The sequence below is a fragment of the Tenrec ecaudatus genome, chromosome 18 (genome assembly GCF_050624435.1).
Source record: "Tenrec ecaudatus isolate mTenEca1 chromosome 18, mTenEca1.hap1, whole genome shotgun sequence".
NCBI classification, from domain to species: domain Eukaryota; kingdom Metazoa; phylum Chordata; class Mammalia; order Afrosoricida; family Tenrecidae; genus Tenrec; species Tenrec ecaudatus.
In genome coordinates this window covers 22,590,389-22,655,588 of record NC_134547.1, presented here as the reverse complement: position 1 = coordinate 22,655,588, position 65,200 = coordinate 22,590,389, and the positions used below count along the sequence as shown (strand labels likewise).

Sequence of the window (65,200 nt, the reverse complement as noted above, 5' to 3'; positions counted from 1 at the left end):
ACCTCCCGGCCTGAGGAAGATAGGGTTGCTGGGACAGGAAGAAAAATGCTGCAAGGGGAATCACTAGGAGTAATAGTGAGTGGTGCCACTCCAGCTTCCACCCCTTGGTTCCTGGACCCATGAATTCTGGCTATTGGAGACACAGCACCATATATTGGCCACTGGTTTAGAGCGTATACAGCTTCCTGGAGAACATTGCCCCAGCCCCGCAAGTTGTTGCCAACTAGTTGGCGCCGTAATTGTGTCTTTAGGAGCCCATTCCATCGTTCTATCAAGCCGGCACCTTCAGGATGATGAGGAACATGATACGACCAGTGGATTCCATGGGAATGGGCCCATTGCCGCACTGTATTTGCTGTAAAGTGAGTTCCTTGATCTGAAGCAATGCTATGTGGGATGCCATGCCGGTGGATGAGACCGTCTGTAAGTCCACGAATAGTAGTTTTGGCAGAAGCATCACGTGCAGGGAAGGCAAATCCATATCCAGAGTAGGTGCCTATTCTAGTAAGAACAAAACGCTGTCCCCTCCATGATGGAAGTGGTCCTATGTAATCAACCTGCCACCAAGTTGCTGGTTGATCTCCCCGAGGAATTGTCCCATATCTTGGATTTAATGTTGGTTTCTGTTGCTGGCAAATGGGGCACTCAGCAGTGGCAGTGGCCAAGTCAGCCTTGGTGAGTGGAAGTCCATGTTGCTGTGCCCATGCATAACCTCCATCCCTGCCGCCATGTCCACTTTGTTCATGTGCCCATTGGGCGTTAACAGGGGCGGCAGAGGAAAGAGGAGGTCCAGTCTCCACAGCGCGTGTCATCTCATCCACTTGATTATTAAAGTCCTCCTCTTCAGAGGTAATCCTTTGGTGAGCGTTCACGTGAGATACAATTAACTTTACTTTCTTGGCCCATTCAGAGAGGTTCATCCACATACCTCTTCCCACACCTCCTTGTCACCAATTTTCCAATCATGGTCCTTCCAATTCCCTGACCATCCAGCCAAGTCATTAGTCACAGCCCATGAGTCAGTATATAATCTCACATCTGGCCATTTCTCCTTATATGCAAACTGAACGGCCAGGTGCACTGCTCGAAGTTCTGCCCATTGGGAAGATTTCCCTTCACCACTGTCCTTTAGGGAGATCCCAGAAAGGGGCTGTAGTGCTGCTGCTGTCCACTTACGAGTGGCACCTGCATATCGTGCAGAGCCATCCGTAAACCACGCGTGACTTTTTTGGTCTTCAGTTAAAGTATGGTAAGGAATTCCCCAGGAGGCCATAGGTGCGGACTAGGAGAAAGAAGGCTATGTGAGTGACAGGAGTGAAGCCTGTGGGCATTTGGGCCACTTCTTCATGCAGCTTACTTGTCCCTTCAGGTCCTACTTTGGCCCGATCTCATATATACCACTTCCATTTAACAATGGAGTGTTGCTACTCACGTCCAACTTTATGATTCCGTGGGTCAGACAATACCCAGTTCATGGTAGGTAATTCAGGCCTCATAGTGACTTGGTGGCCCGTGGTGAGGCATTCAGTCTCCACCAAGGCCCAGTAACAGGCCAACAGCTGTTTTTCAAAGTCTGCAGAGGATGGCAAGACTTTATTCCAAAATCCCAATGGTCTACGCTGTGATTCACCAATAGGGGTCTGCCAAAGACTCCACACTGCATATTTATCTACAACTGACACCTCTAGCACCATTGGGTCAGCTGGACCAAATGGTCCCAGTGGCAAAGCAGCTTGCACGGCAGCCTGAAACTGTTGAAGAGCCTTTTCTTGTTCTGGTGCCCACTCAGAATTGGAGGCTTTTGTGTCACTTGATAAATAGGTCGAAGCAGAAGACCCAAGTGAGGGATATGTTGCCTCCAAAATCCGAAGAGGCCCACTAGGCGTTGTGCCTATTTTTTAGTTGATGGGGGCACTACATGCAATAGCTTATCCTTCACTTTAATAGGAATATGTCGACATGCCCTACATCACGGGACCCCTAGAAATTTTACTGATGTGGAGGGTACCTGAATCTTCGTTGGGTTAATTTCCCAACCTCTTGTATGCCAATATTGTACCAATGAATCTAGAGTCTTTGATACATCCTCCTTAGTGGATCCACAGCATAATGTCATCAATATAATGGACCAGTATGACATTTTGTGGAATAGACAGGTGATCAAGTTCCCTTCGGACTAAATTATGGCACAGGGCAGAAGAGTTGATGTACCCCTGGGGGAGAGCTGTGAAAGTATATTGTTGCCCCTGCCAGGTGAAGGCAAACTGCTTCTGGTGGTCCTTTGAGACTGGTATGGAGAAGAAGGCATTAGCCAGATCAATAGCTGCATACCATGTACCAGGAGAAGTATTGATTTGCTCAAGCAATGTAATCACATCTGGGACAGCAGCTGCGATTGGAGTCACCACATGGTTAAGTTACGATAGTCCACTGTCATTCTCCAGGATCCATCTCTCTTCTTTACAGGCCAAATTGGTGAATTAAATGGGAATGTAGTAGGAATCACCACCCCTGAATCTTTCGAGTCTTTGATGGTGGCACTGATCTCTGCAATCCCTCCAGGAATGCGGTTCTGCTTTTGGTTTACTAGTTTCCTAGGTAATGGCAGTTCTAATGGTGTCCACTTGGCCTTTCCTACCTTATTCCACATTTCAGGGATCCGATATGAGGGTTCTGCCGTATTTAATGATTCAGGAAGCATCAAAAGAAGATGACAAAAATATACTCAGAACTGCTGAACCAACTAGTTGACGTTCCAGTTCAGGAGGTAGCATAGGAGCAAGAACCAATGGTACTGAAGGAAGACGTTCAAGCTGCACTGAAAGCATTAATCAAAAACAAGGTTTGAGAAATTGATGGAATGCAATTAACATGTTTCAACTAGCTGATGTAGCAATGGAAGCACTTACTCATCTACGCAAAAAAAAAAAAAAAAAGAGGAAGAGAGCTGCCTGGCCAAATGACTAGAAGAGATACATATTTGTAGCCATTTAAAAGGAAAATGTCTCAAAAGAATGCAAATTTTAGAGCAGTATAATTAATATTTCATGCAAATTAAATTTTGCTGAAGATTATCCGACATTTACAGTATTACACTGACAGAGGGCTACCAGAGATTCAGGCCCGATTAAGAAGATAACATAGAACACAAAATATCATGGCTGACCTAAGGTGGATCTTGGCTGAAAGTAGAGAGTGCCAGAAAGATGTTTACTTGTATTTTATTCACTGTATCAAGGCATTTGATTTTGTGGATTATAACAAACTATGAATAGCCTTGAGAAAATAGGAATCCAAGAAATTTTCTTTTCTTTTTTTAAGTTTTAGAACTTTTCATTATGCATATGGGGATTCTATAAATGGATCAAGAGCCCGTTGTAAGTACAGAATAAGGGAATATTATGGGTTTAAAAATCAGGAAAGATATGTGTCAGGGTTGTATCCTCTCATCATACTTATTCAATCTGTATGCTGATAAAATTATCAGAGAAGATGGATTATAAGAAGAAGAATGCAACATCAGGACTGGAGGAAGGCTTATTAACAACTTGTAATATGCAGATGACACACCTTGCTTACTGAAAATAAGGAGGCTTTGAAGGACTTACTAATGAAGATCGAGGATTGCAGCCTTCACTATGAATTACAACTCAATGTAAACCAAACAAATCCACTAACATCAAGTAGATTCTGACTCATAGCAACCCTATGGAATAGGGTAGAAATCCTGTGGGTTTCCGAGATTGTAACTCTTTACGGGAGCAAAAAGTCTCATCTTTCTCCAATGGATTTGAACTGCTGAGCTGGCAGTTAGCAACCCAATATGTAACCAATATATCTCACAACTGCACCAATAGGTATCATTAAGATAAATGGAGAAAACATTGAAGCTGTCAATGATTTAATATTGCTTGGATCCATAATCAATGTTCATGAAGTCAGCAGTCAAGAGGTCAAACATGACATTGGGTAAATCTGCTGTATAAGATCTCTTTATCACAAGGTGTCAAAGGGATCAGGTATAAGGCATCGTCAGAAAAAAGAAATCTTACCATAGTGAATGAAGGGGGAAGTGCAGAGTGGAGACCCAAAGTCCATTTGTCGGCCGCTGGAGACCCCCTCGCAGAGGGGTCTAGGGGAGGAGATGAGTCAGTCAGGGTGCAATGTAGCACCGATGAAGAATACAGCTCTCCTGTAGTTCCTAAATTCTTCCTCCCCACCAACTACCATGATCCGAATTCTACCTTGAAAGTCTGGATAGAGCAGAGGATGTACACTGGTGCAGATAGGAGCTGGAGGCACAGGGAATCCAGGGCGGATGATACTTTCAGGACCAGGGGTGTGAGGGGCAATACTGGGAGGGTAGAGGGTGTGGGTTGGAAAGAGGGAACCAATTACAAGGATCTACATGTGACCTCCTCCCTGGGGGACGGACAACAGAAAAGGGGGTGAAGGGAGACTTCGGACAGGGCAAGTTATGACAAAATAATAATCTATAAATTATCAAGGGCTCATGAGGGAGGGGGGGCAGCAAAAAGAGGACTTGATGCAAAGGGCTTAAGTGAAGAGCAAATGCTTTGAAAAAGATGAGGGCAAAGAATGTACAGATGTGCTTTACACAATTGATGTATTATGGATTGTGATAAGAGTTGTATGAGCCCCAATAAAATGATTTATTTTAAAAAAGACCTCTTTAAAATGTTGAAAAATAAGGATGTTACTTTGAAGACTAAGGTACATCTGACCCACCCCATTGTATTTTCAATCATCTCATATTCATGTGAATATTGGACATTGAATAAGAAAGAAGAAAAATCTATCCACTTGAACTATGACGCTGGCGAAGAATATTGAAAGTATCATGGACTGCCAAACAATCACATCTAGCTTGGAAGAACCACAGCAAGAATGCTCTTGAGAGGCAAGGCTGTCGGGAATTTGTCTTAAGTAGTTTGGACTTGTAATCAGGAAATACCAGTCCCTGGAGAAGGTATCGTGCTTGGTAAAGTGTAGGGGCAGTGAAAAAGAGGAAGAGCCTCAGTGAGATGGATTGACACGGTGGCTGCAACAATGAACTCAAACATAAGGACAATTGTAGGAATGGCAAAGGGCAGGAGGTGTTTCATTCTGTTGTACATCGGGTAGGAATTGACTCACGGCAGATAACAACATCAACATATAAAATCATATTGAGTAATAAACATGTCACTTAAAAATTTAAAGGCATTCATTATAAATCTTAATTCCATCATGTAGTTACTATTAAAGCCTACAATATTTTTTTAGGTCTGAATTTTTTGTGTGTGGGTCCTTGATTAGTCCACAGGTAATCAGCTGTTTGCAGTTTATGTTTTTCTCTACTCTATTCCTTGTCTATGAGTTTAAAACTTCCATACCTGCTCCTTGCTTTCATTCATTTTTTTCTCTTTCCAATTAAAAATGATGCATAATTTACATGTATCAAAATATAAGTCTTAAGTTTTTATACATGTACATCCCTGTTTATCTGCTATCCAGAACAAGAAATGAGTATTTTTATCCCTGCAGAAAGTTCCCTTGGCATACTTCCAAACATCACTACCATCCCATTGTGAGGTAACTAGTGCTCTAGTTTCCGTCTCTCTATATGAATATTCGTTGTATCTGTTGTAGAACATCATAGAAATGTAGTCACAGTGTCTTTAATATCTAGCTTTATTAGATCAGATATTGTGAGACTGTTCTAGCCACTGTTTATTTTTATTGCCAAGTAATGCTACCACAATTTATCCTATCACCTGTTGTTTTCAGTTTTGATAATATTCCAAAGAAAGCGACCGTGAACATTTGCACATCGGTCTTTGCATAGTTAGATCTTTCTCATTGCTAGTGCATAAATTCTTAGGAGTGGACTGGCTGAGTTACATAGAAGGAATATATTTTAGAAAATTGCCTAATATCTTGCACTGTTAATCTAGCCTCTGTTTTCATTGTTCTTAACTCGGTAAGCCATGGAAATACAGATGCAGTCGTAATTTTATCTGCTAACGTTATTCACTAACAAAGATAGACTGATGTCAGCTGTACCCTGGGCACGGTGCCGCTACAAAACCCAGGACGATTCCCGCAGCAGCTGTTTCTGGAGAGTAATTAATGGCTGTCGGTTAACGACACTTTGGTATTCTCATGTGACCAGCTGCTATTTCTCCTCTAACTAAACTTAACAACCAAGGGAACAGTCGTTTTTTCTAAATATGCACAGAATGGTCTCTGTTAATTGAGGAGGCTGAACTTGTGCCCTCTTGCAAAATGTTTTCTTATTACTGATGATACCTGTGCATGAATTCGAAAGGCTCACACGAATTTATTATATTAGCCTCTGAACCTTTGTGAAATGTGACGTTTTGGTTGTATGTTGGGCAAGAAATTGCTAAGATCTCCTGGGGTCCTAAGAGGAAGCTGATTTTGACTCTAGTTGGGAATTCTTTAGCACAGATAAGGGGGACAGAGAACAAGCCATAAGTGCTATCTGAAAGATGAGGCATCTGAAGTGATCTAATCTTTAAATGAAAGCAAGGAGAAATGGAAGTAGTCGAGCTGGCAGTAGAAGACAATAAGGCATGCCCCATGGCGTAACTGGTGCCTCAAACATTACAGGTGGAGAGGGAGTTCTTCAGAATACATTTTCTTCCACACTCTCCTAATTAGGACGTTGGTCTTTAGTCACTGGAGGATATATATGTGCTGTAGGAAAGAGATAGTACCTGGGCTTATAATTTTAACAAAGTGTGAAAAGAAAACTATTATTAACAGTTGTAGCTTTGGTCATTGTGTTAGTCTGGGGAGACTAGAGAAACAAATTCATTGAGATGGAGAGTGGATGCTTGTTAGACTGTCTGGTTGGTATTCGTGCTGACAAGACACATGGAGTTACACGAGTCCTGGAACCGGAGTAGCCACTTGGAGACCTACACCAGCGTTGAGACGCTTCCACCACCACTGGACCCACAAGACGTTTCACCCACTGGCCTGTGATCTTCCTGCAGTCGGCGTCATTGCATGTGTTGCATGAGTCTGAAGAGGAATTTACAGACAGGCACTGGACATATGGGCTAAATTTGGCCTTATGGACTTGATCTCAACTGGACTGGGATGTTTTCTTAATGCACAATTACTCTTTATATAATGACATGGGTTTGGACATGGGGTGGCTCTCACAGCACCTAAGAACAATTGTCCTGAATTGAAAAAACCAGGGGTCCTGCTTCATGTAAGCAAATCCCAAGAAAAACCAAACCTACTGCCTTTGAATCAATTCTCTCAGGAGCAGACGACGTCATCTTTCTTCCCACCAGGGCTGATGAACCTCAAATACGGACTTTGTGGTTAGGCTTAAAGGTCTTTGTATTTCTGCACCTGTGAACTGCAAGGCTGGCTTCCTGTGCATTTCTTTCTCCTTCTCCAGTAACGTCTCCTCATTTCAGAAGTTTAGAGCAACATGGAGTGGTCACTTCATGCCTGAGTTTTAATCTACGTTTAAGGGAGGATTATTTAACAAAGATTCAATTTTATTCCCCCCACTCCTTGAAACAGTGTCCACTTAAAATGTTAAACTATTTCACAAGAAGTACATGATAATGGTCAAAATATAAAGTAACTAAAGAAGGGGGGTAAATTACAATGACAGATCCTGGCTATAACTACTGTTAATAATTGTTAGTGTAACTTTTCAGAGACCTCATTATACAGTGCTTTTCTATCTGTATTGATACACTTATAAAAATTTTGTGTAAACAGTATTCCCCGTTGAGTTTAGTAACACTTTTTTTACTTAAAAGATTTCTTGAACATATTTTTGTCATTATTCTCTTGCAGGTTAATTTTAAAATACATTGCATCTCACTATATTGATATTCCATTGCTACACCCTGACCCGAGGGGTGTCCCCTTCCACTCTCAACCAGGACCTTCTCAGAGTACCCCCATTCTGAATCTAGGATAGCCTCTGTAAGGCCTTTCTGAGCCAGGTCTCCAACTCATCACGGAGGTAGATGCATCCAGGTGCATCCGCTTTGCGCCCAGCATCTATCAGGTGTCCTAGCAACCAGCTGCTGAGAGTGTCCAAACTACCTGTCTGCTGCCAACACTGCGCCCCCCACCCCGTCCCGAAATGCACGTGCCAAAGACTTCTGCCTAGGACTGGGGGGCGAATTTCCAACCCAAGCGAGCACCCTTTAATTCCTTCGGGGTGGCATAACGTGCAGGGATGAGTGGCTCAGGGTCAGACGCCACGTTCTGTGCGTGACTCGGCAGCGCGTCCAGTCCCCATTTCGCTACACTATGGGCCTTAGCGGCCGTGGGCCTTGACCCGCGCTCTGGAGCGAGGGCCGAGCTGGATGGCCCTCGGAGCCTCGGAAGGTCTGGGCTGCAGCCCGCCGGCGCCTTTCCCGGCTCTGGACTGCTCGCGCACCGCTCAGCGGCCCCCTTTGAGCCCTCAGGCTGGAGGCTCACCTCGGCCCTCCGGGGCGCACTAGGCGACGGGGCACTGGGCAGCCCGGGGTGCGGACGCGAGCCCCGGCCGGACGGCCCCGCCCGCGGACTACATTTCCCATCGGCCCCCGCGGCCGGCGGGGCCGGCTGGGGTGAGTTGGCGGGAGTTTGGAGGCGAATTCATCGGGGTCCCAGGCGCGCAGCGAAGTAGATCCGGTCGAGCCCCACCGCCGAGGCGCCTGAAGTAGACGGTGACGTGCCGCACTGTTTGTGGGCCTGCCCTTCGGGACAGACCGAGGGCCAGAGTGCGCTAAATTTAAAAAGTGAGAAGGAGGCGCGTTAGGACGCTGCGGTCGGGTGAGGAGGGGGCTGTTAGGGCGGGTCCGCGGCAGGGGGGTAGGTGCGGGCGCTGCGCTCTCGGGGTACACCGCGGTGTGGGGACACGTCGGGCGGCCGCGAGCTGCCCCGAGCGCGTGTGGTTCGGGACTGGCCTCGCTCGGGAGACCGCTGGGCGGCGGGGAGGGCGCGTCGGAGGTCAAATGTGTCGCCGCTCCGTGCCCTACGGCGCCGAGCGACCCCGGGGACCCAGCCCGCGCGCAGCGTCTGCCGCCCGGCGACCCCTGGCCATCGACCCTGGTCCTTTTGTGACAACTCCAGTGGCCACGTCGCCAACTCCGTGTTTGGGGGGAGACCTGAGAACGGAGTGAGCGTTTTTCGTGCGCTCTGGATCCGAGCGGGTCAGACGGACCACGCTGGCAAGGTGGCAAGTTCAAAACTCACCTGCTGGGTGCGTGTTCTATGGGAGAAAGAGGCGGTCTGCTCCCCTTAAGAGTCACAGTCCAGGAAACTCAGTACTGTGTCGCCCCGAGTCAAGTAGCTCTTCCTGCAGCCGAGCCAACTCTTCTGCATTCCTTTGCACTTTACGGAAAGAAAAAAAATTCCTGGCGACGCCTGGAGGGTGGGGGAATGTGGGGTGGGAAGGGGGGACCGATGGCAAGAATCTACGTATAACCTCCTCCCTGGGGGGTGGGGGGGAGACGTCGGACAGTGTAACGTTTGACAAAATAATAATTTATGAATTATGAAGGGTTCATGAGGGAGGGGGAAAATGAGGAGCCGATATTAAGGGCTCAAGTAGAAGGTAAACGTTTTGAGACTGTTGATGGCAACAAATGTATAAGTGTGCTTGACACAATGGATGTAATATATGGATTGTGATGAGAGTTGTACAAGCCCCCAATAAAATGATTTTTAAAAAGATAAAACAATTCCAAAAAACAAACTGGCTGCCACTGAGTCGATTCCTACTCATGGCGATCCTGTCCGTAGAAAGGACAGGACAGACTGCCCCTGTGGATTTCTGACACCGTGACTGCAGGAGTGGAACGCCCCAGCCTTCTCCCGGAGGGGCCGGAGGAGTTGAATTGCTGCACAATGAATAATATTCCCCCTGAGGGGTGGTTTCTGGAGTTTGGGGCTCCTACTGTTTTCGATCTTTAACCTCTAAGCTGCTGGAGATTAAGGACCTTAAAGGTGCCCCCATGGAGCCCTGGTGGTGGAGTGGTTACGCGTTGCGCTGCGATCTGCATGGCCAGCAGTTCAAAACCACCAGCAGCTCCGCGGGAGAGAGACTGAGCTTTCTACTCCTGTAAACTGTACCTGTCTCAGGGGTCGTCAGGCGTCAGCGTTGACTCAATGCCATCGCCGGGAGTTTTTGAGAAACATGACCCCAGTCTAAAGACAGGCGTGTGGGACACTGACCAGTTGGGTCTATTTAGAGCTGTGTCTTGGGTGTCTCAGTCTCAGTAAGATGCTGGACATGGAATGGACCCAAGTCAGTCTCCTAAGGAGGAGGCTACAGAGTGGGAGCTTCCCCCGGGATGCCCATTTGGCATCGTAAGTTTCCTGCCACTGTGCAGCTGGAAATGACCTAGTTGCCGCCGGCGTAGGGATTTATTCTGATTTACTCTGACCCCTTTAGGACTCCAGAAAGAGGTTGATTGATATCTGATATCTTATGGTTTTTAAAACTTTTTTTTTTCTTTTCTAAGAGCCCAGAGGAAGAGACAGCTGCAGGGCATTGGCAATCATGGTGGAGGTAAGTTTAATTTGGCACTTTCTTCTTAAAAAGGACTTGTTGATTTTCAGGGCAGAGGAACACCTGTTAATAGTGTTACAGCAAAGAAAATAATAAGCAACAGTACTAAAGAATGAATATACCAGGAAATTGTTAAAGTGTATTTATTTGCTAATACTATCTAGGGATTTGTAGAACATTTTGAAAGATTCTGCCTAGGGAATTTGCTTATATAAGTGATTCAGCCGTAAAACCGGCTCCAGGCTATCTGGTTTGCATACATTGTTTCATGTGATCTGCATTTTCTATTTCCCTGTATTTTGTTCACGTCCAGAGCAGTCTTGATGATGTTTAATTGAAGATAGTTACCCAGTCTTGGTGAAGAATGGGTTCAGGTTACTTGCTTCAGTTTTCCTTAATTTCTTTGACATTCCCTCCTCAGTCAAATGAAGTCATCTGTTGGTGTAAATCGCCTCAAATGAAGTTATCTGTTTGTTTAAATCGCCGCTAACCCCCACCTTCTCTCTTCAACTCTAGATAGTTTTCCCAACACAGAAATAACCCTATGGTTCCTTTCAGTGATTCAAGTAATATAACATTCCTACCAGCATTTTTTTTTTTACTGTATTAAGAAAGGTACTAAGAAGGTATTTTACCCTTGTCACACCATCCAGAAATAATGTTTTCATATCATTTTCAAATTATAATTATGGGTATGATTTTGTTTCCAGAGTAGAACCTTGCTAATAGTGGAAGCAATTAACTTCTTAAATATGTACTTTGTGCCTACACACACACACACCACACACCACCCCCCCCCACCTCTTTGAAATCAGGATTAGTTATAAAATTCCTGGCAAATTATAGCTTAATTTGCAGCATTTTTTCCCCTTTCCTTTGTCAGTGGCAGCTCAGAATCAATGAAATTAGTATTCTGAATTGAGCGAGACGGAATTAGATTCTGAGTAGTTGTGACACTTACCCCCAAATCATACACTTTATAAATGAGAGAATGAGGATTTATCCATTGTCAACTCATTTCCTATGCCTAGTTGTCAGAGTGTTGTCTTCGGTGGGTTTCTTTTAAATGAAAGCTTATAGGATAACCATACTTTCGCTTTGTCACTTATGAATTGTGTGAGAAATATTTTTTCATGACTTATTTTTCACAGTTCAGTGTTTTAAAATATATCAGATCAACTCATTTATCAAAATTTCTCCCCTCTTCCTCATGCCATAATGCCGTCCCTTACCACAAAAATTAAGAAGTATTTTTTAAAGAACTTTTTGTCCAAACAATTTAATTTTTAATGTATCTGATGTGAGGTATTACTATGTTAACTGTCATATTCCTGGTTTGGGCTTTGATTATGTTTCCTATGACTTTGAATAAATTTGAGATAATGTTTAATCTGTTTTCTAAAAGGTTCACAGAGCAGTTTAGGTTCCCATGCAACAATTTCTACACAAATTGGTCAGTCACATGGGTTATATTCTTCACAGTGATTTCTGTTCTGGTTTGTTCTGTGGAGCAATCAGTTTTTTGTTTTGTTTTGTTTTTAATCATTTTATTGGGGGCTCATACAACTCATCACAATCCATACATCCATTCATTGTGTCAAGCACATTTGCATATTTGTTGCCATCATCATTCTCAAAACATTTGCTTACTGCTTGAACCCTTGGGATCAGCTCCTCATTTCCCCCTCCCTCCGCCTCCCCCTCCCTCATGAACCCATGATAATTTATAAATTATTATTATTTTGTCCTATCTTACACTGTCTGACATCTCCCTTCACCTACTTTTATGTTGTCCATCCCCCAGGGAAGAGGTTATATGTAGATCCTGGTAATCTGTTCCCTCTTTCCACTCCACCTTCCCAGTATCGCCACTCTCACCACTGGTCCTGAAGGGATCATCTTGTCCTGGATTCCCTGTGTTTCCAGTTCCTATCTGTACCAGTGTACATTCTCTGGTCTAGCCAGATTTGTAAGGTAGAATTGGGATCATGATGGTGGGGGAGAGGAAGGACTTAAGAAACTAGAGGAAAGTCGTATATGCATTTTAAAATTTTTTCATTTTTAATCATTGTATTAGGGGCTTATACAACTCTTATCACAGTCCATACATACATCAATTGTGTCAAGCACATTTGTACATTCATTGCCCTCATCATTCTCAAAGCATTTGCTCTCCACTTAAGCCCCTGGTATCAGCTCCTCATTTTACCCCCTCCCTCGCCACTCATTGCGTATTTACTAGAAAGCACATTCTCTAGTGCCACACCAAGTTCTGGGGTAAAGTGGTGAGTGAAGGGCACTGTGTTAAGTCCTGCCAGGGATAGCTGCCATCAAGACCTTTCTGAGCTGGCCCTTCTTGTCAACGTCCCCAAAATCACTTAGCTGTACTAATCCCCCGCAACCCCTTGTCAGTCACCCCAGTTAGCTGTATGCTCATCCAACACAAGGGATGCGCTTAGTCTCACTTTCTGCTGGTGTAGGTTTGTTTCCTTGGTAAGCCCCATTTAATTTTGCTACACAAAACTTTCTCCATATCCTTAGCCTAGTAAGATGACCATTTCTAATCACAAGATTCTTCTATTTTTCATTAGTGTCAATGTAATCTGCTTAAAACTCTCAAGTCTTACTTACCATCAGTGAGAATAAGCCCCAGTGTCTCGTGAGCCACATCTTTCTCTAGTTCTTTCTCTCTCTCACTCTAGTCTCTATTCATGTTGAACGACTAGCCACGTCCTCAATGCACAGTGCTGTCGCCTCCTTTCATTGCACAAAGCACACAAAAGGGATGCTTCTCCTGGGTTCTGCTGGACCCCACTCATGAACCAGCCTATGCAAAGCCTGTTTCAGGGCATTAATAGGGGTTGGTGGCACTGAGTGACTACATTCCCCTCTGCTGTATTTTTAAAAATCATTTTATTGGGGGTTCATACAACTCTTATCATAATCCATCCATACATCCATTGTGTCAAGCACATTTGTACATTTGTTGCCCTCATCATTCTCAAAACATTTGCTTTCTACATGAGCTCTTGTTGTCAGCTCCTCATTTTTCCCCTTTCCCTGTTCTACCCTCCCTTATGAACCCTTGATAATTTATAAATTATTTTTTTATCATATCTTACACTGTCCGATGTTTCCCTTCACCCACTTTTCTGTTGTCCATCCCCCAGGGAGGAGGTTATATTTAGCTCCTTGTAATTGGTTCCCCCTTTCTAGCCCATCCTCCCTTCATCCTCCTGGTATCGCCACTTTTACCACTGGTCCTGAAGGGATCATCTGTCATGGATTCCCTGTGTTTCCATTTCCTATCTGTACCAGTGTACATCCTCTGGTCTAGCCAGATTTGTAAGGTAGAATTGGGATCATGATGATGGGGGGGGGGGAGGAAGCATTTAAGAACCAAAGGAAAGTTGTATCTTTCCCTGTTGTTACACTGCACTCTGACTAGCTCGTCTCCTCCCCGTAACTCTTCTGTAAGGGGATGTCCAATTGCCTACAGATAGGTCTTGGATCCCCAATCTGCATTCCCCCTCATTCACAGTGATACGATTTTTTGTTCCTTGATGCCTGATACCTGATCCCTTTGACAACTTGTGATCACACAGGCTGGTGTGCTTCTTCCATGTGGGTTTTGTTGCTTCTCAGCTAGATGGCTGCTTGTTTACCGTCAAGCCTTTAAGACCCCAGACACCATATCTTTTGATAACCTGGCACCATCAGCTTTCTTCACTACTTTTGCTTATGCACCCATTTGTCTTTAGCAACCATATTAGGAAGGTGAACACACAATGATATGATTTTTTTATTATTTGATGCCTGATATCTGATCCCTTCGATACCTCGTGATCACACAGGCTGGTGCCCCATCAGCTTTCTTCACCACATTTGCTTATGCACACATTTGTCTTCAGCGATCATGTCTGGAAGGTGAGCATCATGGATTGCCAGTTTAATAGAACAAAGTGTTCTTGCATTGAGGGAGTACTTGTGTCCCACTGCTGTATTTATCACTGAACTCTATAAAACTGCTTTAATTAAATATTGAGTAGTAGAAAATTATGAGGGCCTTCAAAAAGTTGGTGGAAAATGTGTTATCTGTTAGTTTTACCTTCTATCCACTTTTTTTGAAGCTCCTTACTATAAGGTTGAAAGAATGATTAAACACCAATGGTTAAAAAGTAGAGCATTAATCACTGTTAGAAACCCATGTGTGCTGTGATCACCTTAGCCTCATTGCCTTCTCTACCCTCAGAGGTAAACTATCTTTTAGGGTTGTTAGGATTAAGCCCTACTAACACAGTTTTTAAGTTCTTGGTTGTTAACCAAAAGGGTACCAGTTCAAATCCATCAGCTGCTCCATGGGAGAAAGATGTAGTGATCTGTTTCCATAGGATTATAGCCTTGGATACCTTCTGGGGCAGTTTTGCCCCGTCCCAAAGTATCAAAATGAGTTAGAATTGATTTGGATAGATGAGTTGTATTTGCTGTGTCAAAATACCACAAAATGAGTAACTTTAAAGAATAGAAATTTACTTTCTCACAGTGCTGACAACTAGAAGTGTGATTGTAAGGTGTCGGTAGGGCTTGACTCTAGCTCTGGCACCTGTAGGGAAAGCTCCTTCCTATCACCTTGAGTTTCTAATGGCCAGGAGTTTCATCATATGCCATGGCTTGTAGACGGAGCCTTCGATACTCTCTTTCCTGTGTCTGTCTTTTATATAATAGCACACTCAAACGTGATTAGGACTTGAATGGGTATGATTTAATTAGCTAAGAAAAACCCTGTTTTGCCACACAAGGTTACATTCACTTATATACAGAAGTTAGGGCTTCAGTTTCTATTTTGAAGGGATGCAGTTCAATCCATATCACTCCTCTCTCTGGCCACAGAGGAATTCATGCCATTCCCTTGTGCAAAATACATTCACCGCAGCCCAGCATCCCCTAAAGTCTTAACCCATTCCAGCATCATTTCTAAGTCCCAAATCTCATCTCCTGAATCATCTAAATCAGGTCTGGTGAGACTCTGAGTTTAGTCCAGTTTGGGATGAAATTCCTCTCTAGCTGTAATCTGCACCCAAAGCACAATGGTGAAACACGCATAGTAAGGTAGACATTTCCATTCCAAGAGGAGGAAATTAGAAAGTTAAAATTAAGATGTCATGATAAAATTAAGATGTCAGTATAATCAAGTTCACTGATTCAGTTTTCTGTTCCAATTCCATTTCTGACAATAGCTGCATGTGCAATTCTTCCTCTGATGCTGACGACCTGGGACAGGGCAGTTCTCACAGGTAGAGAGCGCAGTCCTTCATCCTGCCATGTGTGCCCCAGACTCTAGATGTCAGCTGGAAGCTCTGGGTTTCCAGTAGCACCTTCATGGCTGACCTGCTGGCTCCCATTGCTCTCTTGGTTGTGTTAGCAACTCACTAGAATGACTCACAGAACTTGGGGCAGCACCAGGCTTATCATTATTGTTTATTATAACAAAAAAGACTATAAATGAAGAAATGCATAGATTGAGATTGGGAGGCATTCCGGTATCCCAGAGGAAGCACTATTCTCCCACATGCACAGACGTCTATCACCAACCAGAGATTTTATAGTATGGTCTCCTTATAGAGACACGATTGAATCATTACATGTAATTGAATTCAACCTGCACTGGCCTCCTCCCCTAAGGAAGGGCTCGTGTTCTTTTGTTTTTGTTTTTCTCTAGTCTCACTAACCTCTATCTAAGTAAGGTTTGGAGTTAATTATTAAAGATACTTTAATCATTGTAAAAATTACAATGTTTAGAGGTTACTTCTTAGGAACCACAGACAAAAAGAGATCAAACTCTTTGGTCAGCATTAATTAGAAATCCCACACAAGGGGTACCAGGCAAGTCTGAAACTCTACAGGACAAATCTTGTTAGGTTTCAAGGCTTGAGAAGGATTTGTTATCCTCTGGGTTCATCTGGGCGTTGACTGTGGATAAAGGCCCTGCTTTCTGGATTCTGGGTGACGCACTACCCTTCTCTTCCAGCCCTGTTTTGTAGGTCCACTGGGACATTAACCCTGTTCCCTTGATTTTAGGCCATGGTCTTACTCTCCCTGACTATTGGAGCAATGACCTCACACTTGGTACTGAGTGACCCCCATTCTCCTTGGCCAACAGATCACCAGCTCTTTTCCTTCAATTTAGAGCATTGAACTTGGGGTATTGATCCCATTCTCTAGCCTCACAAAAATGGGAGTCTCATTCTTTGAAAGGTAAGCAGTGGTGGCCCCATCCTCTATACTCAGTCCTGCTAGTCTCTGAACTACTCCCAGGATCATCCTTGTTCGTGGCAGTCACTAGATACTCACCGTTAATTTGTGCCATTGTCCCATTTCCTGCCTGTTGAATTCCAAGAGTTGGACAAATTTCCTGTATTTCATCCTGTCTCAGCCAAAGGAAGAGCTTGGGCAAGATCTGGGAGGATCCCAAACAGGAAGCTGTCTGTTATCCTTTCCCTGCAGAATCAGCATGCTTCGGTCTCCTGGCACATTGCTATGGCAGATTGTCAACCAGAGAAGTTCACCTGAGACTTGGTATCCAGAGTTTTATTGGAACGTCTTTATATCAGCGTGGCTGATATAATCTTAGCTTGTGATAAAATGAGTTCCTTTATGAGGAGGTTTCAGAAAGTTCATGGAAAAAAATGGAACTTTCTTTTTGAAGGCTCCCTATTATGTGTCCCTTTGGATATGCATATAATAGTTCGAAAAATAATTGATGAATTGAAATTTTACTGTTGGCAAAGAATATTGCCAATATAACAGAGCTAGAAGAATGAACAAATTTAGATAATTCATGATGCTAGGTTACATGTCCTCCCTGTCCTAGAGGTCAGGCTGATTGATACTGTGTTGCTCTAAGCTCCATACATGGGATCACATGTTTGATCTCGTCTAGCCACCCCCACACTTTGTCTTCTCAACATAATCTACCCATGGACCCAACATGACTAACAAAGACATTTATGTAGGACAAATAACTTAATCTAGCCTTTGTGGTTTCTAAAAATCGCCCTTGGAGTAGACCAGAGTTAAGATACTCTTTTTTCTCAAAAAGTTAGACAAGTAGGGGCTACATAGAACCCACATCTAGCCAGCTAACTTCAGGAAGAGAAGGGGGCAGGATATAGTCAGATATTAATTGGATGATAGTAACTATGCATTAAGGCCTTAGTCGCACATAGACATGAGGTCCCTATAACCGGGAATCCCTGAACCTAGGAGTTTCCTCTTTCAGGGTTTCCTGGGTTTGGGGATAACATCTATGAATGGGAGGATATGGCACAGTCTTGGGGATAATGGACACCCTATTCCAGGAACTCTCCCAGACATTGCTGGTGCAGCTCTTCATTTGTAGTCTTTCTTATTATAATTAAAGCATAAGGTAGTATCAGGAAAAGGGGGAAACCCCACTGCCGTGGTATTGATTCCGACCCGATGGCCCTTTGAAACAGAGTAGAACTGCTCCTGTGCGTTTCTGAGGTCGTAAGTCTCCAGGGGCTTTAGGCCTTATCTTTCTCCTAACAAACAGTAAGAAGGCCAGTGTGTAACCCACTACAATACCAGCGCTCCTTTGGTTGAGCCATTATGGAGAGTTAATGAGACCACAGGGAGCAATGGGAATCAAACTTAGCTTTGGGTAGTTGGTGGTCAAAAGCAGTCTACACAAGCAGTTGATTAGTGAAGTCCTTGTCCTGGGAATGTGGGTGACGAAAAATCGTCCATGAAAACCAGAGTTTTTCCTAGTTTATGATCCAGCTCCCAGGGCTAGGAAGAGAGAGGTGAGCTGGCCTGTCTGTAGTGCTGGGTGTTGTACAGAATCCTAAGCCTAGAGCTCATCCTGGATTTGAATGACCTAACTTTGTGTGGTTAGGTTGAGAAAGGAAATATCACAGAAGTGGCTGGCAATGAGGATTTTAGAGATCTGGCAAGGTCAAACTTGGATCTAATTCCAGGAGGGAATTGATGAGGATAGGGATTTCCTACCTTGCCCCCTTAAAAAAAACAAAAAAAAACCAAAACGTTTTTAATTAGGGGCTCATACAACTCTTATCACAATCCATACATACATCAATTGTGTAAAGCCCATCTGTATATTCATTGCCCTCATCATTTTCAAAATATTTGCTCTCCACTTAAGCCCTTGGCATCAGGTCCTCTTTTGCCCCCCTCCATCCCTGCTCCCACCTCCCTCATGAGCCCTTGATAATTTATAAATTATTATTTTGTCATATCTTGCCCTATCCGACGTCTCCCTTCACCCCCTTTTCTGTTGTCCATCCCCCAGGGAGGAAGTCACCTGTAGATCCTTGTAATTGCTTCCCTCTTTCCAACCCACTCTCCCTCTACCCTCCCAGTATCACCACTCACACCCCTGGTCCTAAAGGTATCATCCGCCCTGGATTCCCTGTGTTTCCAGTTCCTATCTGCACCAGTGTACATCCTCTGGTCTATCCAGACTTGCAAGGTAGAATTCGGATCATGATAGTGGGAGTAGGTCGGGGGGGCGGGGGGGGGGAGGAAGCATTTAGGAACTAGAGGAAAGTTGTATTTTTTATTGGTGCTCTTTCACACCTTGACTGACTCATCTCCTCCCCTAGACCCCTCTGCAAGGGGATCTCCAGTGGCCGACGAATGGGCTTTTGGGTCTCCATTCTGCACTCCCCCACTCATTCTCTATAAGATATTTTTGTTCTGATGATGCCTTATAGCTGATCCCTTTGGCACCTCGTGATCACATAAGCTGGTGTGCTTCTCCATGTGGGCTTTGTTGCTTGGGAGCTAGATGACCACTTGTTTACCTTCAAGCCTTTAAGACCCCAGACGCTATACCTTTTGATAGCCGGGCACCATCAGTTTCCTTCGCCACATTTGCTTATGCACCCTTTTGTCTTCAGCTATCGTATCATGGAGATATGCACCCAATGATATGATTTTTTTGTTCTTTGATGCCTGATAACTGATCTCTTCGGCACCTCATGATCACACAGGCTGGTGTGTTCTTCCATGTGGGCTTTGTTGCTTCTGAATTAGATGACCGCTTGTTTACCTTCAAGTCTTTTTTAAAAAAATCATTTTATTGGGGGCTTGTGCAATTCTTGTCACAATCCATACTTACATCCATTGTGTCAAGAACATAGGTACTTTGTTGCCATCATCATTCTCAAAACATTTGCCTTCTGCTTGAGTCCTTAATATCTGCTGCTCATTTTCCCCCTCCCTCCCCACTCCCCCCTACCTCATGAACCCTTCATCATTCATAAATTATTATTATTTTGTCATATATTACACTGTCCGACGTCTCCCCACCACCACCAAAGCCTTCTCTGCTGTCTCTCCCCCAGGGAGGAGGCTATACGTAGATTCTTGTAATCAGTTCCCCCTTTTTACCCCACATTCTCTCTACCCTCCAGGCATCGCCACTCTCACCACTGGTCCTAGAGGAGTCATCTGTTCTGGATTCCCTATGTTTCAAGTTGCTATTTGTGCCTATGTTCATCCTCTGGTCTAGCCAGATTTGTAAGGTAGAATTGGGATCATGATAGTGGCGGGGAGGAAACATTTAAGAACTAGAGGAAAGTTATATGTTTCATCATTGCTACCCTACACCCTGCCTGGTTCATCTCCTCCCCACAACCCTTCAGTAAGGGGTGTCCAGTTGGCTACCATTGGGCTTTGAGTCTCCACTCTGCACTCACCCACATTTTCAATGATAGGATTTTTTTGTTCCTTGATGCTTGATACCTGTTCCCTTCGACAGCTCGTGGTCACACAGGCTGGTGTGTTTCTTCCATGTGGGCTTTGTTGCTTCTGAGCTGGATGGCCACTTTTTTATCTTCGAGCCTTTAAGACCCCAGACGCTGTATCTTTTGATAGCTGGGCACCATCACCTTTCTTCACCACATTTGCTTATGCACACGTTTGTCTTCAGTGCTTGTGTCAGGAAGGTGGGCACCCAGTGATAATGATTTTTAGTTCTTTGATGTCTGATAACTGGTCCCTTCTACACCTCATGGTCAGCCAAGCTGGTGTGCTTCTTCCATGTGGGTTTTGATGCTTCTCAGCTACATGGCCCCTTGTTTATCTTCAAGCCTTTAAGATCCCAGATGCTGCGCCGTCAGCTTTCTTCACCACATTTGCTTATGCACACATTTTTCTTCAGCAATCATGTTGGGAAGGTGTACATCCTGGAATGCCAATTTTATAGAACAATGTGTTCTTGCATTGAGTAAATGCTTGAGTAGAGACCCAATGTCCATCTGCTGCCTTAGTACTAAACCTATAACATAGACCTGTTTCCCCACACTCATATAAATATATTTACATATGTACATTCCAGTCTTTGGACCTCTATAAATACCCTTTGTCACCTAGTTCCTCTATTTCCTTTTACTTTCCTCTTGTCCCACTCTCATGCTCAGCCTTCATTTGGGTTTCAGTAATTTTTCTAGGTTACCGTGCCCTCGCTGAATCCCTACCACGTCACTCACACCCTCCTTGCTACTCATTTTGGATCACTTATTGCTCCCCTGTCCCTGGGTTGGTCAGCACCACCTCCTTTCCCCCTCTCCCGTGTCCCTCCAGAACTATTAGTCCCATTGTTTTCTCCTCCAGACTATTCATTCAGTCTATCTTATCTAGATAGATCTGTAGAGATAATAATATCCACCAAAAATCATCATTGCAAGATAGGCTATGAGTGAGAACACAGCTATTACAATAAAAAGGGAAACCAATTGCCCATAGAAGAATAGATTAATTAAAAGAAAAAATTTTTAAAAGAAAGAGAAACCTGTAAATAGATCAGGGTCTGATTTTTTATCTCTAGGCGTGTCCTTCAGTCAGGTCCAATGGGGTACCATGTTTTGGCCCCAGAGTCTGTCCTTTGTACTCCCTCGGGCCTCCCTGCTCTGCTCGCACTGTTGCTGTGTTGCACGCTTTTAGTGATTTGCCTCAGTGTCACAGCGTCAGTCTGGGCCAGTCTCGGCCCTGAGTCTCCAGTGTTGTCCCCCTTAGGGTCCTGGGCCATCAAGGAAAGGTGTGTCTCTTAGTGGGGTCAGCCATATTGTCCACTCTGTCCATTGGCTGTTCAGAGCTGGGATATCGTCCTCCAGGCCTGATGGGCCAGGATGTGCTCCACTCTCTCTTCCTCTCCCTTCATTTGCTCTCATTTGTGCTGATCAGAAATGCCCCTCTCCCCTAGCTGCAGCTTCAGTGCCATCCTCTCAAGTAAATTCTTCTGGGGTGAGGGGCAGTTGTCCACATAGCTGGTATGAAGACTGAGCCCTCAGGCCCCTCCACTGGCTCCCCACTCCTTATCTGCACACTGCATTCATCTGGCACTGGCTTTATATCTGGTCCCTCTTTCCCTGTGGAGACACAAACAATACCCTCCCCTTGGGTGGGTCAGTGCCTCATTCCCCCATCACACATCTTTCCCTCCCCCTTTCCTCCCTCCACCCCTGTTTTAGTTGGCTACCTTATATACCCCTGGATTTGGTCTGGCCCCTGCCATACTACCTGGACCTCACCCCTGGAGTGTTTATATACAGTAGCTTTTTCCCTGTGCCCCTTTTGCACTTACCTTTCTGTTCTCTCTCTCTCTCTCTCTCTCTCTCTCTCTCTCTCTCTCTCTCTCTCTCTATATATATATATATATATATATATATATATATATATATATATATATATAAACTTAGCGGACTCATGTTATACTTGTCCTTTTGTGCTTGCCTCACTTCACTTAGCATAATTTCCTCCCGTTCTTCCCATGTGTCGATATGCTTCATGTGTTCATTACTGCTGTTTAGTGATGCATAGTACTCCATTGTATGTATGTGCCACAGTTTTTTAATCCATTCGTCTCTTGATGGAAATTTGGGTTGTGTCCAACTCCTTGCAATTGTGAACTGTGCCGCAATGAACCTTGGAGCACAGATGCCTGGCTGTGGTTTGTTTCTTGCCTCTTCTGGGTATATGCTCAGTAGAGGGATTGCTGGATCATATAGTAACTCAATTTCCATCTGTTTGAGAAATCGCCAAATCGATTTCCATAGTGGCTGTACATACCTACAGGTGCAACAGCAGTGGATGAGAGTTCCTGTCTCCCCACAGCCCCTTCAACACTTGTTGCTTTCTGATTTTTTAAATTGTGCTATCTTTGAGGGTGGTAGGTGATATCTCATAGTTGTTTTGATTTGCATTTATCTTATGGTTAATGAACAGGAACATTTTCTCGTGTTTATTGGCCATTCGGATTTCAGACTCTGTGAAACTTCTTTTCAGGTCCTTTGCCCACCTCCTCATGGGCAATTAGTTTTTCTCTTATTGAAAGCTTGCAAAGTATTGTAGATTTTAGTAATAAGGTCTCTGTCTGATGTGTCATTGCTAAAGATGTTTTCCCAGTCGGTGGACTCTCTTATTACTCTCTTGATGAATTCTTTCAATGTACATAGGTGTCTTATCTTCAGTATATCCCACTTGTCTATTTGTGACCCCTCTGTATTTGTATCCTTCCCTATTTCTGGTAGCCTATGTAATCCCTGTGCCAAGGTTCTCAGATTTGTCCCAATTCCCTCATTGATGGCCCTAATTGTTTGGGGTTTTATCTCCAGGTCTGTGATCCACCTTGAGTTTATTCTTGTGCATGAAGTGAGGTTAAGGCCTTGTTTCATTTTTCTGCAGATAGATATCCATTTTTTCCAGCACCATTTATTGAAAATAATCTTCCCATTTAATATTTTTGGGCCCTTATCAAAGATCAGTTGCCTGTATACTGATGTTTCTATTTCTGGGTCTTCAGCTCTTTTCCATTGGTTTGAATATCTGTCATTATGCCAGTACCACACTGTTTTGAATACTGTGGCCATATAGTATGTGCTAAAATCAGGTAGAGCAAGCCCTCCCACTTTATCCTTCTTCTTGAGGAGTTCTATGCTAATTATAGGCTTCTTCCCTCTCCATATGAAGTTGGTCATCTGTTTTTCCAATTCTTTGAAGAAGGATGGTGGTATTTGTATCAGGATAGCATTGAACTTACATAGTACCTTGGGCAGAACTGACATCTTTACTATATTCAGTCTGCCAGTCCACGAGCATGGGCTATTCTTCCATTTGTTGAGGTTACTCTTGATTTCTTGAAGTAGTGTTTTATCATTTTCCTCATACAAATCTTTCGGTTTTTTAGTCAGGTATAACCCTAGGTATTTCTATTTGTGCTTGCCAATTGTAAAGGGTACTACCTTTTTATTCGTCTCTTCTGTGGTCTTGTCTGATGTGTTTCCAACACTCCGCTTGTGGAGTTTAAGGGATCTTCAATATATAGAATCATATCTTCTCCAGCTGAATACCTTTAATATCTTTCCTTTGTCTTATGTTGTTAGCTAGAACCTCCAGTACCATGTTAAATAGGAGTGGGGACAAGTGGCATCTTTGTCTGGTCCCTTTTCAGTGGAATTGTTTTTGTCTTTTCTCCATTAACTACCACATTAGCTGTTGGGTTTTCATATATGGTGTGTATAATATTGAGGAATTTTCCTTCTCTTCCTGTCTTCTTAAGTGTCTTAAACAGGAATGTGTGTTGGATGTTGTCGAATGCTTTTTCTGCGTCTATTGATATTATCATGTGGTGCTTATCATTTTTCCTGCCAATGCAGTGAATAATGCTGATGGTCTTTTGTATGTTGACCCATCCCTGCATCCCTGGTATGAATCCCACTTGGTCATGGTGAATTATTTTTTTAATATGCTTTTGTATTCTATTGGCCAGTATTTTGTTAAGGATTTTTGCATCGATGTTCATTTGGGTTATTGGTCTATAGTTCTCAATTCTTCTGGCATTTTTCCCGCTTTAGGTATCAAAGTTATACTAGCTTCATAGAAATCATTTGGGAGTTTTCCATCTTTTTCTATGTTCTGGAAGAGTTTGTGTAGGATTGGTGTCAGTTCTTCCCTGAATGCTTGGTAGAATTCACCTGTGAAGCCATCTGGCCCAGGGGATTTTTTGTTGGTAATCCCTTGATTACCTTGTCTATTTCTTCCTTTGCTATGGGTCTGTTGAGATTGTTGACATCCATCTGGGATAGTCTAGGGAGGGATTGTGTTTCCAAATATTAGTCCATGTCTTCCAAATTGTTGAATTCGTTAGAATATGACCTTCATAGTACTGTGTAATGATCCTTTTTATTTCATTAGGGTCTGTTGTAATGTCCCCTGTTTCATCCCTCATCCATGCAAATGTCGTTTGTTCCTTCCATTCTTTGGTTAGGTTTCCCAGAGGTCTATCAATTCTGTTAATTCTTTCAAAGAACCAACTTTTAGCGTCATTTTTTCCATAGTTTTCTTGTTTTCCCTCTCCTGTATCTCTGCTCTGACTTTTATTATATCTATTCTCTTGCTATTAGTAGAGTTGTTCTGTTGACTCTGCTCTAATTGGTATAAATTTTGTGTCACCATATCATCCACGGGTCCGTCCTCTTTTTTAATGTGTGCGTTTATTGCTGTCAGCCTTCCTCTGATAAATGCCTTTGCTGTATCCCACAGGTTTTGGTATGTCGTATTTTCGTTCTCATTGGTTTCTAGAAACTTCCTGATTTCATCTCTGATCTGAATCAATACCCACTCCTTTTGCAATAGAAAATTGTTCATCCTCCAATTGTTTACCCTTGTTTTCTTCACTGTCCTGTTAATTTCCAGCTTTATGGCACAATGATCGGAGAGAGATGGCTGTATAATCTCTATGTGTTTGAATTTACTCAAGTTTGACTTGTGTCCCAGCATGTGGTCTATTTTTGAATATGTTCCATGTGACCTTGAAAAGAATGAATTTTTTTGCATGTGGGTGGAAAGCTCTGAAAATATAAAGTCAAGTCGTCCAATTGTGCTATTTAGATCTGTAGCCTCCTTGTTGGGTTTCTTTCCTAATGATCTGCCTTTATCAGAGAGTGGTGTATTAAAGTCACCAACTATAATTGTTGAGCCTGTGTTCTCTTTTTTCATCTTCTGTGTTTGATTTACGAATTTCGCAGGCCTCTCGTTAGGTACATATATATTTATTGTGCTCACTGGTTCTTGGTCTATTGTTCCTTTGAGCATTATAGAGTGCCTCTCCTTGTCTCTTGTTATGTCCTGTATCTTGAGATCAATTTGGACAGATATTAAGATCGCCATCCCTGCTCTTTTTGCATTACCATTTGTTTGGTATATTTTTCTCCAGCCTGTTTTTGTCTGTAAGCTTGAGATGAGTCTCCTGGAGGCAGCAGATCGATGGGTTATGTTTCCTGAGCCAGTCTGTTAGCCTATGACTTTTAATGCCTGAGTTCAGGCCATTGATATTCAGTGTTATTATATCTATCTGTGGACTCTGTGATGTCATATTGTACCTTTTGTGATGGATATTTTTCTATCTACATGTCTTATCCGCTTGTTTTGTGTGAGTGGTTTATGTTTGCCTTCTTTCCACTTTTGAGCTGATGTTATTCTGGGGGCTGTTTCCTCTTTGTCGCCCCATGGGTGGAGTTGTTCTATGTGATGGTCTCTTATTTGCCCTCGGTGAGTGTTGATCTTCTGCCCATACTGGGTCGGAAAGGATCTTTTGTAGGGCTGGGTTTGTTTTTATGTATTTTTTGAGGTTGTCCCTGTCTGGGAAGACGCTTACTACTTCATCTATCTTAATAGATAATTTGGCTGGGTAAAGTATTCTTGGGTTTGCATTGTTTTCCTTTAATTTTTGAAATATGTTACTCTATTCCCTCCTCTTCTTCATCGTTTCCGCTGATAGATCTGAACATACTCTTGTTGGAGTACCTTTATACGTGAATGTTTGCTTTTCCCTAGCTGCTTTTATGATCTTCTCCTTTTCCTCATAGTTGAATAGTTTGACAATTACGTGTCTTGGTGACTTCTTGGGATTCACTCTGGCTGGTGTTTTTTCAGCCTTTTATATGGTTGCTTGGTTTTCATTTATTAAGCTGGGGAAGTTTTCCTCTAAGAATTCCCTTGCTATTTTCCCTGTTGACTTCTTTGTTGTGTCTTGTTCCGGTGTCCAATTCTAATATTGTTTCTTTTCATAGCATCTGACATGGCTCTCAAGTTTTTTTCCACTTCTTTGATTGTCTTATTTGACTGTTTTTCCCGTTTGCTGAGGTCTGCTTGGTTGTTCTCTAGATCACTGATGCGATTCTCTACCTTCTCAAGCCTATTCGCAAGGTCTGTCAATTTGTCACTGTTTTCTGTTATTTCAATTCTTAACTCTTGTATGTTCCTTTGGTGTGTTTGCCTTTACCTCCTCTATCATCTCTTTTTTTTTCTGAATTGCTTTCCTCAAATCCTTTATGACTTTAAGCAGAATTTTGAAATTTTCTTTTTGTGGCAGGTCAATATCTGCTTCTTCTGTGCACATCATTAGGTTCATGACTTCTTCCGTCATTGTTTTTTTTGTTTTTCCTGCTTTTTCGTTGAAGTTGTTGGAACTGGTTGCTGTTTATGTGTTGTTTTAGAGGAGCCTGGAGCCATCTTCCTGAGTCGAAGATCCCTGGGCTCTCTCTTAGGGGATTTGTATGAGTCCTTCTATGAACTACCTGCCGGTGGCTGTTCTTAGGGGTCAGGCTATCACTATATCTTCCTGTAGTTTCACTCTTATCCTAACTGTCGAGAATTCTGTTACTTGGAATGTGTATTGGATATTCTTCTCATGTGACACTGGTCGGATTGTTGTGGACCCACAATGGTGTCGCTTCCCTGGCCTAGCTCTAAGTAGGCTTCACAGTTCTTGGAGCACTTCGGCTGTCCTGTGGTGTTTTTCTCTGCAGCTGTAGTGCTGAGGAGGGCGTGCAGGTATGCCCTCCTTGGTGTAGCACTCTAGTTGACAGGGGAATTACCGTAGACAGAGAGATTGCCTTGTAGGTTGGGAGGATGTTCCCACAGTAGCGTGGACCTCACAAGTGGTGGTCAGGTGTTTCCCCCTGTTACTCGGAGGGCCTCAGGATTTAGGCTGGGGATGCCCCCAATTTTTTAGGGGAGAACCCCCTGCTTCTTGGTGTGTGGGAGAGGACCAGCATGAATTCCCCAGCTGCTTGCAATGCCAGTAAATGAGGGTGGGATCTCCCCTAGTTGGGTCTTCAGAGTTGCCCTATGCAGAGGGGAGTGGCCTGGAGGCCGCTAGTGTCTTGTAGTAGGAAAGAGAGTGAAAGGAGAGGAAAAAGAGAGAAAGGGGAAGACACAGACTGGGGCAAGAATGCCAAGCAAACTGACACCCACTCACCCACACACAACTAAAATGCACAGAGTAAACAAAAGTGAAAACAGAAAAGAAAAAAAGGAGAAGAAAACAACTAAAAAGGAGAACTAAATCTGTTGAGGCTGTGGTAGAAAATAGAGAAGAGCTTGAAGAAGAGGAGAAAAGAAGAAAACATGTAAGACGAGCGCAAGGAAAGCATAAAAAGAGAAGAGAAAAGGAAAAAGGAGAGAACTGTAAAAATAAATAGCTGACCCTGTGCTGCGCTGTGTGTAGCACTGACTTGTCCTGTGTGCAGCACTGTCTTAGGGATCAGGCTGCCCACTGGGAGGACAGGGTTGTCCTAGGATGAGTCTAGGGGTCTAGGAACCAGCAGTGGTATGTGCAAGGAATGAGAAGGAGCAGAGAGAGAGGCGAAGAGAGCAAAGACATAAAGAGGAAAGAAAGAAAAAAAGAAAGAAGGAAATGAACCCAACTGAGTTCACTAAGATTGGCTGTGATGGTAAAAAGGAAGGAGAGAGAGGAGGAAATAAAGAAAGAGCTGATCCCTTATTGCTTGAATGTGGGGCCAGAGGGGTTTAGACCCTGCCCCCAAGTGGCAGGTTGGTGTGCCCTCTTAATGCTGGGACCCAGTGGTGCTGGGCAGAATTGCCCTAGTTGACGAGATCGCCTTAGAGGTCTGACGGAGGTTTCCGCAGCAGCACAGCGCAGTGTGTTTGTCCCAAGTGCCTTGTGTGGTGTACAGCACTCCCACGAAGGGCAGGCTGGAGTTCCTCCTGCTATTTGCATTGATTTTCCCTAAGCAGAGGGTAGTGACCTGAAAGCCAGTAGTGGCATATGATAGAAGAGGAGAAAGAGGAAAAAAAGAGGGATAAAGAAGAAAGAGAAAATAAAACCCCAACACCAACCTGAGCTGGTTGAGACTGAGTGCGGTGGGAAAGTTAGAAGGGCTAGTAAATATAGAGAGAAGAAAGAGTAGTAGGTAAGGAGATTACTGATCCATGATCACCTGTCCATGAGGCTGGAAGAGTTCCAACTCTTCCTCAAGGTAGCGGGGTGGTATACCCATTTGATGTAGGGTTCCACAGATGCTGTGTGGGATTACTTCAAAAGCAAGATCGCGCTGTGGCCAGGAGTCACTTGGGTACTGGAGTTTGCTGATGTACCTGCCTTGTGCTGTATATAGCACTGCAGCAGGGGATGGGAGAGGGGCACTGGGGTGTTCCCTCAGCCCTGTCTAGGGCCCCAGGACAGGCAGGGCCTCCCCAGCTATGTGTAGAATCACTGAGAGGGAAGCTGGGCTTATTGTCCTATCTAGTCTGCTGGTACTTACTAGATCAGAGGATTTTATTTTTTTATCTCCCTGGCCAGCTAGAGTATAATAAAATGAAATTGCCTCTCACAGTCACAGGGCTGCAGTTCCTTGCTGTTTGAAGTTGGCACTTGCTACAGTGGTCTTTGTCATGCTAAAAGGCACCAGGCCCTGTAGCTGAGTTCTGTCATTCCTTAGCTAGGTTGCTTCTTTTGCTGATTTATGTTAAGGGCCTCTCCCTATGTGCTCCTTGGAGCTGAGCAACCAGACTTTATCCTCTCCTCCCTCTTATCCTCACCATGGGCGCAGGCCAATCTAAAATTGACCCGTTGACTCCACTGGGCTGTCTCTTAAAAAGTTTCTCCAGCCTAGGGTATACTCAGACCTTGCGAAAGAAAAAACTTGTTTTTCTCACCCAAGTCGCCTGGCCCCAGTACCAGCTTGATAACCAGTCACATTGGCCTCTGACTGGCACTTTCAATTTCAACGTTCTACAGGACCTGGACAATTTCTGCAGGTGGACAGATACGGATTCTGAAGTCCCCTATGTGCAGGCTTTTTGGGACTTGCGTTCCCGCCCTGACCTCTGTAACCATTGTTCTACCCGCCAAATACTGTTAGCGCAATCCTCTCAGCAAATGGAACCTGTCATTCAAACTCCTGAAGAGCCAGCTGAGCTCCTCAGCGTGCCGCTCCAGCTGCCCTATCAGTCTCCTCCGCCCACTGCGCCGTCCGATCACCAGTCCAATAGCTCTCCCCTGTCCTCACCGGTTGCCTCTCATACCCGTTCCCACAACCTCCTGCTTTTCTTTGTCCATTGAGAGGTTGCAGGAGTAGAGGGACTCGTTCAAGTCCACGTCCCTTTTTCCTTACAGGACCTGTCACAGATAGAGACCCGCTTAGGCTCCTTCTCGGCAGACCCCTCTAAGTTTATTAAAGAATTTACTTACCCAAACGTATGATTTAACCTGGCATGGCATCCAAATGATCCTTGCTTCCACCCTCACCTCCGAGGAACGTGCGCGGGTATCTGATGCAGGCCGCCAGTTAGCAAAGACCACGCTATCGACCCAAATGGCCCCTTGGGCGTGCATGCCATTCCACTAGAGGACCCCAGTTGGAATTACCAACCTGGCCGAGGGTCTGACCTCCCCCACAGAAACCTGATGCTCAGATACCTCATTAGAGCCCTAGAGACAGTCTCCAACAAGGTTGTCAACTGACAGACTAAGAGAAATCACTCAAAAGGCAGATGAGAACCCTGCTCTCTTTCTCAGCCGCCTCCAGGAGGCACTCACAAAGTACACTCGTTTAGATCCAGGGTCTAAAAGCGGGGCCTCTATTTTGGCCTCTCACTTCATCTCTCAGTCATCCCCTGACATCAGAAAAAAAACTAAAAAAAGACTGAGAAGGGCCCTGAAACCCCTACACAGAATCTGGTAAAAGTGGCATTTAAAGTTTTCAATGCCCGGGAAGAGACGGCTGAAGCCACTTGCCAGGTGAGGGTCCAGCAGATGGTTAGCCTCCATTCCCAAGCCCTGGTAGCGGCCTTAAGGCTAGCAGGTAATCCTGTTTGTCGCCGCACCCCAGGGTTGCCAACGCCTACTGCCAGGAGCCTGCTTCAAATGTGGCTGAGACAACCACTCAGCAAAAGTCTGCCCCAACCCCAAGCCTCCTACCAAGCCTTGCCCGCTGTGCAGACAACCGGGCCACTGGAAGTCGGACTGCCTGACCCTGGCTCTGCCCCTGGCTCCGCAAAGCCGAGGCGCTGAGATCCAGAAAACTCCAGACACAGAACTGCAAGGTATGAAGTTGCTGGGGTTCATGGACTGAAGAGGCCCTGGCTCCTCGACTCCAGTAACCCTCGCCAAGCCCAGGGTCACGCTCCAGGTAGCGGGTAAATCCATCTCCTTCTTGGTGGATACGGGGCTACCTACTGTTATTCCCTCTCACTCGGGCCCTACTTTTCTTTCCCAGACCTCTGTTGTGGGGATTGACGGATCCCCCTCAACCTCCAGGCAAACCCACCCCCTGTTTTGCACATTTGACAAAACTCCATTTTCACACTCCTTTTTGGTTATCCCCTCTTGCCCAGCTCCGCTACTAGGCAGAGACATTATGTCTAAATAAAAGCCACTATTTCCTTCTCTAACCCCCTGACCTCCTCCTCTAATCTCCTTATGGTCATGCTTAACAGTTTTAACAACCCGAGCCCTGTTGTTTGCACTTTACCACCCCCTACCGTCACCCGCTTACCAGAAGAGTCGCCAGAGGTATGGGACACAAGTACCCCCTCTGTAGCCTCCCATCACACCCCGGTATTAATTAAGCTAAAAAATTCTGAAGTTTACCCCAACCGACCGCAGTTTCCCATTTCCAAAACCCACCGACTAGGCCTCAAGCCCATAATAGACAGATTAGTAAAACAAGGTCTGCTCACCCCTGTAAACTCACCCTGTAACACCCCTATTTTACCAGTAAAAAAACCTAATGGACAATACCACCTCGTGCAGGACCTCCACCTAATTAATGCTGCAGTAGTCCCGATCACCCCTGTAGTCCCTAACCCTTACACTCTCCTTTCCTGAATCCCTGTGGGCACTGCCCACTTTACCGTCCTGGATCTCAAAGATGCTTTTTTCACTATTCCTATGCCCCAAGACTCTAAGTTTCTGTTTGCATTCATGTGGCATGATCCTGTTACAGACTTAGCCCAACAACTTTCCTGGTCTGTCTTCCCACAGCGGTTCTGGGACTTCCCCCATTTTTGGACAAGCTCTTGCCAAAGATTTGATACAATGTCCCCTGCCTCCGTGGGTTGTATTACAATATGTAGATGACTTGCTATTGTGTTCCCCCTCTGCTATTGTGTTCCCGCCACTACTCTGTTAAACTTTCTAAACTCCAAAGTTCAAATAGCGTTCACCAAAGCCACGTGCCTTGGCCTGTCCATCACCCTTACCCACCGGGCAATCACATATGACAGGATCAAAGCCATACAAGCTCTCCCCGCTCCCCGGTCTGCAACAGAAATCTCATTCTTTTTAGGTCTAGCAAGATTTTTCAGGCATTGGATCCCTAACTTTTCGCTTCTAACCAAACCTTTGTACCAGGCAGCCAAAGAATCCCCCATGGATCCCCTTACCTCCAGGCTGTACACCAAGCATTCCTCTTGCTACAGAAAGCTCTATGCACCACTCCCACCCTTGCTTTGCCAAACCCCTCTAGACCTTTCCTTCTGTACATAAATGAAAAACATCAGCTAGAACTGGGAGTCCTAGTGCAGCCTATAGGCTCCTCTCCCATTCCAGTCGCTTACCTCTCCAAACAATTAGACCCTACTGTTTGCAGATGACCACTGAGCCTTCGAGCTCTCACGGCGGCCGCCGAATTAAACATTGAAGCTAGAAAAATCAATTTATTACAACCCCTCACCGTATTTTCCACCCACCACCTCACCTTTTGTCTCAGCAAACTCTTCCCCACTTGGGACCCTCCCACATTCAATTGTACCATCTACTCTTTATAGAAGACCCCTCAATAACTCTGTCTCATTGCAGCTTGCTTAACCCAGCTACCCTCCTCCCTGTTCCAGAACAGGTCCCTATGCAACCTCATTCATGTGTGGAAGTTATTCACACCTTCCAATCTCCCAGACCTGAATTTCACAGATCAACCGCAACCAGATGCTGAGCTTACCTTGTTTGTAGATGGAGGCTCCCTGCTGAATAACTGGAAACCAGCAGGCAGCTTATGCGGTGGTAACATCTTCCAAAGTAATAGAGGCAGCCCCGCTTCCCTCAGGAACCACCTCTCAGCAGGCAGAAGTAGTTGCCCTCACCCGGGCCCTTACCCTATCCGAGGGACTGGTTGCCAACATCTACACCAATTCCAAATATGCCTTTCTGATAGCACATACACATTGCATGTTGTGGAAGGAAAGAGACTTTCTTACCACAAAAGGAACCCCATTATAAATGGGCAGCTCATCGCTAAACTATTACGGGCTATCCTCTTACCAAAGAAACTAGCCATTATTCATTGCCGGGGACACCAGGCCTCTAGTGACCCCATGGCCAAAGGCAGTGCCTTCACTGACCGTACTGCTCGCTCACTAACACAAACCCCCTTTCCCGCTCCTAGCTCGTATGCTTTTTATCTCCCACTGATGAGGAAAACACTCAGTACTGCTCCCTTCCTCGACGAGAGGGATGGGTATACAAAGGTAACTTGCGCATTCTCCCAAAGTTACAACTGATATCCACAATTCTCTACACATAGGGCCACAAGCTTTGTACAAGTTTTTAACCCCCATATTTCACCCCACTGGACTATGGAACACTATCAACACAGCACATGCAAAATGCAACATCTCTGCCCTCTCCAGTAGCCAGGGAAATCAACACCCTGGTAGACAGCTCCACCAAATGCGAGGGCACCTACCGGGACAGGACTGGCAGATAGACTTCACCCACATGCCAAAACATAAGCAGTTTAAATATCTCCTCACTATGGTTGACACATTTTCAGGATGGATCGAAGCCTTTCCCACCTCTGAGAGTGCAAGCATAGTCGTCGCTCACCTTCTCCAAGACATCATTCCTCGCTTTGGCCAGCCTGCTTCAATCCAGTCAGACAACGGCCCAGCCATTATATCTAAGGTACAACAGGCAGTTAGCGCCTCACTGGGCATCTGCTGGAAACTCCACGCAGCCTACCACCCCCAATCTTCTGGTAAGGTCAAGCCATCTAACAGTCTCATAAAACAACAGCTTACCAAATTCTCCCTAGAACTGCGACTTTCTTGGCCTCAACTCTTACCCTTCTCTCTTACTTGCCTGCATGCGGCACCCTGGGAGCCGTCCGGCCTCAGTCTGTTTGAAATACTCTAAGGACGACCCTTCCTTTTCTCGCCTCGTCCAACAACTGATTGCCCTCCGCTAGCTTAATACCTCCCATACTTGTCCTTACTCCGCAACCTTCTTAGACAACACGCAAACTCCGCCATCCCTGAACCCTCTCTGACCTCTGCTGATTACCTAAAACCAGTGCATACTGGAGATGCTGTGTTAATCAAATCCTTATCTAAACCTTTAGCCACCCCGGTGGAAAGTCCCCTACACTGTCATACTTACCACTCCCTCAGCAATCAAGGTACTTGGAATAGATTCCTGGGTACATTTGTCCCGAGTCAAGGCAGCAGTAAAACACGACCATGAGTCCCAGTGGTCTGCTCAGTCTACTGGTACTATGTCTCTCCGTCTCACTTGCTTCACCAAGCCAGCCAGCTAAACCTAACATAACTTCCCCTTTCTCTTGGAGATTCTTTCTCACTGAAAATGTAACTAACCTCCAACATGGCAAGCATCACAGGAGAAAGTTTATCTCCGAGCCACTTCCGACTGCCCGGTCATCGGTTGCTCCGGTCCAGTTTACCGTAATTTCACTTCGTTCAAACAGGGTTCTAACTCCCCAAATGCACACACTTTCATAAAACCAACTCCCCCCATTATTTGTTTTTTACATGACCAAACCTCTTACCCCGCATGCGCACGACAATGGGTAGAAGAAAACACAGGGTGTCCCTGGAAGTCCTGCAATATTCACCATGTTCACCCCTACCTTATATCCATATCCCACCAGTTCCATTGGTCAGGAACACAATTCACCTTAACCATCCGTGACCCGTGGGATGATAAGTGAACCAGCCCAGTCAAAGGAACCTGGTATTTCTCCCCCCACAGCCCATACCCCACATCTAAACTGTTCAGATGGAATTCGCTAGTACAGGTCCAATACACCATCCACCATGATACTCAGATCTAAAAACATCAACTCACTAACAAAATTTCTAAATCTTCCGGGTCCCCCTTCTCCTGGCTCGCCCTGCTGCAGCAGGGACTGCCCATCATCCCTAGCAGGGAGTAGGCAACCTTTCCACCTACCTCATGTGTGCGGCCCTGGAATGCTCTCCTCTGATAGCAGTACCGGCTCCTGCCCTGTCATTTTCACCCAACGTAATGACCACGCAACCCATAACCACCCCCAATGTCCCTCTATACATCCAACCAGAAAACACTCGTGCTATTTTGCTACTCCAATGCATCTACACAGGCATGTAATACCACCCAGATCCCCTCCGGGCCACTAACAGCCCCAGAAGGATTTTTCTTTTGGTGCAACCATACACTCACTAAGCATTTAAACATCAGTTCCACCTCTACCCTTTTGTGTCTGCCCATCACTCTGGTTCCGCAGCTCACTATATATACCCCGGCTGAGTTCTAGGACAAATACATCCAGGTATACAGTGGAACGAAAAGAGCAGTTTTTCTCCCTGTAGTAGTAGGACACTCCTTAGCCTCATCAGCAGTTGCAGTAGGACTCAGCGGTGGGGCCCTTGAACACTGTCATCACAGCAGACAAACTAGCCACCCGCTTCCAGCTGGCGATCGATGCCTCCACTGAGTCTCTAGCCTCCCTGCAAAGACAAATAACCTCTGTTGCCCAAGTTGCCTTACAGAACCGCCATGCTTTAGACCTCATCATGGCTGAAAAAGGAGGGACTTGCCTCTTCCTCCAAGAGGAATGCTGCTACTACATCAATGAATCGGGAGTTGTAGAAACTAGAGTCCAGACCCTCAACAAGCTAAGCCGTGAGCTGCAAAACACCAGATTGAGAACAGACGGATCCTCTTCCTGGTGGAACTCTTCTCTGTACCCCCTCTTAGCCTCCATCTTAGGACCCATAATTTTAGTCACAATATTGCTCTTAATTGCTCCATGTCTCATCCAGTTCCAGCAAAGCCGACTCTGCAAAATCACCCGTATAGCAGTTCACCAGATGATGCTACAACAATCCAACCTCTCCGTCCAGTGCCGGCCGAAACTCCCAGTACTCTGCCTGAAGAACCTCTTCCCCTTTGCTCTTCGCCCACTACCAGCAGGAAGCAGTTACAGAAAAGGTTAAAGTAGTGCCTTTTCCCTATAAGACAGAGTCTAGAATGTCTGGCCTTGGCACAAGGAACTCCATTTTGAATCTGGTGCCTCCATCTTAGCTCTCAAGACTCACCCCCTTCTCCAGCCTCCCCTCCCCTTTGCTTAACTGCAAATTCCGGGAACCAGATGTTCCCAGAGCCGGGATGTTCTTTAAAGATATGTTTACTCCACCCATCCCTGACCTATAGATAAGTTCTATTTATTTATTTAACATAGATAAGTTTAATGACCGTTTCCCTTCTGAAACCCCTGTGTGCGCACGTCCTCCCCAGCTGTGCCTGCCAGCAGGGGGTATAAAAACGCCGCCAGAAATTTCCATTGCGTGGCTTCAATAGCTCAATACTCTGAATTGCTGAACCCGCCTGCAAGCTTCTCAATAAAGCCTGCTTCTAAAACTTCGTTAATTGGGTCTTTGGTTCTGTTTCGCGTCCAAATAAACCTTATAGCTGGGCACCATCAGCTTTCTTCACCACATTTGCTTATTCACCCACTTTGTCTTTGGCGGTTGTGTCGGGAGGGTGAACATCATAGAATGCCAGTTTAATAGAAGAAAGTATTCTTGCATTGAAGGAGTACTTGAATGGAAGCCCAATGTCCTTCTGCTACCTTAAAACTAAACCTATAAATATAGGCACATAGATCTATTTCCCCATCCTCATATATAAATATACTTGCATATGTACATGTCTTTATCTAGACCTCTATAGAGGCCCTTTGCCTCCCAGCTCTTTCCTCTATTTCCCTTGACTTTCTTCCTGTCCCACTATCATGCTCCGTCCCCACCTAGGTTTCAGCAATACCTCATCGTTTCATTACCCTTGATCATGCCCTACGAGGCCTCCCACACCCACCTCATCACCAATTTGGATCACTTTTTGTTCCCTTGTCCCTGGGTTTGTTAACACCACTTCATTTCCCCCCACCTCCTCCTATCCTCTGTTCCCCTGGAACTGTCAATCCCATTGTTTTCTCCTCCAGATTGTTCATCTAGCCTATCTTATTTAGACAGACCTGCGGAGATAATAACATGAACAAAAACAAGACAGAGCAAAACCAAGCAACAATATACAACAAAACAACAACAGCGAACCACTGACAAAGAACAAAACAAGAAAGAAAAGCTTGCAGTTAGTTCAAGGATCGTTTATTGGCCTTTAGGAGTGTCTTCCAGTCCAGTCTGTTGGGGCACCACGCCTTGGCCCCAAAGTCCACCTTCAGCATTCCCTGGGAACCTTGCCGCTCCATTCCCTTGCTGTTCTGCTGCACTCCCCCAGTGCTTTGACTCGGTGTGGTGGGATTAGGTCAGGCGCAATTCCAATAGCGTGTCTCCCGTGCTGTCCCCCACAGGGCCACGGGTCAGTGAGGGGCATCATGTCTCATAGTGGGGCTGGCCATGTGGTCCTCTCTGTGGACTGGCTGCTCTAATTGGGGTCATCGCCCCCCACCTTTCCCCTTTTATAGCATCACAACACATAGTCAACCCTCCCTTCTTCCTCCCTTTCACCCCTAGTAGCCACAAGTGAGTCTTGCTGTCTTTGCTGTTGTGTACCAAGCCCATTCTGACTCATGACACCCCGATATTAGAAAGTAGAACTGCCCCATAGGGGCTCATACAACTCTTATCACAATCCATATATACATCAATTATGTAAATCACATTTGTACATTCATCGCCCTCATTCTCAAAACATTTGCTCTCCACGTAAGCCCCATGGCATCAACTCCTCATTTCCTCCCCTCATTCCCCACTCCCTGTTTGTAGTCTCTATAGGCTCAAATCTCCAGCTTTTTTGGTGATCTGCCAAGCACTTAACCATTGTGCTACCAAGGCCCCTTTGTTGTCTATATATATTCATATCATATAAGAGTGAGAGTATACAATATTTGTTCTTCTGTGACTGACTCACCATCCATGTTGTGGCATCTAGCAGGGTTTCATGTCTCTTGATGATTAGTAGTCCATTGTATATTTCACATCTTCTTTATCCATTCATCTTTAGATTGTTTCCACCTTTGGGGTGTTGTGACTAATGTTGCGAGGGACATTGGTGTTGCCATGCACTGAACTCCTGTAATCTGCTAGTCAGGGTCTGTTACTTTTAGGCCCAAACTGACCACAGCCTTTACGTTTTGTAAGTGGTTGGGGGGAAAAGGAAGAATAGCTGATAACGTGGAAGTGATGAAATTCCAATTTCAGTGTCCGTGAGTAAAATTTTACTAAGCTGTAGCCACATTCGTTCATGTATATGCCATCTGTAACTCTTGCCTGCGGAGTTGTAGAGCTGTGACCGATATATATCCCACAGAATTTAAGCTATTTATTATCTAGCCTTTTATAGAAAAAGTTTTCTAATGTGCATCTTTTTATTCATGTGCATTTAAACAAAAATATTTTTATCTTGAGCAAAGACTCATTGTGACTGGTTTTTAGAAATTACTTATCTGAGGCTGAGAAGAAAGTTTGCATTTTAGAATTGGGTGCATTGTCCCCCATACTAAATCAAGTTTTTATTTTCCTATTTAAATATAATCTATTTAATATCTCTTTCAATCTTTCAGTTATTTATAGTGATGGGTTAAAATTGCTCACTAAAGAGGGCTGATCTGTTTATTGTTGTAATTCTTCCCTTTTTTATATTTATGTGTGGATCTTTTGTATATTACATATTATTCACTAGCTGTTTGCACAAGTTATCTTTATCATTTTATTCCCAATCTTTCAGAATTCTTATGTTTTAGATTGTCCAACACTTAGCTGGACTTTAGATTTTGATATCTTTGTCTTTTAACAAGAAGATTTGGTTCATTTACAATAATTGTAATAACTGATAAAATTGAAAATACCATTTTTACCTTATTTGTACTTTCTGTTCTACTTTTTCTATATTTCATCATTATTTAATTTTCCTGTTTGAAAGTTATCAACTAATTTTGTTTGTTTAGTGGCTACCTTAGAAATTTTCGCAATCTTGATTTCTTGATTTACCAGTAACTGAAACTAAAGGATATCTTTATGCTTTTGCTAGCTAATAACGAATAACTAGAGTATTCTCACTGGTCAAATATGTCATGTATTTTCTTTCATTATCCCTTTTTTAGCCCACAAGACATCTTCATCATTTTAAATATTGAATGTTGGTTTAGATTTACCATGTATTTACTAAATTTTTGTTACTGACTTCTTCTCGAATCCTTTAATGGATAAATAGGAAGAAGACAATCACAAATATTGAGAATTCTTGGATACTGGGCCTATGTTGTTATATGTACTTGTATGTACATGCTTATTTTATCAGGAAATACCAATTATCTAGACTTTTTAATTCTTAGATCTGGGCAAATAAGGGTAGTTTTCTACCTTTCTATCTTGTGCCAGAGGCTACATCTACAGGACCAGGAATATTCGAGAACTATGAGACATTTGACTCTGGTTTCCACACCTGAACCCATCTATTGAAAGAACCTGCTTGGTTTGCTAGTAATGTCTCTCTTCTGCATTGCTCTCTGTTTATTTTGTCTCATATTAAAGATGGTTTTGTACATTACTCCCACAAATAGTGTATTTATATATGATTTCAGGGCCTGAAGTTCAAAGATGTGGCCATTTACTTTTCTCAAAAGGAGTGGGACTGCTTGGAATCCACACAGAAAGATTTGTATCGAGATATAATGTTGGAGGCTTACAACAACCTGGTCTTACTTGGTAAGTTTTTTGTACCCCACAAATTCAGAGTGGACCTTTTGGAATGTCTGTATTCTTTGCTGTGGATTTCTTGGGAACACTTTTCAAATAAGTGATTTGTCCCTTTTGGAGTTGAAAATGGGTTACCCTGTTTCTACCCTTCACCCCTTACTCTGACCCTTAATCTAGTTGCTCCTCTTTCTTTGCTACTCCAGGACATATTTTATTTAATTTTGGCACACCCACATCATAACTCTATTCTTTCTTTCTTTTCCTGTTCCCTTGAGCAGGACTCTCTGGTTCTAAGCCAGGTGTGATCTCATTGTTGGAGCAAAGGAAAGAGCCCTGGATGGTTACGAGAGAGGAAGCAAAAGGATGGTGCCCAGGTGAGCAATGGTGAATTGCATGGGAAAGGCCATGGTTGGTGGTAACCCAGTTTGCCTCTGAAAACTTAGCACTTCCGAGACGTTACAACCTTGTCTCATATATCCTTCTCATTTCAAGGACGGTCTTCATCTCTCCCCTAAAGGACAGAGTAGACTTTCCCCCTTTGTAGTTCGAGGCTATAAATCTTTTTTTTTCTTGCAGCCATTTATTTTTATTTACAGTTTGTGTTCAATGCAAATCAATTCCATAACATGAGGTTACTATGAATCAAAGCATAAATACACAAACACATTATACAAGCCAAAACAGATGTACAGCATTCAGAGATGAAGCAAAAGAGAGTGTTCATTCACACACACAGTAGCTTGAGATCGGTGGGATCGGGCTGTTCTTGTGTAGGTTTCAAACAATGGGGGGAAATGACTGGTTACCAACACTACTGTGTTCATATTCGATACTGGGTCATCCAAGCATCAGTGCGTGACCATGCGAACAAAAGACTTCATGGAGTGGGTACATTAAAATTTCTGTGCACCGAGGGGGTTATTGAAGATTCACTTTCCAGAAGTAAGCCCACTGTGGGCTTAGGACCAGGTTCTAACTATCTAAAAATATTGACTGATACAGAAAAGTGTTCCAAATGTGACTATTCTGATTCTTAAAGGTAAAAAAAAAGAAAGGTATTTACAGGAGTATAAAAGTTTCCATGAATTTAATGCAATTAGCTTCCCGTCTTCACTTCCCAAATCCTTGATTTACTTTATTTTTGGCTCCTTCACATGTTTTTATTTCAAGATTTCTTTTGCTCAACTTTCAGAACAAATTTGTGCAGTGTAAAAAGTGTGTAACCAACACAGAAATAAAAAGCATTTTGAAATTAGTTGAGATCACTGTACTTCCTACTCTTTGGAATCAGTTTTAGCTAAATGAAGCGATGCTCTTGTTGGATGGGAGTAGGTGATCCGAAATGGCTACCACGTGACATTATAAGTGTATAAGCAAAATGAGTGAATTTTGCTTGGACTTAGGGCACAGCACAGCGCAATCCCTCATTCTGGGCATTTGTCAACTACATAAAACACCAAATGCAATGCCAAATCCAAAGCCTCAAAGTATGAGTTCAGGTCCCAAGAGAACAGTGCTAGTTTAATAATGTAAAGCTTTCATCTAGAGTCTGTCGGCATTAGATTAGTACTGCCGAAACAACGCATGTAAGATCTGGAGGGCCCTTCGAATATACACATAAATAAAACCATGGAAGCATTTAATATTACCTCATCACTTCATGGCCTTATAGATTTCAAGAACAAATGAACCTCAATTCCTTATCCCATCATTTATCTCTAGAAAAGATAAAAACCATTTCCCGCCCCTCCCCCATAAGGTAGCATTTTCAGTGTCCATAATTCTTAGTCCACATTTAAAGAACCCGTCTCCTAATTTTTGGATGTTGTCACTCTTCACCTTGTACATGGAACTCATGATAATGGCTTTCATCATCTCGTCAAACTCTTCGTGCGTTCTTCCAATCAGCAATCAGTGAAATTTGAGATTCTCAGCATCTTCTGAGTCGATGAAGCAGGTGCGGAAACAGTAGATTGAAGGAAGATCTGGTTTTCGATGCACGCTGGACTTGCAGCCACCGTGCAGATTGGGTAGAGAAGTTAGGGAAGTAGAGGTGTTTCTTGGCCTGAGTCTCAGCAGTAGAGATGTAGAAGGGAGAGTGCGACCATGAGGAGACTAGCCGTACACTGCAGGGAGCCTCTGTTTCCCTTGGCGGTGGGGTTTGGTGGACTTGTGTTAGCTGAGGTAGCGTGGGAAGAGTTAGTCACAGGCGTCGTAGTCGTGTTATTTGAGTAAATCTGCGTGGGGAGGAGCAGTGCCAGGAGCAGCAGCCCCAGCCCGAGCCTGGCCACCATCGCTCTGCCCATGTCCGCTCCGTCGGTGCGCAGCGCGTCTTGCAAGCTTCTGGCAGCGCAGAGAAGCAGCGCTTGGGGTCTGGCGTGGCAAGGTGAGTGAGGCTATAAATCTCTACAAGAGCAGAAAGCCTCATCTTCTTCCCTTGGTTTCATATTGCTGACATGAAGGTTAGCAGTCCAGCACCACCAGGACTCCTTTTAGAATATATAAGGGGGCTACAAAAGGTTCATGGAAAGGTGGGATTAATAGACCATAGAATTTTTCCATGAACTTTTTGAAGATACCTTGTATACCCAGAAGTGGGACTGCTGATCCTATGGTATTTCTGTTTCCATCTTTTTAAGAATGTACCATATTGTTTTCCAAAGTGATTGTACCACTTTATAGTCCCACCAGCAGTGCATAAGAGTTCCCATTTCTCCACACCATCACTAGCAGTTGTTTTCATCTGTCTTATTGAGCTTTGCTCTTATTGCTGGGATGCCATGGAGCACTTTGTTTTGATTTACAACTGTCACATGGCTCACAGTTGCAAGCATTTTTGTGTGTGTTTGTTGACTGCCTGAATGTCTTCTTTGGTGACGAGTCTATTCGTGTCCTCTGCCAGTTTTAAATTGGATTGTTGTTGTTGTTGTTGAGATGTTGAAGTTTTCTCTAAATTTTAGAGACTAATCCCTTGTCAGATATATATCAATCCTTCCCCCCTCCCCCACAAATTTGAGGTTCTCTCGTTACCTTTTGGGGTAAGTCTTTTGATGCACAGAAATATTTAATTTTCAAAATATCCCATAATCTCACTTATTTTCTGCTCTATGTGCATTTTTGGTTGTGGTCGAGTCTTCCGAATAGGCACCATGTTTTTAAAATGTTAGCCCATTTAGGTCCATCTCAGATTTCTAGCTTGTAAAGCTATAAGGTAGTGGATTTTTTATTGTTTTAGGTCACTGGGAAGAAAAAACAACAACACTGCCATTAAGTTGATTCACACTCATTGCAGTTATAAGAGAAAAGGATACAAGTTAAAAGAAGCATAGGGCAAAGAATTCATAAGAGGTGAAATATTGTCTGTAACGGTCTAAGATGACAAAATGGTTAGTGTGGTCTAGGAATCCAACCAAGGCAAGGATAATGGAAAGAATGCAAATGAACGTGTGGCTCAAGTGAAATAAATAGGGAAGCAGGGTTCAGATAATACAGAGCTTTGCGGATGTGGTAAGGAAGTTTAGATTTTATTGCACTTGCAGGGGAAAGACATTGTTTAGTGATTCCTATACTTTTAATTGTCTCCGAATCATTGGAGGAAATTGAACACAAAATTATTGAATTGTGCAGGCCCTGATTCAGGCAGTATGAGGCAGAGCAATTCATAAGTAAACAAGTAAAAGTATAACATAATCTGATTTATATAAGAGTTAAAGTACGGATGGATAGAAGAGTTAAGAAATACAGCAAAATGCTTACTATAGAATCTAGGTAAGAATAGAGGCTTATTCATTTATTTTTTTATTTTTCATCATTTTATTGGGGCTTGTACAACTCTTATCACAATCCCTACATGCATCCATTGTGTCAAGCACATGTGTACATTTGTTGCCATCTCTCCATTTATTTTCACTTTTGAAAATTTTCTCATTGTTGAAAAAATAGATAAGGTAACAGGTGACCATAGGTTCTCTGCACACAAAGGAAGTAGAATAATGGGCTTCCATTGTATAAAGTGGTTTCAAAGGTTGGCATAGGTGTCAGAATAAAGTATACAAGGGGTTGTCGGGGAAAATGGAATCGCGCTGGGCAGAGTGGAGCTGTCATAGTATGCATTGTTCCCATTATGCGAGCACCGAACAACTCTCTGCGTTAGTGCCCCCAGTGGTTTCTCCCGGGAAAGTTCTCTCTCATTACCGTGATTGTTTTCTGTAAAAGTAGCTTCACTTGAACCTCAATTTTTGTGATGACCAATTTAAGAGAAGAGCATACAGCTGTGAAATTTTGTATCCTGCTCCGGAAAAATGCCAAAGAAACTGTTTGTGATGTTGAACACAGCTTACAAAGACAGTGCTGTGAGAAAACTCGAGTGTATGAGTGGCTTTCTCGGTGACAAACCTCGTTCTAGACATCCATCAACTTTCCCAACAAACAAAAATTCATGCACTTGTCTCAAAGACCAACGACGACAGCGACGGACCATTGAAGAGATGGGGAAGTTATCTGGACTCGGATCTTGGAGCTCTGTTCAGCTAATTTTAACAGATTTGGGAATGAGGAGGGTAGTGGCGAAATTTGTGCCTCAGGCTCTGACTGACCAGGAAAAAGAGCGTCAAGTGGAAACATCCTGTGCTTTGACAGAGCAGCTCCGAAGCAACCCAGACAGACCGTTTTTTTCCCAAGGTCATTACTGGTGATGAGCCATGGTGCTGTTCTTAGGACCTTGAAGCCAAACATCAGTCAAGCCAGTGGAAGACGCCATGATCACTTTGCCCAAGAAAAGCCTGGCAAGTGAAATAAAAGATCAAGACGATGCTCATTTGGGTTTTTTTGATGTGAAGGGAATAGTACATTTGGAGTTCATTCCACCAGGTCGGACTGTTAATCAAACTTTCTGAAAAGATTGCATAATAGTGTGTGACGTAAAAGGCCCGATTTGTAGCAGATGGGGGACTGATTTTGCCACCGCCACAACACACCTGCTCTGCAGCCATCTCAGTGTGCCAGTTTGGGGGCTAAAATCAGCTTGCCTCTCTTGCCCCATGCACCTTACTCACCTGACCTTACTCCATGCCACCTCTTTTGGTTTCTGCAAGAGCAGCAATTTGATGACATAGAAGAGGTGAAGGAAAAAACGAGGAAGGTACTGTTTGTCAGCCATCCAAACAGATGCGTTTGAAAAATGTTTCCCAGAATGGGATCTCGGATTTGACAAATGTATTAAATATAAGGGAGAGTCCTTTGAAGGTGATAAGGTTGTTTTGGGGAAAAAATTTAAATACATAACTTTGAAAAAAATCTGTTTGTGGTGGGGCACCCCCTTGTATGATCCCTGTTAATGTCTTAGGAGAGATCTTTGCTGGCAGAGCTTCCGAGGGGGGGGGGGGGGCAGTATATACTTGCAAATTTGAAGAAATATCAAGTAGGTCAAGAAGCTAGGGCAGAGTCAGCTAATGGAAGGAGGTAGGTAATAATGTCAGGAAGAGATAATATAAGACAAGTACAGCGGGGACAAGTGGGAAGTGAATGCTTTGAAAATGATGATGGTGGCAAATGTGCTTGACACATTGGAGGAGTGTATGGATTATGATAAGAGATGTAAGAGCACCCAATAAAAGTATTTTTTTTAAAAACCAAGTACATGCAAGGCCTTTTAACTTAGGTGCAGTGCACCTAAGAACTTTGTTTTTTACTCTGAATGAGAGGGAAATCCAGTGAAGAATTTTGAGTAGAAGAATTTCATGATCTGATCATGGTGGCTCCTGTGTTGATACAAAGTATTGGAGCCTCAGTAGAAACAGGAAGGCCAGTTCAGGGAGAATGCTTTGTTAATCCAGGTGAGGAAGGATGGTCGCTTGGGCTATTGGTAAAGATACAGATAGAATAAAGGTGGATGTGTGTGTGTGTGTGTGTGTGTGTGTGTGTGTGTATGGTGGCCTAGTGGTTACAAGTTCGGCTGAGATCCATGTCAGCAATTTACAACCACCAGCTGTTCTGCAGAAGAAAGACAGGGCTTTCCACTCCCACGAAGAGTTACAGTCTTGGAAACTCACAGAGACAGTTCTGCCCTGCAACTCCGTGACAGTGGTGAGAGGTTTTGCTCTTAGAAAAGGCATTTTATATTCCTGAATATCTGTATTTTGGTTTTTTAATTATGGTTAAGTATATATAACAGCACTTGCCATTTTGGTCATTTTTCACAGGCTCCCAATCCTATACAACCATCACTACTATCCATTATCTTTTTTTCATTACTCTTAACAGAAATTCTCTGGCTGGTTTGAGTCTCACCAGAAGCAGGAGAGAAACTCTGCCTTCAGTTTCCTTTATGAGATACCACATTTACTCTGTTCTTAACCCTATTTTGTGTTTTTCAAATTATAATACAGTGATAAGAACTGTTTAAATTTTTATGATTTAAAACAGGCAACGCTTAAAATTTTTTTGCATGTAACTTTTAGTGATATCGATTACATTCTTTTCTCTCTTTTTTTAATAAATCATTTTATTTGGGGGGCTCTTAAAACATTTATAACGATCCATACATCCATTGTGTCAAGCACATTTGTACATATGTTGCCATCATTTTCAAAGCATTTTCTTTCTACTTGAGCCCTTGGTATCCACTCCTTTTGATTACATTCTTGAGTTGTATAGCTTCTTATTCTACTTTTCTGAGTATTTTCTCCATCATTAACATAAATTCATCATTCTCTGAGGTTTTTACCTAATCTTTCAAGTTGCTGTTATCAAATTGATCCTGTATAAACCTTAAAAGACTGTAATGTTTCAGACATTTTTTACCAGCTAAGCTAAATTATTGCTTGGTTTTAATAAGACCTCAGGAAATGTTTTGGTTTAAAATTTAAAGGCTATCTCAGGACAATAATTTCAGGGTTCATCCAACCTTCATAGGCTCTAGGGGATCTGAAGTCCATGAAAATTTGAAATTACATTTTGTATTTTTCCCCTTTTGATCAGATGCTTCTATATAATCTTTAATAAAAATGCTAAGTAGATATGAAGTGTTGTGGTCCACAGCATTTCATAGAATTAGATAGCTTGCTAATAAAGTAAATCAGGGGCATGATGCCCTTTATTTTGCTGGCTTAATAGTATTTCATTCTATGTATATACCACATTGTCTATCCATTCTTCTTCTGATGAGCATTAGGTGGTTATGGTAGACAGGGTTCTCTAGAGAAGCATAACCAGGCCACTAATGATTTTATATATATGTGTGTATATATATATGAGAAATAAACAATCTATAAAGCAGTACAAATGGCTCAGTGCAATTCACTTCCATGGGATAGCTAATACACTGGCAGTCCTTCAAGTCTTGAGGGCCACCAGGTAGTGCCCTGTAGAGCAATTCAGGCTATCCAGCCACCGACAGTAAACAGCAAGGCAGGTCACCAATAGTCAGCCAGATGACAGGGTCTGACAGTCCCCCACTCAAGCGATATACAGTCCAGTAACATGGTGAAACAGGTCTTGAAGGAACCTGAAACTACAGGGACACAGTCCACAGATGAGGTGTCCCACAGGTAATGTAGCTTGCAAATTGAGACAGAACAAGCTAAGGCAGCCGCATACTAGCCGATCATCAAAGAGCAAGAGACCTGAGTACTAAAAAGGCGAGGCTCACTGAGTCATTTATCTCCGCCCTTCAATTAATCCCACACATATTTACTAGCCAAGTTGGCACGATAAACCTTAACTATTTCAGGTGGTTTTCACCTTGTAGTATTGTGAATAATGCTCCAGTGGACGTTGGTATACACCTCTTTGAATTTCTTCCTTCAAATCTTGTGGATATATACCTAGGAATGAATTATTGAGTCATGTGGCAGTTCCCACAATGGCTATTCTATTTTGCATTCCCACCAGCAGTGCGTAAAACTTCCAATTTCCCCACATCTTTACCAACATTATCATTTTCTTGTATTTTTTTTTAATTTTAGCCATCCTATGGGAGTGAAATGGTATCTCTTTGTAGTTTTTACATACATCCCTATGACTGATAACATTAAGCATCTTTTAATGCATCCATTTGATTGTCCTCTTTGGTAGTGTCTGTTCAAATCCTTTGTCCGTTTTATGATTGAATTGTCTTGTTCCAATTTTATATTTTGAGGGGTATTACATTCTTGTTTGGTATATGGTTTCCCAAAATGTTCTTCTAATCAGTATTTTCTCTTTTTACTTTTTTGTAAAATCTTTTGATGAGTAAAAGGTTTGATTTTTAAGGTGTTCCATTTGTTTTGTCTTAAGCTGTTTGTACTTTTCTTAGTAGATAATCCAGTGTTAAAAAGTTGGCCTGACACTGTTGCCTTTACATTTCATTTCTTTTTTTATTATTATATGGTTTTCATTGGTATATTGTAGGTCCTTAATCCATTTTGAATTTGTTTTCATGTAGTGTGAGACATAGATCCTACTTCATGTTTCTTCACATGGAAATACAATTTTGCCACAACCACTTCTTCAACAGATTCATCAAATAGACTCAATTATTCACTATTTTTAGATTGTCATGTATACCTTGAAACTAATTTTTCCTGCAACACGAAAAGACTTAATTGTTTTTGCTGATTTTTCTTGTCTTACAGATTGGGAGTCCAGAATGGAAATCAAGAGGTTATCTATAAAAGAAGAAAGTTGTGAAATTGAATCATTGAAGCAAGAAGTAACAGAAATACTTTCAAGTTCTAACCCTGAGTGTGTCAGGTTCAGAGAGAATAGGGAAATCAAATTTCAGTTAGAGAGACAGCAGGAGGGACAGTTCAGACACCCAGGGATAACACACGGTAGCGTACATCAGAGAGTTCGTACTGGAGAGAAATCCTGTGAATACAAGGAAAGTAAAGCTTTCAGCTCCCAACCATGCTCTGCTCAAAATGAAAAAAATGGTAAGAAAAAAGACAGTGAATGTGAGGTGTGTGGGAAAACGTTTAATAGTAGATCAGACTTGATTAAGCATCAGAGAATTAATGACAACAAAATAAGTAACAAAAATAAGAAGCATACCTTTACTTGTGACTCTCAAATTACTCATCCTCAGAAAATTAATACTGGTGAGAAATTGCATAAATGTAAAGAATGTGGAAAAACTTTTAGTTCTAGTTCACAACTTAATCAGCACCAAAAAATCCACAGTGGTGAGAAACCCTATAAATGTAAGGAGTGTGGAAAGGCCTTTCCAACTGCCTCACAGCTTAATAAACATCAAAGAGTTCACACCGATGAGAAATACTATGAATGTAAAGAATGTGGGAAAACCTTTAGCCGTCCCTCACACCTTACTCGCCATCAGAGAATTCATACAGGTGAAAAACCCCATAAGTGTAAGGAATGTGGGGAAGCTTTTCGTTATGACACACAACTTAGTCTTCATCAGATAACTCACACTAATGCGAGAGAATATGAATGTAAGGAATGTGGTAAGGCATATAGCTGTGCTTCACAGCTTAGTCTACATCAAAGAATTCATACTGGGGAAAAACCCTATAAATGTAAAGAATGTGACAATGCTTTTATCTCCGAGGCTCACCTTATTCGCCATCAGAGTGTTCATACTGGTGAGAAACCTTACAAATGTAAAGACTGTGGGAAATCCTTTCGTCGTGGTTCAGAACTTACTCGACATCAGAGAGCTCACACTGGTGAGAAGCCTTATAAATGCAAGGAATGCAGGATGGCCTTTACATGTAGCACAGAACTTATTCGACATCAAAAAGTTCACTCTAGTGAGAGACCCCATAAATGTAAGGAATGTGGGAAGGCTTTTATTCGAAGGTCAGAACTTACTCATCATGAAAGAAGTCATAGTGGTGAAAAGCCCTATGATTGTAAACAGTGTGGGAAGGCCTTTGGCCGTGGCTCAGAACTTAGTCGCCACCAGAAGATACATACTGGTGAGAAACCTTATGAATGTAAGGACTGTGGGAAGGCTTTTTTTCGTGGCTCACACCTTACTCAACATCAGAGAATTCATATAGGACAGAGGGATGAGTGAGGAAATGTGGAAAGGCTCAGAGCTTGCTAACAGAAAATTGAGGCTTGAATGTGAGAAAACATTTAAGGCTAACCATTTATTAAATATCAGCATTTATATTTGTGAAAACTTAATATCAGAGTTTATACTATAAATGTAAGGCCTGAATAGTATTTATTTAAGGGCCTGGATTTATTTAACCCTTATTACTAATGAGAAATTTATAAATAATTGGAATTTAAAAAAACTGTCAACACTTCAACTTATAGTGACCCTGTGTATATAGAGTTTGTGAGACTGTAAATCTATGGAAGCAGAGAACCTTGTCTTTCTCCCTAAGAGTAGCTTGTGGGGGGTTGAACCACTGACCTTGCATTTATCAATCCAATGCTTAACCCATCAAGACTGCTTAATGTTTGAAATAGGGAAGGATTTATCTGTGACTCAGAATTTAATGGATATCAGAGTTCAGCTAATAATAAAATGTAAAAGCTCCATGAATGTAAGGAAAGTGGGAAAGGCTTTTTCTGTGGTTCAGAAGAGTCAACCTCAGAGAATTCAAAACTCGGAGAAGTTTAGCAAGGATTTGAATATGCTAGAGACTTCAACCATTCAAAGCTTCCTCAACTTTTGGGACCTCACATCGTTATGAGAGATTCAAGGATTCATAATATAAATGCCATGTGTGAGATTCAACATTTTGTAGCTAATGATATATTTATCTTATAATTCATACTGGAGGAAGACTGTTAATGTTAAAAATGCTTCAAACCTTTCCATCCACTTCAATGTTGATAAATATTAGTAGGTTATTCTGTAGAATTCTGAATTTAATCAAAGTGAGAAAAGGTTTAACAAATGTTTTGTCATTACTTACTTTAACCATTATAACTTATTTTATATAGGACAAATTATTTCACTGAATTTTTTCATTTATAAATCAGTATAATCACCATATATCTTAGTAGCATTGTAAGGGTTGAAAAATTAAAATTTATATCCCTTAGAACACTGTCCAGCTTCTATTGAAAGTGTGCTGAATGAGAGCTGCTTTGGTTATGATTTTGTGATCATGATCGTATACCATTATAAATGAAAGGAAGGTTTCTGTGTATGCAGTGAATATAAAATTATCTTCCACAATCTTGTTTTCTTTATTGAAGTGTTAGGAAATTCTTTTTGGAGAGAAAACAAAAATTGTAAGACATTCATTCATAGTTTACTCTTCTGCCTCATGTGTGGATTCATAATATAAAGAACCCCTCTAGAATAACAGTGGGTAGCTGTGAAGTCAACCATTACTTACTAAAACCTCTCAAATAACAAAAGAGTTGTACTACAATCTTTGGCCTCAGTTTTAGATAGAGAACGACAATACCTTAGCCAAAATCTGTTTGCCCACTAGGAAATTTTAAAATATATGTTTAAAAAAGGAATTACGCAATTAATGAGACGAAGCAAAATCTGCATGAGTTGTTTAACATAAAACTATTGATTTGCTTTGTAAACTTTCCACCCAATTAAAAATTGAAAAAGAACTCAAAGCAGATTGTCACTTATATGGATGACAAAGAGAGCCCTGCATATTGAAATGTGACGTAAGCAGGGCAAACAGGGCCAGGACTTAATTCTGACTTCACAGCACTGGTGTAGTGCCTCTTTCTAATTGGTCCTTCCATTTGTTATCAAAGGGATGAAATAGTGGATTCGCCCTCAATGCAATATGAAGAAAAGTTTTAACAAAATGTTAACAAAAAATGTTTTTAAAAGTTAATGGAATACAAATACATATATACGCATATTATTTTAAAGGGTTTTTTTTGTTTCTAATGAAGAGAGTGCACCCTAAACCTTAGTAAGTTGGCAAGAAAACCATCATCAATGAGAAGAATATGTAGTCTGGTGGAAAATGGATATGTTTTGTAAGACGGTATTGTAGCAGACACAGTTGGTTGTTGCCTTAGGCTGGGTTCTCCAGAGAAGCAAAACTAGTGAGGTTTAATTATATATAAAGAGAAATTCATGTTAAAAAAAATGGCTCTCATGGTTGTGGAAGCTGGCATATTCCAAGTCCATTGGTCAGATGTTAGGCTGGAGATTTCTAGTTCACAAAGCGGCAGGAGCTGATGACCCCTGAATCAAGATGATTACAGGCTGGTGGCTGCACAGACAAATGAGGTCAAGGTCGACAGGTCAAGCTTGTGACTGCAGAAGCCGTTGAATCTAAAGTGGGGAGAGCAGATGGCAGGCTGCTGAGAATGCCCAGGATCCGCCCTCAGTGTAGCAGGCCATTGGTTGAGGTGCAGAGAACCAGAGGCTGGCCAGCTCGATGCAGGATCCAGACTGAGCAAAAGAAAAGCTTTCCCACGGCGCTCACTGTATTGGAAATGGACCACCTCACAGATGAAATGTCCTTTCAACTGATTGCTCATAACTGGTCTCATTATGGTGTTGACTATATTAGATCTCATCATGGGGCATTGCTGCCAAAGCACTGAGAAGCCTGGTTCAGCCAAGGTAACAGCAAAACCTTTAAATTATCACAATTGTCTATCCTTTGGCCATTATAATTTTTCTTTGCTGTGAGAGCCTTCCACGCATCTGAGGTTCTCAGCCCTAGAATCTTGCTCTCCTCGCTTGCTTTGCAGAAGTCTACAATTAAGCATCAATTTTCTTTCAAAACAGGAAGTGTTCATATTGTGCATATATGTGTAATTCCACAGTCGGAGGGCTAAATTGAGATTGCCATGAGAAGGTAGATTGCAATTACCCGTGTCCTTGACATTGAGCTGCTGAAACTGCCCTGTCCCTAACCTCGTCAAAAACACCATTATATGTCTCTTTCTACCAGAGTATCCTAAATGTGTTTACTCATGTACTCAGATGTTTGCTGTCAGTAAATCTTGGAAACGTCATTTAAAATCCATATACAAAAATACTGATATAATGGGAAAAGCTGTATAATCAGCTTTTCCCAGTATACCAAGAAGCATTCTTTTCTTAAATATACACGTTCAACTTTTTATAGTATATCTGAAGCCCTGGGGGAAGGAGGGGAAGTGTCCTGAATAAAAGAACCAAGAAGAAACTGATTTGTCCAAGCAACACCATAGAATTCTTTTAACAGCAGATTATCTTAAAGATAAACTTAATCTTCAGGAAATAAAGAGTCGTGTGAGGATCGCATTACCCTTTTGCAAAATTTGGGGAAAGAGCAGTCAAATCGGCTATAAAAAAATAAACTGGAATTCATTGCCATCAAGTCAATTCCTACTGACCGAGACCTTGGAGGACAGAGTAGAATTGCCCTTTGGGTATCTGAGACGATTTATTTACAGGGGTAGAAAACATCTTTCACCCTCAGGGCAGCTGGTGGTTTAGAACTAATCTTGCAGTTAGCAGCCCAATGCCTAACCCACTATGCCACTAGGATTTCACTGTAGTTAGCATGCGTGCTATGATAACTCACCCTATTCATGATCACGAGAAAACAGTCGAATCTGACAGCCTACGAGAAATTTTTTAAGAAGCTTATTTATCCAGAATGTTCATGACCTGACCTATCCCAACTGTTTAAAGCATGTATAAATATAGTGTTTACACATTTAAAACGACACTAAGATAATTTGCCCACTTAAAGTAATAACAGAGCTAAGATTGTGCATATACAGCAACTGAGTACCCAATTGTCCTCTTGATCTGGTCACATTGAAAATATTTCTCCAGTGGATTCTGCTTCCGCTCCATACTATGGGGGGGGGGGGAGGGAAACATACTGTAAGTTGAATGTAAAAATGTCTAATTATGTAGCTAATAAAACCAGCTATCTATAAGTACATGTCAGCCCATAAGATTCAAGCATTTTTAAAGGACAATATTTTAAGTGTGATCCTGCAAATTTTAAGTATTTATTGATGTAGTGGTTACATGTTGACTGCGGTCCTCATAGTCCAAGTTCGAAACCACCCGCAGCTCTGCAGGCAAAAGTTGGCGTTTTATGCCCATAAACAGTTTCAGTCTCAGAAACCCAGAGGATTCACTATGAGTCAGCACTGATCTGATGGCAGTGAGTTATTATTATTATTAAAGAGGTAAAATTGTGTTGTTTTGAAGAATTAAACCTAGGAAGCAAGATGTGGTCATGTTGCATGCTTCATGCAACTTACGCTGCTTTTAGTTGTCATGTCATGTTACTTTAGTTCGTATACATACGTCTTAAGACTTCAACGTTCTCTTTCATCGTGTTTCACCCAAATCTGGCAAATAATGCGTAGGTGATCCAAACCAATTCACTCTACCCACATAGCCCCCCTAAAATATGTATTCATCCATGTTTTTCTTCAAACTCAAAAAATTCCCAATTCACTGCCATTGAATCAGTGTCAGCTCATAATGACCCAATAGGGCAGGGTAGAACCGTCCCTGTGGGTTTCTGAGACTGTATCTCCCTATTGGAGTAGAAAGCCCCATCTTTCTCTTAAGAAGAAGCTGGTGGTTTTGAACTGTTGACCTTGCAGTTAGCCCAACACATTGCTATGCCACCAGAGGTTCTGTTAAAAAAGGATAGCCACATGGCAATTCGGGTGCAGTTTAAGGGGCATTATACAGGAGACACTGAAATGCTGCCTCCTTTTCTCACTTGCGAACACACCATGGCATCCTTCCAGTCAATATAACTAGTTGTTGACTCAATATAGACAAGCCACAACCTGAACAGGCTTCAAAAAGATCGTGGAGAAGTAGAATGAAAAGATGGCATTTTCCCGCAAACTTTTTAACTCACCCTCATGAAAATCAGCCTATTCTACCACTGATGAAAGTTCAAGTTTTCAGTTAGTTTACACTTGTACAATAAATGGTTTCCTTACTGATGTGTTAGTGCATGCTAGTGCTTTTATTTCTATAGTGAATGAATTCCTACTGGTTAGATACCTTATCTAACAGCATAGTATATTTGAAATGTAGTGGTTAAGGCCTTATGTTCTAAAATTCACCACTGATCTCCAGGAATAGCAGTTTTCCTGACAACAGGATCTTTTTTGTCAAGTTAAAAAACGAAAAAAAAGACCGCGTCCTCTCCTGCCCCGCCCCCTGCGCGGGGCCCTGAGATCGCCGGGCTCCTCGCAGGCGAGGAGCGGAAGCCGCTTCGCCAGGGCGGTCTCCAGCGGGACCCGCAGCGGAGCCGCCGCATCCGGGCAGCCGGGGTGCCTTGCGGGCCCAAGACCCGGAGCCAGCGGGCGCCCCGAGCGGGCCGCGCTCCATGCCGGTGTGGTGCTGCCGCTGCTCGCTGGCCGGTCATTTCAGGAACTACACTGACTCTGAAACTGAAGGAGAGATCTTTAATTCCTTAGTGCAGTATTTTGGTGATAGTTTGGGGCGAAAGGTTAAAGCAATGCCATTAGTTGAAGAAACTTCTTTACTTGAAGATTCCGTCAGTGACTTTGCCTGTAGTAATAATAGGAAATGGACCCTCAGGGATATGCCTTATATGTTATCAGGCTACAGGCCATATTTATCATCAGAAGCAATACATCCTAATACAATCTTACATAGTAAATTAGAAGACGCAAAACATCTTTCTATTGTTGATCAGATGCTGACTTCGGATATGATTATCCATCAGTTTTGAATTGGAAACTGGAGCAACATCATTATATCCCTCACTTAGTTCTTAGTAAAGGTCCTCCTGGTGGGGCTTGGCACAATATGGAAGGCTCCATGTTAACAATCAGCTTTGGAAATTGGATGGAGTTACCTGGACTTACATTTAAGGATTGGGTGTCTAGCAAACGAAGGAACTTAAAAGGGGATCGAGTAATGCCAGAGGAAATTGCTCGCTACTATAAACATTATGTAAAAGTTATGGGTCTTCAGAAGAATTTCAGAGAGAATACGTACATAACCTCTGTGTCCAGACTCTACAGAGATCCGGCTGATAATGATTGTCAAGACAGAGATATCTCCGCAAAGCATTTGCAGATAGAGAAGCCATCATGTATGAAGAGAAACTGGTAGATCAGGGGTTATCAGCGGACAGCCGATGGTTCTCAGGCTCCCTTCTGTCTCTTTGCTGACAGTGTCGCTTTGGCAACTGGCACGTCGGATTCTCCTGCCCACTTGGAAGTTGAAGGAGAAGATTTTCCTTTTGTTTTTCATTCAATGCCTGAATTTGGAGCAGCGGTAAACAAAGGAAAGTTGCGTGGCAAAGTGGATCCTGTGTTAATTGTAGGTTCGGGGCTTACTGCTGCTGGTGCAGTACTATGTGCTTACAACAATAATATCCCTGTGATCCATGCATTTCGCAGAAGAGTAGCTGATCCCAGCTTAATTTTCAAACAGCTTTCTAAAATGCTTTATCCTGAGTACCACAAAGTCTATCATATGATGTGTATGCAGTTGTCTTCTGGAGACTCGAATTTATCTGAGTATACCAGTTTTCCCGAGCACCGTGTGCTTTCCTTTACTCCAGACATGAAATGCATTCTTCAGAGTGCATCTGGATTGAAGAAAATATTTCAGCTGTCTGCAGCAGTGGTACTGATAGGTTCTCATCCTAATCTGTCTTTTCTGAAGGAGCAAGGGTCTTACCTAGGCCATAACCCAAGCCAGCCAATTACATGTAAGGGTAACCCAGTGGAAATAGACGCATATACCTATGAATGTGTTAAAGAGGCCAATCTTTTTGCATTGGGCCCTTTGGTTGGGGACAATTTTGTTAGATTTTTAAAAGGAGGGGCGCTAGGATTTACACACTGTTTAGCTACAAGACAGAAGAAAAGGCAGCATTTATTAGTTGAAAGAGGAGGAGGAGATGGGGTAGCTTAAAGCCCGTGAACAAGTAATTAACGGACAGTGTACTTTTAAAGGATGAACATAGTGGTTGTACGGTGTACTGAGATGGCTTTTCTGGACCTGAACTGCCGGGAGGAATGTCAAGCTCTACTAATTATTTTCCGAAAGCTGTAAGGACTTGCTGTGCTGTTTACACTGTAATGGATCAGAGGTGGTCAGACAGCAGAAGCACTGCCAAGTGGTCTGCTTTATGTTCTCACTTAACGAAAAACTTTCTTTTCTTCCAAGACTTATTTCTTATGACCTTTGATTTTTTTAAAAATTAGAATGTTTGAATCTAAAATATGAAAACCACAGTCATTAGACCAGATAATGTCTCATTTGGTTTAAGGGTCGTTGAAGGAACAGGATTATCCAATCAAAATCTGCGTTTTAACATGGTGTCCCCTTGTGATTTCTTTGCATCTTAATATTTGAAACACACAGAGCTAAAAGAAAACCGGTATGTAAGATATGTAGGCTGGGGGTTGGGCAGAGATGGGTATAGGGCATTGACAACTCAGGTCTTATTTATTTTGAAATTACCAACTGTATAAATCTAATATATATTACCAATATGTTGGTCTTTTTAAAAAAAGATTTTTATTGCTGAAACCTTGACGGGAACGTCACATTCTTTGCGTTCAATCATTTAAACAGTCTAATGTTGGCGTACGCTCTTATCAGAGGACCAGCTAAGAGCCAGACTATTTTTTGGAGCTTTATTCTTTTCTTAGCCACTGTAACATTTAATTACTCTGATTTGCAATTCAGTAAGCTGCTGATGGAACTGCTTGTCCCTGTGTGACCAGGGAGCTCAGGCCTGTCTGGTCCTGATGGGCACAGCAAGTACTACTCGATACTGTTTCGGCATTGCCAGGATTTCTAAGGGTGAGATGTGAAAATCAGATTAAAACCTGTCTCTTCATTCCCAGTGATGTCAGAATTTAGAAAACTCTATCCAGAGTATTTTCATTGGAGATGATTAAGCAAGTCACGCATGGATATTTATTATATATTCACTTTCATTATCTTGATTTATTTAGATGTACTTAATCTCTGTATTTTCACACACATTCCTGGAATTTTTTTTAGTGTTAAACTGAAAAACAAAAAACCTTGTAATTGAATTTCTTCATGGTAAATTGGATTTATTCATTTTTCTTTTGGTGAAATTTATTTCCTACTGGAATGTCATCGAACATCTAATTTTCCATTTTTCTTAGAATTAAAAATGGTAGACCCCCCCCCAAAAAAAAGAAAGAAAAAAAAGGTCTTTAATTTTTATTAACAGTCAGAATTAGCCTCTATTCTGCCTAAAGGCCAATGGTAGTTTATTTCCATATCTATGAATTCCTTATTCACATTGATTCCCCACACACACACCGATTAATAGTAATATTGAGTCCCTAATGTCAGTAGTAGTGAATTTGAGGAATCCTGCCTTCCAATAAAAGTTTACTATAAAAACTAGTTTATAAGTTTAAAGACTTATAAAAACAGTAGACGTTTTGGTTCCTTTTGCTGGATGGTATCTAGTTTTCTGGTTTGGAACTTGAATATTCTCATCCCAAATATTTTTCTATTTTAATATTTGTATTTAGCCTGTAAAATCTCAACTACATAAAAATAGAGAAATCAGTAGTATCTTTAAACTCCACCTTGTAATTATAATTCCTTATTAAAGTTTTATACAAGTTAACAATAGAGAAACAGGTCTATGTACTTATATTTAAATGTTAAGGTATCAGATGGCCATTGGGTTTTTACACAAGTACTCCCTCAATGCAAGAACACTTTGTTCTAATAACCTACCATTTTGTGATGCTCACCTTCCTGACACGATCACTGAAGTTAAAATGCGTGCATAAGCAAATGTGAAGAAAGCTGATGGTGTCTGGCCATTAAAAGATACAGTGTCTGGGGTTTTTAAAGCCCAGTTTAAGTTAAACAAACAGCCACCTAGTAGGGCAGCAACATGGAAGAAGCACACCAGCCTGTGTGATCACAAGGTGTCAACGGATCAGGCATCAGAAGACCCAAAACAAACAAATATTGATGCAAAAGATGGGGGTTGGAGTAGAGACCCAAAGCCCAACCATAGAAAATTGAACATTCCCTCAAAAGGATCACAAGGAAAGAACCAGACAGCTAGGATGCAGCATAGCACCAATGGAACACATAACATTCCTCTAGTTCTTTAATGTTTCCTCCCCCCACTATCATGACCCCAGTTCTACCTTACAAATCCAGCTAGACTAGAGCATGTGCACTGGTACAGATAAGAGCTCTCTACACATGGAATCCAAGATAGATAAACTCCTTGGGAACAGTAAGGGGAGTAGCGATACCATGAGGGTAGGGGGAAGGGGGAAGGCAGAAACAATCAACTATGATTGATGTATAATCCCCTCCCCCCACGAGGACGATCAACAGAAACAAGCCAAAGGGAGACAGTGGATGATGTAAGATATGAAAATAATTTAGGGTCCACAAGGGTAGGAGGGTGGGGGAAGGAGGGAAAATAGATAAGCAGAAAGAAAATTTTTGAAAATGATGGCAACATATGTACATATGTGTTTGATACAATTGATGTATGTATTATAAGAGCTCTAAGAGCCCCCAATAAAATGATATATTGATAATAATGTTTTATATAAGTAACCATTTCAGGAAAAGGAGAAAAGATCTCCCCTTCTCAATTCCTACTCTTTTCCCGATCTCAGAACTGATACCAATTCATACATGAACGTTTTCATTCCAAACAAGACGTGTTTAAACATGCCTCTATGATAAGTGGACAGCTACAGACAGGTTTTCTCAGTAATATGCTCGTCTTAATCTCATTAGGGTCCCTTAAAATGTGAGTGTGTGCATGTTGCGTGGTTTGGATGAAAAATGGCTCTGAGGTCAGGGCCAATATCAAATTTTAACAAGACACAGATGGATATCTCAAATTAGTGAAACTTTGTAATACATTTACAAAAACGCTGCCCAACGTGAAACACCAGTTTTTTGATAGATCATGGATTTTAAGAAAGTTTTTCACAACTGGGCACCTGCTCATTCTCTGAGGTTACCAAAGGCTGTCCTAGGAGAATCACCCCCTTCAGTCCTGATCTTGGCCCTTCAGGGTTCTTTATATCCCTTGAACTCAAAAGAACAATGAAAAAGAACACAAGTTGAGTTTCTTCAGGACGGCGAAAGTGCTCATATTAAGTGATATAAATTAAAAAGTTCAGAATTCTTCAGGGAAGGGTGGGAGAGAGGGAAATGCCATCTACAGAAGTGTGTAGGCCAAGGTGGAGGACATGTGGAAAAACAGTAGCTTGATATTTGGTCATTTTTGTTTAATACAGTTTTCAATATAACAGAATTTTTAAAAAGCCAAACAGGATGCAATAACATATTTTATGACTGTTTTCAGGAGAGCCATGGAAATGGGTTTATGTGCTGCACATTTCAGAAGAAAATGTCATTAGGCTGTTGTTAAAGGGGAACTCCCACTGTACTGCCACCCACTGCTCTGCACCTAGTGTTCTAGGGACCATATACTAGAAACTGCTATAGGCCACCCACTGGTATCAGCGACGTACTTAGAAATAGCATTGTCCCTGAGTTGAATTCCGTTTACAGTCTCCAAGGACCTTTGGTTTCATCATTGGGGAATAGTAAGTCAGGGAAGGGCTTCCTTGGGTTTGGTTTTTTTTTTTTAAGAACCCCTTTCCTGATCTTGCCACCAGGAAAGCTCAGTCAATTAAGGGCCATAAAGTTGGCCTCTATCAAAAATGGATTGTATATACATACATAGCCTCATCCAAAAGAACTAGTAAAGCATGGCCTGGAGGACTCTGTTAGCATCCTCCAAGAATGCCACCAATTCTTCAGCTCGCACGTCCCCAGGGCAACTAGCATGGCAAAGAAAATGTCCCTATGCAGGACCCTCAAACTCTTGGAAATTATTTGTTAGTACCTCCTGGAAATATGCTGCACACTTTGCTGGTATTGCACTGGTCACGTATCTCACAGGAATCTCAAGTGTTCCGTTTCAGAGATGCAATTAATTGACTACCCTGTTGAGCCAATTTGTCAAAAAGCTGAGCTGAGAAAACAGCTGCTTAATATCTGAATAGCCGGTTAACACAAGTCAAAATGAAGGTAATAATCAAGCCTTTCATCACTTGCTGTGATAGGACGAGCAAGAGAACAAACCTGGGGAGAAGGTACCTGGCTCTTCTTTGTCCTGTATTTTCCCAGGAACAGAACTTGGGTGAGGGGTCAGGTGGATCAGAGCAGATGTGTGCATCCATCTTATTGAGGAGGGAACTGTGTGTTAGACTGGGTGGACTAGAGAAGCTGTGGGGTACCAATCCCCACAATTGAATGGGTCCGAGGGGACGTTGTGTAATTGAGGAGTAAATTTAAACAGACATCAGACAAGATAAGGCATGCTAGGGCTCACCTGGGCAGTCATGACTTCAGAAGCCAGGTCCGCGCAGAGAGAGAATATATTTTCAACCAAGGATTATATACTCTCGGGGTGTGCAAGCCCCCTGATTAGAGGTGGACCTTTTAGGGTTAAGTTAGCAGTACCTTAATCCTAAAAGGTCCCTGAGTGCATTGGAGTAACCTAACATCAGTCCCAGGGGCAGGAAAGGGGGAGTGGCAGTTTTCAGAGGCTAGAGAGCAATAGCACATGTCTGTTCCTATAGTTAAAGCTGCCGGCTAGATGGCAATCAGCCATGTACTTGTAAGAGGTAACTTTAAGGTAGCACTATTATGGGAGGATATTGTGGGGAATAATATTAATTATGAGAATGTGATTTGGACTTACTTCCCACTCACAAGGGTGAAGGCCTTCATCCACCCCAGAAACCCAGCCTTAATATACAAAACCCAGGCTTCTTAATATATGAAAATATATATTACCAGTTTTTTGTTTCCCACAAGAAACAAATTCATTGACACTCATCTATGTGTAAGAGAGAGCTTTATAGCAAAGAGCTTTAAAGCAATTGCATATTGAGAAAACATCCAGATCAAGTCCATAAGTCTGATGTTAGCCCATATGTCCAATATTAGTCTATAAATTCCTCTTCAGAATCATGCAACACATGCAATGATGCAGGATGCAGGAAAAATCACAGGCCTGTGGTGGAAAGTCTTGTGGATCCAGTGGCAGTGGAAGCATCTCCAGGATTCTGACTGCCATTAGTGTGGCTTTATGTGGCTTGTCAACGGGAATGTGAATGAGAGTGCATCCCGCCTCTAGGGAGGAAGTTCCCAGTATCCTCCTGTTGGATGTGACCGTTCAACCTGATTGACACGCTAGACTCCACCCCTACATTCTATTTATCAAGTTGACATGAAATTAGGTAACTATCACAGACCACTCCTTGTCAACTTAACATTTTACACTCTTTAGCCATATATACTTTTTTTTGCCATATATACTTTTTAAGCAAAACAATAATGAAATCATATCTGTACTTAATAGGATAAAACTAAAATGTATATAATTCAGTGTGCCACCCTCATATAAACATAATAGTCTATAAGTGACCAAAACAATATTCTATGCTTAACAATTGCAGTTATGTGAACACCTATACCATTATCCTATAACCCTAGCAACATATTCCCCCACCTATGAAAGTATGTAAGTCAGCCACTTTATGCCTTAATCCTCCCCATTTTGAGTATCCAATTTCTATACTGCTTCTAGGCTGCTTTACCTTTCAACCATGGGCCACATCATGAATTCTCAACAACTCTAACCCTCTTGGGCTAGGACATGAACTTCAGACCAGTCAACCTGCTCTTGTCTTCTCTTCTAGTACCTGTGAACCAGGTCCATGGGTGTCAGTGGTCAGATTCAACCTGCCTCTTTATTTCTGCATTTCTCCCACTTTCACTCAACAAGTGCATCCAGGTGGTCACCTAGCAAGCATTTCAGCCTGCTCACAGGCTTCCCTTTAATGTTCAGTCCTTGAGAGGAGAGTTCCTTTATGGTTCCAAATTTTTCCAGCCTCAGGCACAAACCACTAGTTCAAAATTCAAAAACCCAAAGAGTTCCTTTTTTGTTCTGGTTATCAAGAGTCTCTTCAAATGCAAATGTCCTGAGTACTCCAAAGCACTGGGTGGGGCTTATCTTTTCAGTCTTCTTTGCAGGCCTGCCCTAACCCATTTAAAGATTCAAATTGGTGGCTGAAACAGTGAGCTTACAAACTCTATTTATACTTCCCAATAATCATTTCTATCAATAACAATAGGAAGAAGAAATCAGTATAAACCTAGTCAGATCCTAAACTTAATTCTTAAAACAGTCAAGTTCCTTAGTATATCTTATCTTAATCCTTACCTAAACCATTCTATTGATAGGAAATATGGAAATATGGCTTTAGACCTCTACTGCATCAAACCAGGGCGGAACCTTCTGTCAGCCATTTTGACCTTCTGTCAGCCATTTTCACTAAGCAGTATGGTCTCTGAACACTTCAAGGAGGAATTTCACACCTTGAGGTCAAAATATACATTAATTGTAAGGTTTATTGGGACACGAAACAGAACCAAAGATCCAATTGGCAACGTTTTAGAAGCAGGCTTTATTGAGAAGCTTGCGGGTGGGTTCAGTAACTCAGGGTATTGAGCTATTGAAGCTGTGCAGTGGGGAGTTCTGGCTGCGTTTTTATACCCACTGCTGGCAGGCACAGCTGGGGAGGATCAAAGCTGGGGAGGATCTGCGCACACAGGTGCTTCAGAAGGGAGAAGGTTGTTAATCTTATCTATATGTTAGGGATGGGTGGAGTGACCATATCTTCAAAGAACCTCCTGGCTCTGGGGATGTTTGGTTCTCAGAACCTGTGGTTTTCAGGGAGGGGAGGGGAGGCCAGCAAGGGGTGAATTCTGAGAGCTAAGGTGGAGGCACCGAACTCAAAATGGAGTCCCTTGTACCAAGACCAGGCATTAATCACATCCATTTTCACCATTTCAAACAGAAATAATCAAAGACAGCAGCCAAAGAAAATAATCAAAACTTTAATTTCCCATATTCTTTCCAGAAAACAACCTAGTAAACTGCATGGCCATATCTGACCTCTGGCTAGCCAAAGAAGAAAAACTACCATGAGGCAGAGGTCAAACAAGCATCTGCTCTCCATCTTCACAATTTGTTTCCCTAGTACTCCACTCCCAAGTTACCATAATGTGTTAGACCAGGCTGACTAGAGAAACAAATTCATTGACACTCATCTATGTGTAAGAGAGCTTTATATCAAAGAGCAATTGTATATTGAGAAAACATCTCAGTCCAGTCCAGATCAAGTCCTTAACTATGATACTAGTATAGAAATTCCCCTACAGACTCATGCAAAGATGTGGAATGCAGGAAGATCACAGCCTGTGGGTAAAAAGTCTTGTGGATCCAGTGGCGGTGGAAGCATCTCCAGGGCTCTGGCTGCCATCATAGTGACTCTATGCAGCTTGCCAACAGGAATTGTGAGTGTGTTCCACGTCTAGGGAAAAAGTTCCCAGGATCCTCCTGTTGGGTGTGACCTTGTTACCTGATTGACAGGCTAGACTCCACCCCTATGTTCTATTTATCAAGTTGACATGTAATTCTATAACTGCCATAATCCATGACCAAGTATTTTCTGCAGTCTTATGAACCCGAAAGCTGGGACTAGGGGAGAAGAGACATGAGTAGTAGTAGGAAAGCACTGAACTGTGAAAATAGGGAATATTGTCTTCAAGGGCACTCCTCATGATAAGGCTTCTGCTAAAGTCCTCCCCTACATCCCCCTTATGCTCTCTGTTTAATAAAGAGGCCTTCATTGAACCTAAAAATGTAGACAGAGTTTACATACTACACAGATGTTGATATAGTAAGATTCTACAGCATGAAGTCAATTGTGAAAACGTATTCTCATAAGGAAAAAAAATGGACTCAATTATGTACTTGAATACAAAGGGAATACAAAAGCTCGTGGGGAAATTCCATTATCTTTTAATTTCATTTCCACAAACTTTTTAAAGCTGCTGCATACATATACCTATGTATTAATTTATAAAATATTTACAACTTATTGATAATTATGTAGCAATATCACTTTTACCACTGTTAATGTTCTAACGTTTTCCTCTCATTCTCTCATTGCCGTTGAGTCAATTCTGATTCAGACTAGTCATTTTTCACACTGGCTAAGCCTAATAGTGTCTAGTATCTTAATTTCTACTTTTGATTGCACTTTCCTTCCTTTTTGAGTTGGTTTTATTTTGTTTCATTTCAGGTTTATTGACATACTTATTCATTCTTTTAACACACTTACCAAGTGTCTGTCTACTACGTGATTCGACCACCACTGGTTACTAAACATAAAGTAAGATGAAGATTGGGCTCAAATATTGTTTCCTTAATGCATTAAAGGGTATTGATTTCTGTGTAGAATGTTAGTGACATCTTACAATTTTAGATGTAGTCATTTTATCATCCATTTCTTAGAAGCCTTCAATTTGTATTGTAAACT

At 42.5% G+C, this 65,200-nt stretch overlaps 1 protein-coding gene and 1 pseudogene across 1 annotated transcript; both read left to right on the top strand.

Annotated features, from left to right (window-relative positions):
• The first annotated feature begins 8,318 nt into the window (after positions 1-8,318).
• Positions 8,319-53,582, top strand: LOC142432067 (uncharacterized). Its single transcript, XM_075537142.1, has 5 exons — positions 8,319-8,621; positions 10,521-10,567; positions 39,733-39,856; positions 40,126-40,221; positions 48,460-53,582. Exons 2-5 carry the CDS (start codon positions 10,559-10,561, stop codon positions 49,863-49,865), a joined length of 1,635 nt encoding a protein of 544 aa, XP_075393257.1. The 5' UTR covers positions 8,319-8,621; positions 10,521-10,558; the 3' UTR covers positions 49,866-53,582.
• A 1,522-nt stretch (positions 53,583-55,104) lies between these two features.
• LOC142432068 (oxidative stress-induced growth inhibitor 2 pseudogene) lies at positions 55,105-56,919 on the top strand (annotated as a pseudogene).
• The last annotated feature ends 8,281 nt before the right edge of the window (positions 56,920-65,200 follow it).

What these genes read in the sequence shown, in the direction of transcription:
- LOC142432067 (XM_075537142.1), top strand. An exon ending in CAACAACCTGGTCTTACTTG is followed by an intron (nt 39,857 to 40,125) that starts GTAAGTTTTTTG and finishes TCCCTTGAGCAG; the next exon opens with GACTCTCTGGTTCTAAGCCA. An exon ending in AGCAAAAGGATGGTGCCCAG is followed by an intron (nt 40,222 to 48,459) that starts GTGAGCAATGGT and finishes CTTGTCTTACAG; the next exon opens with ATTGGGAGTCCAGAATGGAA.